At 38.3% G+C, this 67,318-nt stretch overlaps 5 protein-coding genes and 1 long non-coding RNA gene across 10 annotated transcripts; 3 read left to right on the forward strand and 3 right to left on the reverse strand.

Moving 5' to 3' along the window:
- The first annotated feature begins 13,339 nt into the window (after positions 1–13,339).
- Positions 13,340–15,487, forward strand: LOC104425241 (NAC domain-containing protein 1). The gene is made up of 3 exons (XM_010037878.3): positions 13,340–13,641; positions 13,762–14,066; positions 14,811–15,487. The coding sequence occupies exons 1-3, from the start codon at positions 13,476–13,478 to the stop codon at positions 15,327–15,329; spliced, it is 990 nt and encodes a 329-aa protein (XP_010036180.2). The 5' UTR covers positions 13,340–13,475; the 3' UTR covers positions 15,330–15,487.
- An 11,436-nt stretch (positions 15,488–26,923) lies between these two features.
- On the forward strand, positions 26,924–28,802 carry LOC104425242 (NAC domain-containing protein 92). Its single transcript, XM_010037879.3, has 3 exons — positions 26,924–27,262; positions 27,391–27,671; positions 27,979–28,802. Exons 1-3 carry the CDS (start codon positions 27,100–27,102, stop codon positions 28,630–28,632), a joined length of 1,098 nt encoding a protein of 365 aa, XP_010036181.2. The 5' UTR covers positions 26,924–27,099; the 3' UTR covers positions 28,633–28,802.
- Positions 28,803–35,110: 6,308 nt separating this feature from the next.
- LOC104425243 (tyrosine-specific transport protein) lies at positions 35,111–39,129 on the reverse strand. Of its 5 annotated transcripts, none has more exons than XR_005547872.1 (3): positions 37,467–39,129; positions 36,419–36,560; positions 35,111–35,443 (listed from the first exon to the last, which is right to left on the reverse strand). XR_005547872.1 is itself a non-coding variant. In XM_039305657.1 (2 exons), exons 1-2 carry the CDS (start codon positions 39,008–39,010, stop codon positions 36,482–36,484), a joined length of 1,623 nt encoding a protein of 540 aa, XP_039161591.1. In that variant the 5' UTR covers positions 39,011–39,129; the 3' UTR covers positions 35,111–36,481. The 5 variants fall into 5 exon arrangements, 2 of the variants coding, with proteins under 2 accessions (XP_039161591.1, XP_039161592.1); XR_005547873.1 differs by having other exon boundaries at positions 35,111–35,448; XR_005547874.1 differs by adding an exon at positions 37,252–37,389 and having other exon boundaries at positions 35,111–36,560.
- Positions 39,130–45,619: 6,490 nt separating this feature from the next.
- LOC104425245 (thioredoxin-like 1-1, chloroplastic) lies at positions 45,620–48,155 on the forward strand. Its single transcript, XM_039304043.1, has 3 exons — positions 45,620–46,055; positions 46,422–46,763; positions 47,547–48,155. Exons 1-3 carry the CDS (start codon positions 45,780–45,782, stop codon positions 47,958–47,960), a joined length of 1,032 nt encoding a protein of 343 aa, XP_039159977.1. The 5' UTR covers positions 45,620–45,779; the 3' UTR covers positions 47,961–48,155.
- A 1,198-nt stretch (positions 48,156–49,353) lies between these two features.
- On the reverse strand, positions 49,354–52,188 carry LOC108956326. Its single transcript, XR_005547232.1, has 2 exons — positions 51,771–52,188; positions 49,354–50,222 (listed from the first exon to the last, which is right to left on the reverse strand). It is a non-coding gene; the product is annotated as an uncharacterized LOC108956326 (long non-coding RNA).
- A 2,322-nt stretch (positions 52,189–54,510) lies between these two features.
- LOC104425246 (glucose-induced degradation protein 4 homolog) lies at positions 54,511–59,457 on the reverse strand. Its single transcript, XM_010037883.3, has 8 exons — positions 59,300–59,457; positions 57,428–57,483; positions 56,480–56,629; positions 56,091–56,164; positions 55,867–55,921; positions 55,517–55,579; positions 55,294–55,421; positions 54,511–55,057 (listed from the first exon to the last, which is right to left on the reverse strand). The coding sequence occupies exons 1-8, from the start codon at positions 59,343–59,345 to the stop codon at positions 54,979–54,981; spliced, it is 651 nt and encodes a 216-aa protein (XP_010036185.2). The 5' UTR covers positions 59,346–59,457; the 3' UTR covers positions 54,511–54,978.
- Between the last annotated feature and the right edge of the window lie 7,861 nt (positions 59,458–67,318).

A 67,318-nucleotide genomic window follows, 5' to 3' on the forward strand; every position in this document is an offset into this window, starting at 1 on the left:
TGGAAGCCTAACAAAAAATTGGGGTTAATATAATGAAAAATCAGAAACTAATGCACATGCAACAAATTCATCCCAAGCTAAATCCCAAACTAGTACACCTATGACAAATTTATCCTCCGTTAATTTTCAATAAATTTTATAGTAAAGTGTTAAGTTAGTTGATACGTAACAGTTGACAAATATACTGCTTTGGAGTTTCACCCTCCGTTTGTCATGGATATAGTAATTTGTGATTTTTTGTGATATTAATCAAATTTAGCGAAAACTAACAAGGGATAAATTTATCACAAATATACCAGTTGAGGTAAATTTACCATAGGTGTACCAGTTTAGATTTTCGTGCTCAAAAAATTAATTTAAGGTAAATTTGTCATAAATTTACTAATTTAGGATTTTTCGTGATATTAACACTAAAAATTATAATCACATACTGTGGTTTTGGGTCGAGAGCCTGGATTGACTTGCAAAGGTTTTGTCTCCAAGAGGATTTGTCATAAGCGTATCAATTTAGAAAGTCTCCTCGAGAATTGGTTTTGTTGAAATTACTGCATTGGGGCTTGTTTAGTTAGTTTCATGTACCACATTGCCTTCCTCGGTCATAATTTATTCATTTATTTCTCCTCGTAAACAAAATTCTAGGTAATGCATCTTGTATTGTGCAAGTTTCAACTAATGTTATTTGCTTATCAATTTCATCAGTTGATTTAGGTTTAGAAACATCTTGATGAACAAAAAGCACGGGAGCAGAAAAAAATTATTTGCATTAGTTCATTTTAAAGTAGTTCCATTAGTTTTATTTAGTTTTGTCTTTCAAATTTCGCTAACTCTGAATAGTCAAGTGCATGTAGATTAAGGAGAAGTAGCATCCGTGGCATTTCCTTGTAACCTGATTCATTATATTACTTTTAACAATAATTGGCACTCAAATAATCCATATTTATGATTTTTGGTACTTAAATAATCACTTGTCAAGCGGTCTACACAGCGTCATTTATGAATTATATGCTAACTCAGCATATTGGCGAGCCACATAGGACTGAGAAATTAATAAAGTATGGTCATGTTGGATTTCTGACAACTCAAATCAGAGTTGGCCCTTAAGTAATCATTTTTTTTCAAATTATGTTTAAGTAATCCGAAAAAAAAAAAACTTTTGGCACTTTTTGGCACTAAAATGAACGCCATACACAATTTTTTTGTATTTCTAATGTCCTTCTCCCAAATTTTTTAGGGTGTAATTCACAAAAAAAAAAAAAATTGCCTCTTGGATGCTCTTCACAAAGAAGACAATTCTTATAGATAGACTAGAATTGGATCTAAAATAGAGAACCCCGAATTAGGAAACCTACTAAACTTAAAAAAACCACTTAAACTTAAAACCAACTCAATTAGGAAAGTTTCCTTTTTGGATCAAATTCAAGATATATTTTCAATATAGATTCATAAAAAAAATGTTTTTGGTAATTGATCAGAAAAAAAAAAATTTGGCAAATCATTTAAATAAAAGATTTGTGAATTCTAATAAGTAGGTACATTTAGAGTGTTGATGTGAAAAGCAAAAAAAAAAAAAAATGGTAATTTGCAAATTGTCACAATGAGTTGGTAATTTCATAAAATTAGTTACATATAGTTACTGATAAATTGGTGACCGGTAATAATTGCTACCAGCTATTTTCGAAACTTACCAACTTTCAAAAACCTAGTAGCACGAAGTAGAATTGGCCCTATTTATCAGGAGGAATGCCACGAATGCCTAACAAGTACTTGTAGAAAAGCCATTAAACACCTGAAATAATTGGCTGGTACCGACATGAAGCATCTGCTAATCTTGGCTCAATGAATTATTGAAGTGTGGTTTAAGGTTTTAAGTTTTTACAAGAATCGATTCTGCCTTTTAGGGGTAAGCATAAGTTGAGAAGTGTACTTACCTCCACCATCTCCTCCAAAAGTGGCTTCCCCCCAAGCCCAACAGGCACTTCTGTAAGACTTGAATCTGTTGGGGATCGAATAACAGGGATTGCCATCTTGATATTCCTCAGATAAATTATAGTGAGACCATTTCGGCTTGCCTTTTCGGATTAGAAATGCACTGCAAGTTCTCATTATTTTCTTTTATCTTTTTGCTCAAGTACATGGACTCTTGCTTGACGAAGTTCTAGAGTTTTCCCATGTGTGCAACAGAGTGGAACTCTATCTTCATGTTGCAATGATGGTCTCTATCCAGTAGATTGGCTTTTCATATTATACACCCCTTGGGTAGTTCGAATAATAGAGAATTGCATGATGGTGCACATAAGAGTAAAGAAAATAATAATGCACAGTCACTGCGGCAAATTATTCAGATTATATCAAGATTACTATTTAGAATTCAGTTAATTGTCATATACCTTCGTTGTACTTAAATCTAAAGCTGCGTTTAATCATCTAGATTCGAATTAGAATAGGATAGGATAATGGAGGATTTGAAATCCTCCAAATATCTTTTGAATTATAAAAATATCTTATCATATATTTAGTGCAATTTGAAATCTTTGAAACCTTCAACATAAGAAATATTCCAAGTGTTCTCAAGCCTCCCAGAGTCGTTGACTTTACCTTCAGCAGTCGCTCCCCCCCCCACCTAAAAAAAAAAAGAAAAAGAAAAACCCTAACAAAAAGGTTCAAATGCTCAGTTCTTTATCTCTCAAGAGAATTGTCAAAACACTTGGTGAGTGTGGACGTCAAGATGGAGCTTCTGAAATTCTGAACTAAATGCCTCGTTCAGAGTCCACCAAGAGAGAGATCGTGTAACAATGGGGGCTGAAAATAGGTAATTAGTGGTGAAGTAGAGAGGAACCTAGAGATGAGTTGATGATGATAAAAAAGCTAGAAAACCAATTGAGAAAGAGTGGGAGCCAATGAGCCCCGTGTAGAAAATTATTTACATAAACAGCTTATTAATAAAAAAGAATCGGATCTATATATGACTGTAAAACACCGGAATCAATATGTACAACGGAATTAAAACGTACATGTTTGAGCCATTACTTCACTTAAAGAAAAATAGATCACTCAAGAGTTTAACAAATATTTGAATATCCATTCACCCGATTATTTAAAATAGAAAATAAATTAATTAATGTAAGCTCATATTGTAGGAAATTTCCAACATTATTTCACTTAGGTTACATTAATTTATTTATTTTTATTTTGAAAAATATTTTATATTGAAAACAACACTATTGAGTTAAAAACTAAAAATTTTGTTTTATGTGGCCATAATTTTAAAAATAATATTCCAGTGACGACATTTCAAAACCAATTAAATCTTATATAACCTCAATATATGACTATGAAGGTCAATGTGTTAAGAAAATACCACAACACATGATCTTTCATAATCACATATAATCAGCATTATATTTTCATGGATCATGGGCCTAATAGTATAGTAAGAAATAGTGCCAACATGTGTATCGGTTCTTAATGCAATTTCTCAACAACATGAAACTAGATTAACGTAATTTCTAAACAACATGAAATTGCATGATTATGTCACAATTCAACATGAGATCTCATAATTAGTGACATACAGTCGTCTTTAAACTTAAATTTGTTTAAAAATATTGTTTTACACTTCCATTTCTAAGCCAATAGGAGAAAAGATAATAATATAATCTATAATAACGATCATTAAAAATAAATGCTTTAATAGATATCATGAAAGCATTATAATATCCATAAATTTAAATTATATAGCTCCCACTAACAAAAGAAATCAAAAGAATCCAAAACACCCATATTCTTTATGTATTCTTTAAACAAAATGGGTCATAAGCTTTTTGTTAGAGGTTCATCAACGTGGACTCAATTCTGATATTCTCGATCACAATATCTCTCTTTTTGACCAAGTCTTTAACAGTATAATATTTTATCCAATTAACATTTCAATCGTAACATTGTTATTTTTTACAGCAAAGATAATTGTTTATCACATATAATACAATAAGATCAATTATGGGTAATAAGCAATTCAACAAAAATAATTAGTACATTATAAACTTCCTTTTGAGTAGAGTGTATAATGTACAGTTATTTTTCACAACATGAAGTTTGTAAAGCAACAATAAATAGAATTATATATAATTGTCTAGAATTTATTCCCTTTGGACAGACAAATCATTTAAATTATATATCATATCAATATAGAAGGGAATTACATATAATTTTCAAAACATTTATCCTCTTTGAGTAGATAAATATTTTTTCAATTATACATCCCCATCTTTTAAATTTGGGAATTAATCTTCATGTTATTTTTCAAATTAATATGCACAATAACCCTCTTTGGGTGAGTTATTATATATACTAATTTTGTTAATAGGAAACTCCAAAAAATTTATGCCCCAAATTTATCGAAATAATATAAAGCACTTTACAACATGTGCTTCCCAAGATCATATTACATTTTATCAAACAAAAATTTGTGCCACAAATTTTTTTTAATTAACTAATTTATTTATTTATTTTTAATGGCCAAAATTCGGTCAAGCAAGTTCGGGCCAGCTGGAGCAGTAGCCCATGATTCTAGGCTTGGTTCATGGGCTCAGCCCATGAACAAGAACAAAAGAAATTAAAAAAAAAAAAAATGGGCTTGCGTCGAGCCCAGAATCCAAAACATAAAATAAATATGGGCTTGTGCCCATATTTTGGTCTAGGCCGGGCTGGAGGTTATATTCAACTTCCAATTAACTTTATTTTCGATAAAATCTCTTCATGGGTCTTGCATCTAACATCAATATAATTTACTAAAATGAATTAAACAAAGAAAAAATGAGTAAATCTTCCACATTCAAGCTTCAAAGTTTTGGATCTAAGCCTCCCATGGCCAAATTTCAGATTTCTCATGTTTAAGCCAAAAAAAAAACTTATCTTAATGCAACAAAAAAGATCCTAAAACACATATATATAATACCCATGTAATGATTTACAAAAAATATCAATCAATTGCAAGTAATTTGAAAATTATAGAACTTTTTATGAACAAAATCAAGAAGAATCGATATGCACAACGAATTAAAATGTACTTATTTGAGACATTGTTTTACTTGAAGAAAAATAGATCCCTCAAGGATTTAACAATTATTAGATATCCATTAACTCGCTTATTTAAAATAGAAAATCAATTAATTAATGTAAGCCCATATTATAGGAAATTTCCAACACCTCAGGCCTTCAAAGTGAGCTGTGAGCAAGAGCACTGACGAGGATTCTTAAGGACGTCAAAGAGAGTGATAGACATGGTGGATGGCCACCAAAGTGGTGGTGGGGTGACACTGATGAGAAAATGGTGAGTCTTGCCTTAGGGGGGGTTTTCTTAGTGTGTGAGAATTGATAAGTTAATTTTTAGAATTTTATATTCAATCCGACTTTATCCCACTTCCTACGCTAGATTTCTTATCCAGCATTTATCCGTATGTATTTGGGTTTATTAGATCTAAAAAACATCACCAAACACCGGATAGGATAATAAATCTTTTGTATACTTAAACCCGGACCACTAGACGTAGCTTAAATGTATTATCACCTTTTAATTGTCATTTACCTTCATTTTACTTAAATCTAAGTACTTAAATGTACTTAAATCCTTTGGTTTTTTTAAAGACTCAACAAAATGAAGGCTTTATTAACATATCTTCTATTGTTGAATCTCTTCAAAACGTCTCAAGAAAACCTTTTTGGCATCATACATTTTAGAACAAAATTGTTCCTAAATATAGGGCCTTTCATAACAAAATTGTTCCTTGTACATTTCATGTGACAATAATCTATGAAGCACCGACATTCTTCGAGAGTTTTCGTGTCGTGTCGGACACGTTCATGTCGTGTCATACACTTCGACACGTGTTTGACATTCTCTGACACTCTCGAACATTCTTCAACACTCGGTCAACACATGTCAAAACATTCGACACCTAGTCAACTTTCTCGACACTCTCTAACACTCAAGTCGGAATTTTGACATACAAGTTTCTAACATGTAATTACAATATCAAGGTCAATTTTAAAAATTCAATAAATGAGAGATCAAAATATATAAATGTGAAAAAATAAAACACAATAATAAAAATAATAAATAGAGAAAGAAGAAAAATATAATATGATTTTCTCTTCGACTCCCACTTCTTGTGATACACAATTCAGCCCTTAAGTTTTTTTCTCATCTTTTAATATATCTAACATGTGAGTCCATAATATATATTGCTTATTTTTTCTCCAAGTTTTATGAATTATTGAAATAGAGTTGAATTTGTTAAATTGAAACAATGAATGATATTAATAAATAGTAGATTAATGTTTTTAGTGTATATTCATTCTAAACTTTATTTATTTATTTATTTATAAATTTGATTCAAATTAATTTGATTTAAATAAGCATAAAAATGATAATTTATTTTTTATATATAAAAATATTTATTTAATATATAACGTGTCCCAACGTGTCGAATTATCTGTTTTTTTATAAACGACGTGTCGACGGATCGTGTCGTGTCATGTCGCGTGTCGATATCGATGCTACTTAGATAATAACATCATTTCACTTTCGTAACCAATTAAGTTATTGGTCTAAATTTGACCAACCCCATCTTTCATTTTTCTTCTCCTCCAGAATACAATGCATATGAACGTTATTGCAAATTTAGGTCTGTTTACGTGGTGAAGGAGGAGGATAGAGCTAATACCGCATGGGTTGGGTTCCCAATTGATATGATTACTTGTGGGCGACGCTAGATGATGTAACGTTTGCCGTCTGAAATTCACGAGACGTCAACTGTAATTAAGAAAATTTGAACATGGATTGGGCCTATTCTAGCTGAAACGTGAACAATTTGACAACCCCACCAAAAAATTGCATCAAGTTAGGCTCAAAACCATTCTCCAACGAATCGTGTCTGACCGGCGGAAAAATCAATTTCGGGCCGGATAAACTAATGATATCTCAGCATTTTAAACTTTTATAACGTAGAAAATGAATTTTCTCTGTCGATTGCAAATCCTAGGTAGAATGGTTTTCTGGGTACATCCATCTTTGACCAAGCATATTTAACAGCTAAGCATTTGACGCTCTAGTTATATACATTGCTATCCCTGATTCTGGGATTCAAACTATAGTAAAATAATGAGAAGGCCCAGCATAATATATCCTATTTTAAGCTGCTCATTTTGTCGTTAGATATGTCTAAATTTGCTTATTATATTGTACAATTCATATCTGTGAGAATAATTGGAGAATGACTGATTCCATCAATTCCAATTCGGTTTGGTCCATGCATTCTTTCTTCTTTATTAAAGTAATTTCGAAATTTGCGTTCCGATGCGGTCAAAATGCCTACTAGTATGGGTCATAAAGATTGATTACTTAGAACTGGTACTTGTATAATGTTTTGACTCTTTGATTATTTCGTTTTGTTATTGAGGTTTTACATACGAGGAAACATGATATTTTATATCAGATTTCTGTCCGGCAATATTTTTTAAGTCTAGACAATGGGAAAGCAGTTTTGCATAACAAAATGAGATACTAACATTGAAAATCCTAAATTTGTATTCCATGGCACATTTACCTCTGATTAATTTTCGTATTACGAAAAATCCTAAACTAATATTTATAATCCACCCTCCACTTTAGATTCCAAGCTATTAACGGTGGGTAGATTTGGTTAAACGTGTCATGGGTACCGGTTTGGAATTTTTGTGAGAGGATAATTAGTTTAGGATAAATATTTACCGATGTGGGGTTTCAAATGGGATTAATTCTACCAAAATCCTATTGTTGACATAATCAAACTTTGTTGCATTAGGAAGTTGGACTAATGAAAAGAAGCAATGTTTGGTAAGCTCAAATGGAAAATTTTGCGGGAATTAAATGGAGAGGCCATTTGCTCTTCTTCTTTTTTCACTATATATAGGATTTAAGAACATGAATATCTTCTTTCTCATTGCAACCTAGTTACCCATGATGAATTTCGTATATAAGACTTGGACTTTCAAGAGAATTTCTAGCAATGAATGGACATTATTCTCTTTTGCCAATCCTATCGGCCAGCTTTTTGGCATGTAAAATAATTCCCATAATACATGGGGTTCGAAATCTCAAAAGGGTCATATCCAAATCCCCAAATACAAATAAATCTTATAAAATAAACTCTTTGATGATCGAGCTGAATAGACAATTTTGTCCTGTCTTCACAATCTTTTGGGTATGATTCTCTTAACCAATCGTTATCGACCTCCTTTAAATTACCAAAATAAATCCCCATCATAAACATAGTTTGAAAAATTCAAAACGGTCGTATCGAAATCCTAAATACCAATAAATCTTATAAAATAGACTTTTTCATGATCGAATTTCCAGCAACTTAGCCATTGACCACTGCACTAAATAGACACTTTCGTCGTGTATATAATTTTTATATACGCACATATTTATTTGGGGAAGTTATTTTTGTTTCTTTTTGCAATTTTCCCCGTTCTTGCGTGGCCGAGGAGGTGCACGGAAAGACCAAGAAGCGATGGAGGACTTAGTCTTTGGAAACGTAAATAATTAAATAAATATATTCCTACCAATCGACTATCCACCTCTTTTTTTATTAAAAAAAAAAAATTGGTGCACGTGACTAAATTGAAGATATGGATGGATAACCCACGTCAACCTCGTATGTAGTGGAAATCTTAGTAAATTTCAATATTAGTTTGCATCACGGACGACGTATGCATCTTCGGTGCATGCCCTAGAGTTAAAGATAAATTGAAAGAAAATCTTAGGATGGATAATCACCAAGACCCAAAAGAATTGTTTGGATCATCGTCATCATCTCTATAAATATAATATTGCACATACTCCCATCACAAGTTCCTCAACAAACTATGTCCAAGTGCTTTCACTATATACAAGAAATTTTCGATGCAAATCCTAATTCCGTTTCCATGAAATGCTGCCAAGTTCTGGACCTTTTGATTGGTGCGCTCAAGTCAAATCATTTTCTAAAAGTGAAAGCAAGTCACCATGTATTTAACCTCAAAAGTTAGTTACACAAGCAATCAAATTGTCGATCTGACGTCCTTAGATCATTACATTTCTCATTTAGTGTCAAGGGCTTGATCAAAAACTTCAGTTAAGATTTAGAACTTTATTTTACCAATTTAAAGGTTTCAAATTCAATAGGAGATTGCCTCTGTAAGAATATGGATTTCTAAAATATTTCTTGTTACAATAGTATATCCGAATGTTACGATATAAGCAGACCATGACACAAAATTTAGGACACCAAACCTCTAATTTACCAACGGTGTTATCAAAGGTTCTTTGTGATAAATGGGAAGAAAAAAAAACAATTGATATTGCCGAAAATTCTGTGAATGTGCGATTCATTATGATCTTTTTCTGTTAACCTAAAGCCTCGCACTAAGGCAAGTCTTGATACGACCAACAAAAGACTTTACCACTTATAGAGTTTGTTGACGACATCTTTCTTAACTTAAAAGTCCAAAGTGAGCAACTTATGGATTCCCACTTGACCTCACCACCAAGCTTTGCACGATTGTGCTTTAACTAATCACTTTATTGGGATTAAGGACAAATTGGATTAGGTAGACACTTCCAGTTAAAAGATAGGCGGCTTGAGCTAATCCGATTATTATCTAAATCTTAGAAGAGGATGTAGAGATTTTGGTTTCTCTTGCCCCGCTTCGTTGTCCAAATGCAACCACCACCGTACCTCCTCGATCCATCCCTCGTGGAAAGCAGGAACAAAAATTATCATTGCATTATCTACTTGAATATTCTTTTTTTGGTATCTGTGGGAACTCCTACACAAAGTATCATATCATGTAATGTACCCTACACAAAGTATTATATCATGTGATGTACTAAAGAATAATATCATTAGGGTCTACACATATAGTTGAAGTTGATTTAGATGTGAGATGATCCATGGGAGAAATGGACGAGTAGTTTGAATGCATCCACAAATAACTATTTGGACCTCTTAATGATGTTACATTGATTGAAAGGATTAAGACCCTCTAAAGTCAAACCATAGCTACCCTAATAGATTAAAATACGCTTGTGCTTGGAAGAAGTTACCTCGGCCAACCCTAGGTTTGAGGTTGCTCTAGACTGAGGTCGTCATACCTCTGGTGAAGAATTACTTCGATGTTGAGAGAGAGAGAGAGAGAGAGAGAGAGGCGATGTAGAGAGAAGAAAAATGAAGTCTTGAGAGTAAGTGAAAGCAGAATTGCACTTGACTCACCCCGAGGAGGGTCCAAAAAATCCTCCTTTCATTAAGTTTTGAAAGCATCTTTACTAATTGAAAATGTTTCAATGAGCTTTTACGTATTAATGAAATATTTAACAATTTAGTCATGAAACAATTTAATGAAGTTAAAATTAAAATTTCAAGACTAATAATTGACAAGTATCAAATTTTCTTGCTGCCTAATTTGTTATATAGCTTACAAACACGCAAATATTTTAATAGATGTTTTCAGATAATGTATTTATTTTTATTTTTGAAAAAGTAAAACAAAAAGAAGATTCGGAAGGTTTTTTTTTTTTTTTTTTTTAATCTTCTTTGGAAAAGACAATGGTTATGCGAAATATATACAATTGCGGCATGGATGACTATCACTTTAACAGGGTGTGGACCAATGAGGACTTAGTGAAGAGGAGCACGTGTCTATAGGTTACCTGAGGTCGATTCAGTGGCATGACCTGGGATTAGCCTCGTTCGTCTGCTTCTCAGCCGCCATCTCTTTTTCTCTTGATTGATTCTCCGTGCGATCGGGGGAATCTTAAACGAGTCGCCCACATGCCGAAAGGAGTATTTTACGGGGACATTACTTATCAAATAGTAATAATTTATATACATACATATATATATATATATATATATATGTGTGTGTGTGTGTTTATGCATAGATTTGAAAACATAAATCCATTTGATAAATTTTTTATTCCCGAAAACATTTGGAATAGAATCAAGGAATAAAAAATAAAAAAACTTTTTTATTCTCAAAAATAATTTTATAATCAGGTCCATCCAAATTTTTTCCTTTTCTTTTCTCCTCTTATTTTCTTCTTGTTCATCTTCTTTCTCTCTTCTTCTTCCATCGTCACCACCGCTACTATCCACTGCCGTCGATTGCCAACAACCGATTAGGTGAGGTTCAGAGAGCTTGCCGAAGGCTCACCTAGCCACTTTGCCGATGGCTAGGCAAGGCTTGCCTAGCTGGGTCAATCAATGAAGTGCGGCCCCGACGACCCTCCAGTGAGGTCACTGCCCCTCGTCTGGCCGATCGCCGATCATCCTAAGGTTGGTGACCAGACAAAGGTTAAAGAAGAAGCGAAAGAAAAAAAAATTATTAAAAAGTTTAAAGAAAATGGTTTGGATTAAAAATTTTGAGAACAATGTCTAAATTTTTTTTATTATGAGAGTAAAAAATTTGGACAGCTACCAAACGCCTTTAAATGTTTAAAAAGTATTCCCAATAACATAATAAAAAATAATCATTTCTAATCAGAAATTGTTTTCGAGAATAAAATAATTACCAAATGCGCCATAAGTATTTAATGTTTTCTATGTAAGTTACAATAAGGGTGATCAATTTTGGAACTTGAAATACACCTTGTTTTCCCTCGAACCCATCCTCCTTTTTCAATCTGATTCTAGAGTCTAACCAAGAACTTATTTTTCTTTCGTTCCTTTTTTAAGTCTCATTTTTTACAATAAAATAATATGAATAAAAAAACGATTCAAAGCTAAAAAATGAACAATAGAATTCCTTTATCCGCCAAAATCAAAAATCCATAAGATGAACATGTAGTCACATACAATAGAGAAAAATAGACATAGGTTTTATAAAACTGATTCAAAACCGGTCTAGTTGGTCTGGTTTTCGCATGGTTTTTTACTTGAAACCAAGAATCATACCAATTTTCACTAGTGCCAAAAATTTGGAATTGAGAATTGAATATGTTCCAGTGAGAACCTGAAACCTTATTAGTTTTCAGGGCGGTCTGATCCAACTCTCAAATAGAATCAATCAGATTGCACAGCCCTAATTATCAAGTACCCTTGGACATTTGTTTTTCAATACTTATCACAGGACCTTCGGCATTTATTAACATGACTCCTCTCACCTAAAGCTCTTCAATATCTATGAAAATTAAGATCAACAACTAATTCGTTTCGTGCATCATCTTTGTCCTTGTATTGTATCATTATAATAATTATCCATTTACGACACGTGATTAAGATTTCATATATATGAGCCTTTCTAAAAACATTTTTTTTATCCCTATTATTATCTTTGGGCTACTTCATTCTCAATCATTAGTTTTGAAGGAAATCAGTTATGATAAATGGATCTCATCAAAAGAAGAACAATAAAATGATCTACGGGGTCTTTGGGCCAGTTTTCACGTTGGTGGAGCACTCCCCAGAAAACTGATCACACTAGATTAATGTGGAGTAGTGCACCTTTGATATCCCATTCGCGGAGATGAACCAATCGACACAAACGCGGATTGAGACATCACATTATTGCTAAACAAGAAAAAAGAGAGGAATATAATGCACAGTCTATTATTGGCCGTCAACTTAAGTAAAGCAAAAGGTACTCTTTATCACTTTTCCGTCAAAATATAAATATTATTCAAATTGTAAGAAAATTTGAGAAATTGTACATGAAACTACCTAGCGACATGTACATTTTTAAGGAGTCAAAGTGCCTTAATGACAAATTTTTTATTAAGTAAAAATAAAAAGGTAAAAGTAGGTATGGGCTTGGACACGGGAAGTCTGCTCCCCGCGGTGCCTCACCTGGAAGAGGTCAATTTTCCTCGTGAAAATTGCCCCATAGGGCACGAGGCGAGGCCATTAGCAGGGCAACCATAGCACTGACCCTGCCTTGCAAGTTAATCCAAGCAATATTTCAATACGATAGAGTAGTTTGTCACATCATCAAACATGTCAGCATCCGCATCAGCGCCGCATTAGCTCCACGTGGGGGTGGCAAGGGAAAGCTCCATCTCACGAGGCTAGACATGTTCACCCCTAGGTAAAAGTCAATCCCACTGTTCAAATCTTTGCTCAAACATGATGATTATATAAATAAATAAGTCTTTAGTTTAAAAATAAGTTAGATTAAGGCGATAGAGATGAAGTCTGCATAACAATAACTAAAGTTTTTCAGTTGATTTCTTCTCATCTCTTGTATTGTCTTTCCATGTAAGAACAAGCTGCCACAACTATAAAAGGGGCTTCCCACCTTCCCCTCTCCCAATAAGAAAATCAGACTTGTCTTTCTCCTGAGTAGGAGGATTACAGCTTAACTTGTCCTGATCATTGACAAGCTTGACATCTTGCAATATAGTTCTCCTCCCCCTCCAAAAAAAAAAAGGGCCAAGGTTTTGAAATTTGGCTTCATCAAGAATGAAGAATTGCCTTCAACCAAATCTCCCACCAGGTTTCAGGTTTCATCCAACAGATGAAGAGCTCATCCTTCATTACCTCAGAAAGAAGATGACCTCCACTCCTCTTCCTGTCTCCATCATTGCTGAAGTTGATCTATACAAGTTTGATCCATGGGAATTACCAGGTAGCTTTCTTTTTCAAATAATAATTTTAATGTTCTTTTTTTTTTCCGGATAATTCTTCGCATATATACACAATAACATGACTTTGAGCGATGATGGCGAATGCTTCTGAATGTTACTAGGCAAGGCAACGTTTGGGGAGACAGAATGGTACTTCTTCAGTCCTAGGGACCGGAAATACCCAAACGGCGCGAGGCCAAACAGATCGGCGGCGTCAGGTTACTGGAAGGCAACCGGGACCGACAAGATCATATTGGACTCGTCCACCGGCAAGAATCTCGGTGTGAAGAAGGCGCTTGTGTTCTACCAGGGGAAACCTCCTAAAGGAATCAAGAGCCAGTGGATCATGCATGAGTATCGCCTAGCGAACTCTCCCGTTCCCATCTACAGCGACAAAGCCATCAAGCTTAAAGAGTTGTCCATGCGAGTATGTACATCGATCTCTTATGTTGACATATACCTTACGCATGCTTAAGACCGATCCATAATTTTTCAAGTCGGCAGAGTACTTTAATTGGAATTGCCCTAGGTGTGAAACTACAAAAGTTAAGAAATTGCGAGATCATGTCTAAACATATAGTATGAATCGGCTTCATTATGATATGCAATAATTAAATAACTATACACCTAGCGCCGTTAATTTATTGTTCTTTACATGCATTATTGGAACAAAACCACCTCGGAACTAGACATGAGAGTTTTGTCTTTAAAGAAAAGGATTACTTTCAGAGGGGACAAAGACATGTCCCTGTTGTGGAAGCATAACTTCTGATCCCTTCCACACGAAAAATGTACAGAAAAAAAAAAAGATAATCACCGAGCCAGTAAGATAACAATATTCTCAATTATTAGCTTAACCTTACTTTATGTGGGCAAGAGGACAATTAGCTAATGGACCACCTTTTTTCTAGACTTGCTTTCATCACCAGCACCTTCCGGGGACCATACGGTTTAGTGCTAATCTCACTGCCTGGAGCTGACATGAGCCACATCCTTATCCTAAATTTCTTTTCTTTTTAAAGGAAATTATTGAAGTGATGATTGCTGTAATAAATTACGTGCGTACGCGCTCTCATAATTGAGGATTTTTCTAATGTAAGAAGATTGAAACTCTCTTGCCACGTGACTTTGATTCTTGAATTAATTAAAATTACACTAATCTCTGTCTCAGTTGGACGAGTGGGTTCTCTGTCGCATCTACAAAAGATCAAGTGCAGCATATTCCATAACACCGATGGCGACAGCGAGCGATGATCCGGAGGAAGAACAGCGCTTGACTAGAGAAGATATCAATAACGACAACAGCACCGTCGATGCGATCAGGCCCATGATGATGATGAACGGTTCTTCATCCTTCTCCAACTTGTTTGATGCCGTGGACTTCTCGATGCTGAGGAACTTCCTGTCGGACGATTACAATGGCCAGTGCAGTAATGCTAATGATGTTAGGGACGTCTTGGTCTCAACTCAGAGTGCGAATCAAGCGAGTTTGGACCAGAAGATGTTTCAGAGCCTTCCTCAGTTGACAAGCTACTCAGCGGCATCGCAGAATCCGCTCAAGCGCAAGTATTCATGGAACGAAGATTCAGATGCGGCGAATTTGGTGAAGAGAAATTTGATGAGCCAGACGTTCTTGGATCAGCATGTGCTCTTGAGCCCGCATCTTCATCATCAGTTTCAAGGGTTTTGAATTGTTAGATCTCCGGAAAATTGAGGGGAAAAAAGAAAAGTTGTTGTGAGGAGATTCATATGGGAATGTAATTTATTTAGCATATTGTCAAAGTTCACCATTAGTGAAAATATATTGTACGTCAATATATGAGATTTTATGATTGTGAGGTTTCATCACCCAGCTCTTAAAATGATATAATTGAAGATCGAGATATGCGCGCGTGCGCATATATATATATATATATGTGTGTGTGTGTGTGTGTGTGTGTATGCATATATAAAGGAAGTGACATCATGGCTAGCCTGGTCATGACTTAGTTGTGGCATGGCCTCATCATGATCAAGTGTTGGTTCAAGTTGTACCTCAATCATAGACCTATGAATATGGGTCATAAAAACATTTCTTAACCTATATAAGATGTTCGACAAAAAAAAAAAAAAAAAACAAAAATATCCATACTTAATAAGTAGGGTTGTTTTATGGATTAGTTATATTCGGAAAATGTTAGACTCAACTCTAAGGATCATAAATAAGTTTAATATGCGTGCTAAATGGATTCGCAACTTATTTAAATCCAACCTACTTCTATAAATATCTCTTCATTCTCTCTTGATCTTGTGCTCACTTGTTCCATACTTTCAGCTTAGTCTGAGTATGAATTCTTTTAAATTTGGTTAAATACAAAAGGGCTTTAATAATATGAATTTAGTCGGATATGAATTGAGTATGGATCGAATCGAATATGAGGCATTAAATTTGTATTACATGAAAATAGATCAAAATAGATTAATATGATCAATATGGGTCAACCATTTTCATCCGACCCACCCATTTGATAGATCTACTCAATCATAATTTTGCTAGGACCTAGTCATGCCTTGATCGAGGCCCAAATTGTGGCCGAGTGCATTGTATTGTGGCTTGGGCATGGCCTGGCCTAGACCGAGCATGTGGCCAAGGCACTTGATCGTGGCCTGAGTGCACGATCATGATGAAACGTTGTGGCTGATTTTGCCATGAATAGATGCACAAGACAAGTCTCTCTCGTTATAAAGTATCACATAAGCTACATCAGATGGGCCTTAGAAGCTTAATGAAAGAAATGGACCTCCCATGGATGGCCCATATGGAATTACAAATCTCTCATTATAAAATATCATACAAGCTACATCAGATGGGCCCTAGAAGCTTAATGAAAGCAATGGACATCGCATGGATGGCCCATATGGCCAGAATTCTGGCCACTAACTTATTATTTTTTACTTGGGGATCCACCAAGGGACAACATCAAAATCTGTCTCCTGTAAATTGATAAATCCGAAAAAGAAGAAAGATCGCCCCCAGACAAGCTCAGAATCGGTCCAAATAAAGGATCTTGACATCTCATAATGTCGACAACGCAGAAGTCAATAATTGTGCCAAATCGATTTCGTACGTGTTAAACCTCTTTCTCGTCACGTAACCTTTGGTAAACAAATAATTGAACGTGTGTTATGGTCCTTAGAATGGCCGTAGCTAGTTTTGACCTCCCTTGGGCACAACGAATGTCCGCTCAAGCGCAAGTATTCATGGAACGAAGATTCAGATGCGGTGAATTTGGCGAAGAGAAATTTGATGAGCCAGACGTTCTTGGATCAGCATGTGCTCTTGAACCCGCATCTTCATCATCAGTTTCAAGGGTTTTGAATTGTTAGATCTCCGGAAAATTGAGGGGGGAAAAAGAAAAGTTGTTGTGAAAAGATTCATGGGAATGTAATTTATTTAGCATATTGTCAAAGTTCACCATTAGTGAAAATATATTGTACGTTATATATATGAGATTTTATGATTGTGAGGTTTCATCACCCAGCTCTTAAAATAATATGATTGAAGGTATATATATATATATATGTGTGTGTGTGTGTGTGTGTGTGTGTGTGTATTTATATGTGTATGTATATATAAAGTGACATCATGGCTGGCCTGGTCATGACTTAGTTGTGGCATGGCCTCATCATGATCAAGTGTTGGTTCAAGTTGTACCTCGATCATAGACCTATCAATATGGGTCATAAAAACATTTCTTAACCTATATAAGATGTTCGACAAAAATAAAAAAATATCCATACTTAATAAGCAGGGTTGTTTTATGGATTAGTTATATTCGGAAAATGTTAGACTCAACTCTAAGGATCATAAATAAGTTTAATATACATGCTAAATGGATTCACAACTTATTTAAATCCAACCTACTTCTATAAATCTCTCTTCATTCTCTCTTGATCTTGTGCTCACTTGTTCCATACTTTCAGCTTAATCTGAGTATGAATTCTTCTAAATTTGGTTAAATACAAAAGTGCTTTAATAATATGAATTTAGTCGGATATGAATTGAGTATGGATCAAATCGAATATGAGCCATTAAATTTGTATTACGTGAAAATAGATCAAAATAGATTAATATGATCAATATGGGTCAACCATTTTCATTCGACCCACCCATTTGATATGTCTACTCAATCATAATTTTGCTAGGACCTAGTCATGCCTTGATCGAGGCCCAAATAGTGGCCGAGTGCATTGTATTGTGGCTTGGGCATGGCCTGGCCTAGACCGAGCATGTGGCCAAGGCACTTGATCGTGGCCTGAGTGCACGATCATGACGAAACGTTGTGGCTGATTTTGCCATGAATAGATGCACAAGACAAGTCTCTCTCGTTATAAAGTATCATACCAGAATTCTGGCCACTAACTTATTATTTTTTACTGGGGATCCACCAAGGGACAACATCAAAATCTGTCTCCTGTAAATTGATAAATCCGAAAAAGAAGAAAGATCGCCCCCAGACAAGCTCAGAATCGGTCCAAATAAAGGATCTTGGCATCTCATAATGTCGACAACGCAGAAGTCAATAATTGTGCCAAATCGATTTCGTACGTGTTAAACCTCTTTCTCGTCACGTAACCTTTGGTAAACAAATAATTGAACGTGTGTTATGGTCCTTAGAATGGCCGTAGCTAGTTTTGACCTCCCTTGGGCACAACGAATGTCCATCGGTTCGTTGCATTCGAATGCAAGTTTCGTGCATCAAAGGTGGATACATTGACACTCTTCCCAGATCGTAAGCAATGCCCTTGCCGTGGCTCTTTGGAGCTTATTTTACGTAATGCCCGAGAGATGCCGAGGTGTTCAAAGCCCGAATGATTCGCGGGATTTATCGTCGATTCAAAAAGAGCGCAAGTTATATTCATACAAGCACGAGAATGAGCCGTGTAACTTAACCGTGATCAAAAGTTATGGCCATGACAAGAATTTTTGCTTCGAGCCTCCTGTGAGAGTTGTGTGTTTCTGAAAGCTCCAATTTGATTGATAATCGAAGGAGAATAAATTTGACAAAATCAGAAATTGGCACACGAATGAATTTGCATGGTCCGGCCATCTGAAGCAACATGAACGGGCAAACGAGAAGTAGAAAATACACGTACAAATAAGATTAAACTGTATAACTATATGCACATGAATTTGAAGGGAAGTCTATCTAAATTCAATCTAGCTTTAAATTTTTTCTCAAAAAAAGAAAAGAAATTGAATTCTTGCAGCTCTCAGAATTGAACTTTTATTCACGCGAAAGACTTTAGATAATCCAACGTTCACGAGTATTGACATCTAAGATTGTGTATCGGTTCTTTTATATTTTAAAATCAAACTATTTTTCCAATACAAAGTCATAGGTGGAAGTTATGAGTAGAATTCAATCCATGCTAACTAGCAACGACCGGACTCCCACATGTGCAACGAAAAAGTAAAAACGAGTGCCACGACGAATCTACACACGAAGTGGTAAATGACATGCAACGAGCCCCACCATACCTACACTACCAGTCTCTGCTAAACCAAGATTTTTCTCGACGTTCATCAGATTGGGAAAACCTCATGTTCCACCAGTGGTTAAGCTTCAAACCTTGAAAACATGGAGCCAAACACAGACGTGGGACGGTGCGCAAAATCTCTCGTCCTTGTCTTTCCCCCTTTTTTCTCCCAAAATGAAAACAACCTCAGCTATCAGGAAGATGCCACATAAGTTCACCCCCATCCCCTCGTTGCTCTGTCCTTTTGTTAGCCACTGTTAATTGATGTCTGGTTAGGGTAGTTAGGTGTAGACTAAGAGAGAGAGGCTACCAACTGGAAAAAAGAAAAGTCTTGAATAATGACTTCTTGAAATTTTTTGTCAAAGTCTCCCTTTCCCACAAATTAATCAAGAAAGAGATAAGATGGAATTAAGGGCATTAGAAAACTCTCTTCTTTTTCAAAGGGTGACATGTGACCAGCGAGCGAAGCTTTTTCTATCAATTATACAAGCATTAAACAACTGCTTTCCCTAGTCAATAATCCCATCTGTCCCCGTTGCGGCCAACTGTCTCGGGTCTTGAAACAGTGGTGGGATCGATCGGACTGTTCTGCAAGGTTTTAAGAATGAGTCAATCCTTAATTAATCACCCATTTTTTTCCACTTCGTTGAGGGTATTTTGAGGTTGTATCGTATCATTACCAGCTCAAATACAGACAGCATACTTAAGATGATGGGATTCTCTCTCCACTGGTAAGTTTGCCCTTAGTTTATTTGTTTGATACACGCGTCGCGAGTTGAGTGATTGTAATTAGGAAAATCTTTGTTAGGCAAACCCTTTTCCTTAAAAAACAATTTAATGTTAAAAAAAGGGGCAAGGGATATAGGGAGTATTGGATTCGTGTGTGTGAACGGGCTTTACATGTGAGATACGAGATTTAGATGTCATCATGTCAAATAGACAATCTAAGATGAATAAAAAAGGAAAATACTTATGAGATGACATGAACAAATGGATCAATGTGAGAAGGGGGTGTTGACATTTATATGAGAAACCTAACCCATAATAACTTTCATTAGTTTATATGAGAAACCTAACCCAACTAGAGGAAGTCTCTACGTATATCTGAAGAACACATAAACTGTGAAAATATACTTTAATACCCCTCACACATGAAATAAATTGCACCCCCTATATTTTAACACAATTAGGGAAGGACCAGGCTTTAATATCATTTGAGAAAATCTGACCCTAAAGATTAAGCTTACAAGCGGAGGAAGATCGAATGTATATCAAGAGTATATAAAACCTATAAATAACCGATGTAGAAAATTATAATTGATTCGATAGAAAATGTAAACAAACTTTCAAGCTGTTAGGCAATGAAGAAGCAAATCAATTTCTTACCATGGTTACCTAGTATAATTTCCTTTGACATGTATTTCCTGACTTGGTCCCAACCAAATTAATGAGTTTGAATCCCTTAGACATGACTCCAACTCGTGAATTACTTATTACCACTCATTCATATGTCAAAATCGATTTCCCAAAAAAAGAAAAAAAAGAAACACAATTCTTGACTAGAGGATAATACGACGAGTTATCTTTCAGATTTGATTTCCATGCCAACGTTGAAGAAGATGACCATAAGCAATTGAAAGTAATCCAATCAAATGATTAAATATTATGTCGTCATGATTTTCCCAATAAACAAATAAATATTAAAATAATACCGTCATCAACTCGTCACCACCGTGGGCCAAAATCCAACTCCTTTTCATCTTTCATTTACGGCTTTCGTTGTGACAAAAAGTCGTCATGAGTGACGGTGATGATTAAAGCATTATTTTGTTCCTTTTTTTCTCTTCCAATCCCTGCCATGTCATGTTACGGGTCCACGTGATCTTGTGAATTTCTGAATTAAGTAACACATCATATCCACAGAAGTTTCGAAGGCCTAAAACTCTTTATTATATGTGTGTGTGTACATATGCAACATTTGGAAATTTACTCCACGACTGTAATTCAAAGACATCGATCGGTTTGATTATACGCCATTAAAACTTGTAATTTCTTCCTAATGGAAACCTCAATGCTAGGTGAAAAGAAATGGAGGGAAGCGGTCCAAGATCCAAAATTTCCCCTTTTTCATTTTAATCTCACAAAAAGTATTCAAGCTTTCGAGAAATTCCACTCGAGTTTTCTTAACATAAGCAATGAGGGAACGGACTCGCCACGTTCACCTATTATATCCTTCACACCTTTCTTATAAGAAAACCGGGGGATCAACAAGAAACACAAGACAGTGACATATCTAATCAAATCAAACGTGGCCAACCTAAAAGGAAAACCATGCAAAATGACAAGAAGTAGGTAGCTAAAAATTAGGGTCAATCAAAACACCCATGCCACCTCTCTCTTTTCTTTTGTGAAATTTTAAGTTATTGAGAAACTAGGCCGATTTTATTAATGAGTGCCCTGATGCACTTGTTAGAAGTAACTTTCTCTTTAGATTACCAATTACGCATAACTCAAGACTTCAGTACAAAACCCATGAAATTCTCCAAACTAGCTATTTAATAAGTACGCCCGGGACATTCGATAACGTAAATTACATGTTAGAAAAATAAAATAAGAAGGTAATTAGGTGGTGGGAACTTGAGACGTGAGCTCTAACCCTCGTTGGGAATTACAGAAAAGCATATTCCCCTCGAGAGGCGGAAGAAGGAGGGTCGAGACAAGAAACGATGTCGGACTCGTAGACTTTCGTTCTTCTCTCTATCTCTCCCTATCTCCCTATCTCGAGTATGATTACAACACGTGTGAATGATTCGTGGTGGGCCCCCACATGATTAACCAATGATTCGGGAGGGATGAAGAGATTTAATCAAGGGGATTAGTATAATTTTGATTTGTTTAGAAGGTTGGTTGGGGTCGCGTCGCTCCCGGAATTCAAAGCCGATTAAAATAAAATAATAGAAATAATAATAAAAAAAGGGCAAAAGAGAGGGCAAGCGAGCTGGCGTTGGCGCCGCATTTGGGGGCGCCGGAATGTTTACCTTTCAAGATTATGTCACTCCCCGCGTATGTCATTGCTGCTGGTGGGGGAGGGCGGCGCGGATCGAGCCGAGCCGAGCCGATCCGAGCCGCCCGGCCTTGCGCCTTTGGAGCCGCGAGAGCTGGTGGAGTGCGGGCGCGTTCCTAACTGCTTGCACTTCAATTGATTCTGCACCCAATTTTGATTTTCGATTGCGAAGCGAAGATGGAGTATGTTTTCTTCTTTCAGTTCACCGATCGAGGACGGAACCTAGCGACTCTAATTGCGAAAATCCTCGTGCATTCGGTAGCTTTGTTGTGGGGCCGTAGGTCGGGAAGTCGGGAATATTGCACCGGCACGACAGCTGGGAGGGCCGCGAGACGATCCCGAATCGATCGAGCGTCTCGAGTTTTGGGCGGATTTTTTTGGGTAGGATTGCGATGGCGTCGATCGTGCTCGATGGCTCGGCGTGCTTCCTCGACTGGAGAGAAGAGTGAGATTCTCTTCTCCTCTTACCCGCATGCGAGCATGACGCGTGGCGCATCAAAGATTCGCTGTCACGGACATATTTTCCTTCTGCTTCCCCCCGGGGGTGGGGAATTGGGGGAGATTTGAGGATTTGTATGTAAAATTTAATGAAGTGTGGTTATTTTTATAAATTTGAAATACGCGTCGATTGAAATAGGTTTTGTCTTCCTCCGCTCTTAATTGACAAAAACTTTTCTGCAATTAACCTTTCGAATGGTGAGTTAGAAACATGTACATCATCTATATGAAAATTTCATTAACAATAATGAGCCCAGCGCCCACTCTTTGCCCTTTTGCTTACTAGCAAAGAAATTGATAAAAAAAAAAAAAAAAAACCCAAATTGCTTGTTTTGAATAATGAGTAGTCCCTTCAGGATTCATCATTGAATACGATTACCATGTCGAGACGCTTGATTAGTTCGAACGGCGCCGATTTTATGTTCAATGTATTCGAATTACGTCTCTCATTCAACGTACTGTCAAAGGTCTGTTTCTGTCAATCACCTATAACGGGAATCTTATTGGATATACATTGGCATGGGGGTTTGTCAAAGTTAAATGGTTGAAATTCTCTATGTTGCAAACCTGTGGCAGTCATTCGAGCACGTTGTATTTGACCCATTGCTCATCGATAAGTCAGAACTACAGCCGACACATTCCTTTTTTTCCTTCTAGTTGTCTCTCTTTGAGTTTCCTCGCACGAATGTGCCCAACCCTTAAGTTAGGCCAACCATAAAAAAAGTGCTAATAAAGTCAGCACGCGAAAATTCATACCACTAGAAAGAAAAAGCGCAACATGGTCATGGTCAAACCAAACTAAAAGAAACCACGAGAACTGCACTGGCAGAGGGCTGCATTGATACAGTCATAATGGAGGTTGTCATTGAAATTATTATAAAGGCAAATTTAATAATTGTCATTATTTTTTTTATTTTCTTTAATGGGTTTACTTTTTTTTATGCCCAATGGGTTTACTTTTGACTTGATTTTTTTTTTTTTCTAAAATGTTTGGTGAGTGATTTTCTTGGCGTTGGTGGTGGGGTTGGCCTCTTGTGTACGTGTGCAAAAGATGGAAATAAAGATAAGTTTTTTTAAGGAAGAGAAGAAACGGTCGATTTCATCTCTTATTGCAAGAGTAGAAAGTCCAAGATATTCATTTTGAGTCCATCCACTAGAAAAAGGAAGTAGGTTATCGACGTATATCGCCACATAGGTGGTCCTTTTCACATGGTGGTTGTAATTTCTATGCCCGTGATATCCCAAGCAAATGAATGGATCCATCTGGTTGAAATTTCATTACACTCATTAGCAGTCTTCTATAAAAAGTGTGACATAATCTGGGTGAGCAACCAAGCCAATTCAATTAGGAACTGAACTAAACCGGTCTTGCCGACCAATTCCAAGTTAGCCCTATTGGGAAACGGTAGATTGCTAAGTAAAAAATTGGGAACCAGCTTTGTCCGATTCGACTCCTAATTTTATAACTCAAATGGTATTTCTTTTCAAATACTGGCCTATCAATTTTGAACCGATTTTTGGATAATGGGTATCGAAATTAGGAATTCCATTTGATACCTTAACTATTATGCCATAGATTGTCCTCAAAGCCCATTTTCCTAAAATACTAGTTATATTACTTATAGTTAGGTCAGGCTATCAAAGGTTTTGGATTTTCTTTCTGAAACTTATTCGCCTTAGGATCAATCACACTTATTGCTAATCAGTGTAATAATCAGCTTAAACTCGGGACTTCACACTTGATACAGAATCTACTAGGCTACTAGCTCTTCTGCATATCAAGAAATTCTTTAAGAAATTGATATTGATAGGTTTTTATTTCCCGACACGGACTTGTCCATGCAAAAGCTAAGCTATCTTGCTTAATCTTACGAAATACGTGAAGTAAAAAAGTCGCCCAAAAAAAAAGGAGGCTGCTAGAAAGATATGGACATGTGTCCCCTGCCGCACAGGACCAGGTGTCCACGTGTCCTCGGCTGGCCAAAACCATGGTTTTCCTGTTCCGCGTTGTGCACGTGTTTCATCCCAGCTTCTTCACATGCGCGACAGACAAGTTAACCACATTTTCTTCAGCATAACATGACATTTACTGACACAGTTAGCTCTTAATCCAAATTGCTTCGGAACCACTTCAACCAAGACAAATAATCTCAATCCCACTTGGTTTCTCAAGCCCAAAATTTCTTTGCAACATATGCTCCATTTAACATATATTCAGATTGATCGGATTAGTTAGTTAGGTCAAAAAAGTTTCAGAGCACATTGAGTACATATATTGTTTTTATTAGAAAATTACCAAGAAAGTCTTAACTCTATTAGACTTTTGCCAATTAAGTTATACATATTTTAATTTAGGGAAAATCTGTTCACATTTGTCATTATATTTCATTCGGTCGATATTAGTCGAAACCCATTGATGTAGATGTTAGCTGGCAGCTGTCTCACATTGCACAATTAGCATTGATGTAGACAATTTTTTACAATCTTTTAATATTTTTTTGATTTTTTTTCTTTGTTTGTTTCTCCCTTTTCTTTTTGCCAATGGCTAACAAAGGCTAGCCTTGCTTAGGCAATGATCACCCTTACCCACTATAGGCAAGGGTTGGCCTCTCTGGGCTTTGCCTAGGTGAGGACAAGCGTCGACAAGGGCCCCTTGGCCACCATATATCGGTGAGGGTGGCCCTTGCTAAATTTGGTGAACGTCGATCCTCACCAAATTTGGCAAAAGTGGCCGTTGCCTAAGTGACGCCTTCAGGTGGCTGACTACTGACAAAAAGGAAAGGGAAAGAGAAAAAAATTATTATATATAAAAAAATATACATTTTAGTTATAATCATGCTACATAAGACGGCCAACATCCACATCAACAATTTCCAATCAAAAGTGGCTAGATAAAGTACGCTAATAAATCGTCCAAAGGCTTATAATTAAATTAAAAAATTTATAACTAAATTGACATAAACATAATATATTTTGAATTTTCTTGGTAATTTCCCTCTCATGTTACCTTGAAAAACCATCCGAGCCAAAATTTGAATCGAACGGATCCGAACAAAAATTCCGTGTCCTTTTGAGTTGGATTTCCCACGACAATCAAAACAAAGTAAAAACGGAACATGGTGTGAGCATATTCGGCATCTTGAGCCGGGCTTTCCACGCACCGAAATTGAATTCGTAGATAGCACACGCTACTTTACGGTCGAACTGCATTTGTATTTTCCTAACTCCACGCGTTACGTTCGGTCCACATGATACAACCACTAAATAAAATCTTTTCCTTTCCAGATAATCCCGTCCTTCAACTCAAGCACACATAAACTACTGATTCTCCCCCCTTTCAGACAATTTCCCCTCGCGCGGCGCGCCTGCCAAGCCGCGCCCGCAAGCTCCGGTCAAAGCCCAGCCGGCGGTCGGAAATCCGGTTGGGCGTTGACGGTTGACGCGTTTTCGCTTGGGTTTGAACAGAGACCCGGTCGGAATTTAACTGCGCCTTGGGAAACGTGGATTGGGAATGGAATCATCTGGCTCGGGTTAAATTTTTCGTCGCAGGTGATTGGATGGCGGTGCGTGGCCCGAGAAGGGATAAAAAAAAAAGGAAATCGAAAACGGACTTGTCATCTAATAATTAAATTCAATCTAGACAAAATAATAAAATAAAAAGGGCCGGCTTTGATGTCAAAAGCAGTGCGAAAGGGGTGGGTCCATTTCCGCGAAGGAACCTGCTTTTTTAACCATTTCTTTTTGTGCCAAAAGTTCAATTTGGTACCGTTTTCAAACCATTAGAGATGGATAGACAAGAGACATCAGACTATTCAGTACCCTTTATCCCGTAATTAATGCAAACGTACAATCGATCGTGTTATCTCGAAGGATAAGCTGTCTTTTGCCCAGATTTCACCCGTGATTTTACTGTTGATTGAACGTGCGATCGGCTCGGTCTAGAGACCCTACTCTTTTTTATTATTATTATTATTATGTTTTCGACACGAGATAGGTTTAGGTTGATAGAATGAGTGGGGAGATTGGATGGCAATTAGTCGAATAAAAAAAATTAGAAATTCGCCAAAAAATAAAGAAAAAGGGAAATACACAGGCTTCGTAAAGAAGATGCCTTGCAGGCCACGGATCTTCAAGGAACGTGGGCTGTCGCCGAAGCAGCTTCGCCCCTCTATTTATGCACCCTCTCCAGCCTCCTTTCACATTTTTAACTTCGTTCCATCCATTTATTCTCCTCCTCTCTCCCTCTCCCCTCGCAATCTTCTTCTCCACTGTACTCTCTTCGATCTTGTAGTTTTCTTTATTGGGTTCTCTCTCTCTCTCTCTCTCTCTCTCTCTGGTGCTGCCAAACCCTTCGAGAGTTCGTGAGCTTTCAGCTGCCATGGAAGACGAAATCGTAGAACTGCCTCCGGGCTTCAGGTTCCACCCCACGGACGAAGAGATCATCACTCACTACCTCACCAAGAAAGTCCTCAACCCCAATTTCAACTCCTGCGCCATTGGTGAGGCTGATCTGAACAAGTCCGAACCCTGGGATTTGCCTAGTAAGTCCCTCACCACCACCTCCAATCTCTCTTTTCCTTTTCTTGGCTCGGGTGAACGAAAGATCAAACGAGTGCGTGCTCCGGCTTTTCCTTACGCGCTGCCTGTTTCGAACCCGCGTTCCTTGCAGAGAAAGCGCATATGGGGGAGAAGGAGCGGTACTTCTTCAACCAGAAGGACCGGAAGTACCCGACGGGGATGAGGACGAACCGGGCTACGGAGTCCGGCTACTGGAAGGCCACGGGCAAGGACAAGGAGATTTTCCGAGGGAAGAGCAACCTGGTCGGGATGAAGAAGACCCTCGTCTTCTACAAGGGAAGGGCTCCGAAGGGGGAGAAGACTAACTGGGTCATGCACGAGTACCGCCTCGAGGGCAAATTCTCTTACTACAATCTCCCAAAGGTCTCAAAGGTGCGCGCTCTTTATTCATGACTCGTCATCTCTTTCGATCGATCTCGCCCCTTTTTCGCCTTTTTCGATTCCTCTAAACTTTTTTTTTGTTGGAATTATTATTAGATGCTTTCGGGGTATGATAGTTTTTTGTTAAAAAGGCGAAGGAAGACATTCAGAATTGGTTCTCGTGGCTTTTGCTCACCCCAAGAGCTTGTAAAATGAACCATTTTGATTCTTGTATCTGCTGTTTCTTTTATGGTGCAAAGTGCTGATCTTGATTCGAGCCCAGAAAAAATCTTAACTTTATGACACGTTCTTCGCGCAGGATGAGTGGGTGGTGTCGAGGATTTTCCACAAGAGCACTGGGATCAAGAAGAACGAGAGCGGTCTGATTCCGGGCCTGTTTCCGATCGATCCTTCCGGTGATGACGAGCTGCCGAATCCTTCTCCTTCTCCTTCGCTTCCTCCTCTCATGGATGACTCTTATTTCGCGAGGCCAATCTCAAGCTTCCCGAAAAGTGAGAATGATTTCCCAGGCATGACAAGCGCGTCTGCACCAAGATCGGCTGAAGGAAATTACGGGGACGAAATGAATGGGTTCCACAGGTTCAACCCAAGCAATACCAACTACCAAACAGACCCAAGTAGCTCGGCCTTCAGCTCCATGTTCTCCGGGCAATTGTCGTTCCCCATCTCGCCGTATGATGGCATAGATAATCCGGACTTCTTCTTGGGATTCGGCTATGGAGGCAGCGACAATACTCAGGCGATCATCCGAGGGATGGCGGCGAGCCAACACGAGACGCGGGGCCTGGAGCAGACGCTGATCAAGGGAGAGCAGTTCGCGATGTCGAACAACAAGTCCATGGTCAGCCACTCGCAGGACACCGGGCTGAGCACTGACGCAAACGCCGAGACATCCTCCTCCGCCATCTCCAAGCATGAAGCCGGGAACTTCTCCGACTTCCTCTGGGAATAGCACGTAGCGCCACCAGCTGGCTTCATCACCCGCATATACATACGATTCAATTTCACAAATAGATCCAGCTGTCTTCTTTGTTTCGTAGGAATCTAGTTAGGCCATGAGTTGATTGTTATGTGTAGCTGTTGTTGTACAGATTGATGATGAATTTCTGAACATTCTTCAGATTCTCTTTCTCACTGACAGATAGACTGCAAAACGAAAAAGAGAAAAAGAAAAACAGTTCGCACCGATAAATGTCAACTGTTCTTATCTTCACATCGTTTGTTTACAGCTGCTGCGAAGGTGGAAATAGCTGCTGCAGGTGTGTACAGAATATTCTTGCATTGATCATCATTAATCCCTACTAATTCAACGTCGGATTAGCATCGAATTAAGACTAGGTATGATTTGATCAGTGCGCACCAGTGCTATGCGCACTGTAATCATCGGCAGACCTGATTGATAAAATGAATCCACGAGTCATCAAGACCACGAGTTATTCCCTGATCTTGTGCCGTATTAGATGCCACCTCTTGTTATTATTACTATACAAATCTGAAATAATCAAAGAATGAATCTTGGGTCTTGGTCTTATTATTATTTTCTTGAATCATATGCAGCTAGCTGGGTGTAGAAGGTTAGATATACCACGCATCACAATTTTTTTTTTTCTGATTTACACTAAAGACTTTAAGACTTGCAATTTAGCACTTTTCGAGCCTGGATCTCGAGCGAGATCTAGGAATACCCAAGTCAGGATCGATCTAGTTTTCGGTCTGGAAACGTTCTTCTTAACTATTTCATTAGCTTTTTTCTTTTCTTTTCTTTTTTTGGTTATAAATGCAGCCAGTGTAGGTTCATTTATATTACGTAGGATGATGCAAGCGCTCCTATTCTAAGAAATTCAGGCTCGAGGCGAGAAAGGGATGTAACAAAGGGCAGAAGCGTATCGAAAATGAAATCGAGTTTTGATTAATGCGATGCTGACACATTAGGGGAAAACCGGTTCTTCTTGATCGGGTTTTTTATCATGAGAAAATTTAGCAAATTCTTCGGGTCAAGCAAGGCGAAGAAGCAATCGAAACGGCATATTCCATCTCCTTGCTTATCTCGAGCGGCAAGAGACCCAGATTTGCTGCATGAAAATAAGGGGAGCTAAGGCCACCCTCGCAAGCCACCCCCACGTACTAATTACGTACGAGCTTGCATTGGATAAGCAAAAGCAAATTTTTTTCTTGCCCCATGATGGCGAAAGATTAGCGCACACACATCGTCTAATCATGTTCATTGGGATGGTTATTCTTCATTCTTTAGTTTGATTTGATCTTCGAGTTACATTGCTTTATGTTTGACGGGACGCTGTGATGCGAAACGAGACCGAATGAAAGGGAGAGTGATCGAATGTTAGGAGATGGGATATGTTGAAATGCAAATCTTGTTACAAATTGGAAAGTGGTAGGAATCTCCAATCCAAAAACTTGAGTTAACAGGTGAAGGAAGATCTATGTATATAAAGAAGATATAAATCCTAAAAGCAAATTAAGCAAGATATCCTAACACTCCCTCTTGCCTACAAGCCGGATTAAGAATAACATGTGGAATTTGACGATTAGACAAGGTTGTACACATAAAATGAACTAAGGCATTACATGGTTTTGATACCGTGTTAGAATGTTCAACCCAAAAATTTAAGCGATGCAAGATATCTTAAGGGAATGTTTCGATTGGCGATCGATAGTGAGCGATGTCAAGCAACCGTAATTTAATTAATAAATTGATGCTAATTGCAAATACTATGGGAATACATACGCAACTAACAAAAATCATTTGTCGTCGTTCACAGCTTACCTCAACCTTGTGTCATCTCTTTCCCTTGTCGTTACCTTCCCGTGACACCTTCACCACCAACATTAAAGAAGATCATATATTATTTGAAGAAATCCAAAATATGGCGTATCCTCTAGCATTTAGAAGACCTGTTCGTTGATGATTCTTCCAATCTCCTCGAAGGAGATAGAGAGGGCATCAAGATTTCTTTACACACATTTATTTATAAAATGATATGTCAAGTAAACTTGATCATGGGTCCACAAGTCTACTCAAATTGCATGCCTCATCACAAGGACACTTCTAAATGGGTAGAACAAGCTTCTCTAGTTACAAAGTCTAATCTAATGATTGAGTCTGCGGTGGTCTAGCTCGACTGGATTTTTTTTTTTTTTTTTTACATAGAGCTAAATGACGAGATCTAGTAACAAATTAGGCCTGATTTTAGGACCCTACAAGACCTGAATCGACCCATCGATCACTTCTTGTCAAGACACGCATTAGGCTCGACTTTTTTTAATAAATAGTTCTCGGTTGTGAATACGAGCAATTCCTCTTTTATAAGACGTTTGTCAAACAGTTTATGGTCGTATCACCTTCACTACAATATTTCTGTTTGGCATGGTTTCGTTTGAATTACAAAAGTGCTGCGAAAGCACCGCAATTTGTATGTTTGTTAATGAATTATATTTTAAAGCCCCACCCACGTTAAAACCAGGAGAGGCAGTGCGAAAAAAAAAATAGTTGTGACCTACAGTAGCTGTGGGGAGTCTGTCAAACACCTCAAAAAGCCGTCACGTATACAAATTATACAGTTAAAACGTGACATTTATTACTATAAATCAAGTAAAACCAAATAGATTTTCAACATTGAAATAAGCTAATAATTATTAAAAAAGAAAAATAGGCATTAGCAATCTTCCTTTGATATTACCAAAAGAGAGATGCTTTGATGAGTGTCACGCACGATTCTTGAGTGTCACCTCAGCCTATATGTTCTATCACATAGGCTGATGAGGTGATCCAAAAGCTATGCAATGCATCCTCTTTTTTTTTCAAATCCACATCACTTTTTCATTCAAACTGTGCATTATTCTCTAGGTGAGCAATCGCATTCGAACCATTCAATTGATCCGAAAGGGACATGTAAAGTTCCCAAAGGACGTCCTTCGCCCTGAGGAAGATAAATATTATATATTATTAATGCATTATTAAGCTTGATGATACGGTTAACCTTATAACGAGTTCGATAAGCTTTAAATTATTCGATATTTATTAGACTGCGACTATTGGCAATACGCGTAATCTCTCCAAAGATAAAGATACTTATGCTTGAAGATACACATCCATAAGAGAGTGAATTGGTTTCAAATCATGACAAGATGGGTCGTATGCATCCGGTCATTTCAAAAGACTCCTATGCATGAAAATTTATTCATTTCAACTAATACTAATGGCTCATCCTTAGACTTTGATTGTTTCGGAAAAATTAAATGATTTGTAAACAAATATTAAAAAATGGTATTTTTTGTTTAAAAAATTCTTATTTGTATCATTTTAATTAATCGGTCGATAAAAATATTATTGACAATAATTTATGTCTAAATATTTTCATAAAATTATGATGATATATTTCATCCATTTATTTTTGTAAATGATACAAATGTATATTTTTTAAAAATACTTTCTAAATTATTTATTTTTCACGTTTGTAACGCACTCTCAAACTTAGATTCATTAATCTTACAAAATGGTTCACGGCTCAGCAAGTGAGCGCAAAAGTAGCAAAAATGAATAAACAAATAAAAGAGAGAATGAAAGGACATTCAAGGATTCGCCCGCGACTTTTCATGGCAAGAGTGAAACTTCCTTGAAATTTCCCGGAAACAGATAGAAAATGTTCTGTCTGAAAAAACCTCCAACTAAAGTATTAATTTGTTCGTTAAGGATAGAATCCGGGGACGGTCTTTTGCAAGACTCTTTCTTATCGAGCAAAGAGAGAACCACGACGACAAAATTGCGTCCCGACTTAAATTTTTTGTTTAATTTGGATCGAGGTCGAACCGGATGGGAAACGTCGTTTTCAGAATTGATTAAATCTGTGAGGAAGATAATTCGATAGAGACGATACTCGATTAGAAAGAAAAGAAAAGAAGAAAGAAATCGAAAGAGAGCTCTTGGAATTATTCTAAGAACCCGCGTGTCCTAAATAATGTTTTTTTATTTATTCATATGGTAGATCACCCGTTTAAGAAAAAGGAATAGACAGTTAAATAGACGTGTGGGGCTTTATGCTAGAAAAAGGTAACAAGAAGTAAGAATAAGAGGAAAGACGTGTGGGGTTCAGACAAGATCATTAGCCCGCGTAAGGACGCATCGGATTTTTCCTTACTGCATGGACAAAAAAGCAAAACAAAACAAAAAACATGAATGATTTATCAATATCACCAAAAATTCCCAAATCAACACACATGACACATTTACCTTAAATTATGCTTGATCACAGGTGTATTGATTTGGGATTTTTTGTTATGCGAAAATCAGTTTGGGGGTAAATACGATATGAGCGTACCGATTTGGGATTTTTAGTGATATTAACCTTAAGGCGGGTTTCCTTGAGTGGAAGAATTTGTTAAAATAATAATAAACCACTTCTTCATATAATAGCTTAAGTTTTAAGAACGTTTGGCAATGATCCTACAAAATTCTATATGATATTAGAGTTGGAAGTCCTAAGTTCAAATATTACTAAACTTTATTTGCCTCTCTAATTAAATATGTTCACATGTAGTACTATATAAAAAGACCAAACTAAACCTGAGGAGGAGTATTAGAATGATAATAAACCACATTTCATCTAACAACCTAAATTTTCAAAATAATTGGCAGTGGTCCCGCGAAATCTCACAAAAATTCTCTAATGAATTGAATTTTCTGAACTTTCACGCGTTTGGTTCGCTAAAAATGATCAGTCAGCGGAAGATCAATTTACGATAAAAGAGAGCATGCGTATCTAAAGTTAGAAGAAAATGAATTCCCTAAGGGAGGGGGAAACCATTTTTCTGAAAACAGGGTTTTCCCGGAGAGTATAAATTTTTTACTCGAAACGAACGCGCTTTTCGGTAGGGACAAGTTCAAAACTCTTCTAGATAAGTTGACAAGGATAATATGAAAACGTCACCACCACTCGTGTGGGCTGAAGCCGCAAGGCACAAGGCTCGGAGAGCGCCGTGCGGTTGGGCCGTCGCTTTTCAAGATGAAAAGGATTGATGGGCTAATTAGTAATTTCTTAGTGGGGGACCTCCGCACTCGAGCCTATCCTTTAATCTCATGTCCTCCTCCTTCTAATTTTAGAAAAAAAAAAAAAACTATTTTACCCATTTTGATTTTCCAATTCTATTAAAAATATCTTCAGATATTTTTTGGGGTATTTTTCTTTTTGGTGCCCCCCCAAGAAATGGACAGATCTTTATCCAGATGCCCCCTGCGAATAATGATAACAATTTATGATCCATCACCTCGTGGACCCTTCCCCGCCTGATTGATTCCTAAATCTTTGCTAACAGTGCTGCCGCAGTTAGGAACATTAGCAAGCATGATGGGGACATTTCGTCCTCTGCCAACTATAAATGTCGTCCATTCAAATTAGGGAAAACCGAAAAGACAAGTCCGGCGGGTCAGTGCGGGGATGACACGCTTGCGTGCTGAGTTCGAGCCCGTCTTCTAGGATCCCGGCTGCAGTGGCGGGCCCTACCACCGCCCTAACGGAAGGCTCGTGACCCGTGATGATCAGCATAACCAGGGACAGCACGAATCTTTTTGTTTCTCTTGTCTGCAACTCTTTGCCAACATAGCACCAAGCTCTGATCTAGATCCATTGCTTGCTACACCTACATTAGCACTGGTTCATACAACAGCAGAGGGTAACTTCCAAGTACAGAAGACCAAAACACTGAGATGAATCCAGCCTTCCATTTTCCGGCCTCAATGACCGATGATCTCCCATTACCGTGTCAAGGCTTTTTTCTGGAGAGATTCAACCGCGCGTCAGCGAGGCTAAAAGACGAAGATGAGATGCTTGGCATCTAGAAGGAGACAAGTATCTCATCTCAGTTCTTATCTCAATCGACATATATACTTGGAGTCGCATTAGGCAGTGTCCCATCCTGAGACTGGGACCATTTCTTCAACTTACTTGATTAGAAATAGCTTGACTGGCCTTATATTTTGTTACTTAACAAATCCTCTGAGGGTACTCGTTTACAAAATCAATTATATTCATTTGCCATTTTTGATGAAACTTCACATTCAGTTTGCTTTCTAGCAGCATATAGCTCTCTCTCTATATATACTATTTTAAAGATTCATCTGAATGTGAGAGTCAAAGTTATAATTTTAACCGAAAGCTCCATAACTAGTTCCAAAGTTACAATTTTAGCCAAAAGCTCCATAACTAGTTTTCTTATAGAATCATGCAAATTCATAAGTCAATGACCAGAAGTCAATACATAGTTAGATCAAGTACCTACTATATCTTAATGTTTCATCTGAGTGTGAAAGTCCAAAGTTATATTTTTAACCAAAAGCTCCATTACTAGTTCCAAAGTTACAATCTTAAGGCTCCATAACTAGTTTTCTCACAGAATCATGAAAATTCATAAGTCAATGACCAGAAGTCAATACATGGTTAATTCCATTCAAAGATCTGTACATACTTCTCCTTCACGCAGTTCCTATCTGGCCAAAAGAAGGCAACAATAATTCTCTCAAGAGATCTAAACAGCAAAAGAAAATCTACCAGAAATAGGTGATGCGCAGTTAGGAACATTAGTAGCATGATGGGGACATTTCATTGTCATCCAACTATAAATGTCTTCCATTTACATAAGGAAATTGAAATGACAAACCTGGCAGGGTGGGACGACGCGCAGATCCGCACTTGCGTGCCGATTTTGATCCCGTCTTCGAGGATCCCGGCTGCAGTGGTGGGTCCCTGCTGCTGCACTATCGGAAGGGTCGTTACCCGTGACTATCGACATAACTAAGGACGGCACGGATTTTTGGAAAAAATACCATCTCATTCAGTCAAAAGGTAAAAAATAAAAGGCCTCTCGACTTTTTTTATTTTTCTTGTACAAAAAATTTCTGCTACTCTTTGCCAACAGATCACTAAGCTCTGATCTAGTTCCTCAGAAGTGTTATCCATTGCCTGCGATACTTACATTTGTGCTGGTGCATACAACAGCAAAGGGTAACTTATGAGTACAGAAGAACAATACACTGAGATGAATCCAGCCTCCCATTTTCCGGCCTCAATGCCTCATGATCTTCCATTACAGTGTCAAGTCTTTCTCTGGAGAGATTCAAGGGCACTTCAGCAAAGGCTAAGAGATGAAGATGAGATGCTCGGCGTCTCGAAGGAGACAAGTATCTCATCTCAGTTCTTATTTCCCTTGATGCGATCGACATATATAATCAGAGTCGCATTAGGGAGTGTCCTATCTTCAGACTCGGACCATTTCTTCAACATACTGAATTAGAAATAGCTTGATCGGCCTTACTTTGTTACTTAGCAAATGCTCTGAGGTACTAGTTTACAAAATCAATTTTATTTGCCAGCCATTTTCCATGAAACTTCACATTCAGTTTGTTCTCTAGCATTATTTATATATACTCTTTTGGATCAAGTACCTACTACATCTTTATGATTCATCCAAATGTGAAAGTCCAAATTTATAATTTTAACCAAAAGCTCCAACTAGTTTTCTTATAGAATCAAGAAAATTTGTAAGTCAATGACCAGGAGTCAAGAGATGATTATTCCCATTCAAATTATCTGACTAAATTAAGGGGTCCACAATGTTGACCAATTGAACTAAAAATGCACATACATCTCCCTCGTGCAGTTCCTATCTAGCCAAAAGAAAGCAACAATGATCCTCTCAAGAGATCTGAACCGCAAAAGAAAATGTACCAGAAATAGGCAATGCGAGCCTTGACTTGTTTTAAGGTGCTCATTCGTCATTACTAGATGTGCTTAATGCCAAATTCCTAAAGCAACAGCAACACTAAAGAGTAACAGAAGAGTAACATTTCCTCCTGGTAGAATCTCTGGCCTGCAAAATGCAAAGCTTGTTTTCAGATATAATTTGTCCATCTGTAAAAGGATAGCATGATGACATGTACAGTGGTGAGAAGTGAGAGGCACATTCTTTTGTTGAAAGCATTTTGTATACTTCTCCAAGAATGTTTATGTATACATCATTGGTTCAAACCAAGTTCAACAAAGAAGAACCAAACCATATTAATAATCATATACCTTCACCACCCATAAACTTGCTTGGAAAGGATGAAGCAGTTCCCATATAATCTGGATATGAGTAAATTACTATACAAGCAAAACATATTGAGAATCATATTCTTTAGATACAGAATGTCAGTAGAATCTTCCTGTTGCCTCATGATGCATATGCAGAGAGATATGAGAGATTATGACTCAATCAGGAGCTCGTTAAAGAGTTTTGTCTTGCGCTTTAATCAGAAATACACAAAAATTTTCATCTCTGCAACTTGGCAGCTCTCACTAATGTCCATCTCATTATTTTATTGATTTGAAAAAACTGAAAGTATAACCAGATTAATCAATCGGTCCAGCAATGTCCAAGCAACATACAGAACTAGTGATTTATTGGTCTCCATCTGCCAACCTCTAAAGAGCCCGCCAATAAGACTCTCGGCTAACTTAGTGCACTGCCATTTTCATTAGTTAGACTACAGAGAATATTTTTGAACATCCTTGATGTTTACCTCCAACCAAATATATACATCTAATTATCCGTCGTACTTGTAGCTTTTCCAAAGGATGAGATCAGCAACATTGGTAACTACTCAAAACAGAGGTTGCAATGCAGAAAATGAATGTGCTGGGTGAACCATGTTTCGCACCTAAAGATAACAATTGGATCCATGAAAACCATTAAATATAGATGAAAGTGGAACTAGCTTGAGATTTGGGGCTGTACCTGAGCTTCTTCCTGGATTGCTGAATGTATGCCATCAATGGAGGAAGGATGCCAAATAGGAAACAGTTAGCATATACCCCAGCAAAATCGAGTGCTCTAGAAAAAGTTGAGCGAAAGAAGGACGCTATAAGAACCGAAGCACCAAGTACCACTGGCACTACAAGAACTTCAATGGAATCAAATGCCCTTTTGCTCGATGTTGCATAATTTTCTGGAGCTGATGAATGTTGTAATCTACTAAATAAGATGATTCCAGGATGACCAACACAATCCAACCTCAAATAACCTAGAGAACCAACTCTGCCAGCTCCATTTCCATCACAGATCATCGGAGCAGGACTCGAATTTTTCCCTCCGTTGTTCTTCTGGAAAATCAAGTCTAAGGTATCAACGAGCTGTTTTGGGAAACTTACAGCATAGCCTATCAGGCTAGTAGCAAGAGCAGAAAAGGCGAAACCTTGAACCGCTGCTAGAGCGGAGGACTTGACAGAGAGTAAAAGGGATATGGGATCTCCAGGTGAAGCTCCAGGATTAGTCCCAGAAAGCCCCAGAACAATCAAATTCCATGAAAAAACCATAATTAATGGAATGAACCCACCAATTAGAATAGCTTTCCTAGCATCGTGCACCGAATTTCCAGCAATCTTGCAAATGAAAGGGGTGATCACATGGAACCCCAGCGTCAGTACCATGACTGGTATGGCTGGCAAAATTGATGACACGCTCCAAGAGGCATGAGAAAAGGAAGCAACCACATTACTCCTAGCCACAGACAAACCAATCCCCACTAGTGCACTTATAGATATAAGCATAACAAAGCACAAGAGCCTATTTGCAGCATCTATTGCATAAAAGGGGAAGAACCTGATGACAACCCCAACAGCCAAAGGAAACAACCCAAAGGCCAGTGCAACATCCACACATGGGAACCACTGTGAGACAATGGAACCAATCCCAGAAACACATGCCACCAACAGAGAAAAGCTCAGAGAAGCATACACAATGGCCACAAGAGCCCCAAATCCGTTCCCCAAGGCCTTAGTAGCAAGGCCAGTGAAGCTCACCTCCCCAACCCCATCTTCCTCCATGGCTGCAAAAGTGAGCTCTGCAACAAGTACTATGGAGGACACAACATAAACCCATGCCAAGAGAATGGCAATGGTTGAAGGGAAAGGACCTGATTTGATGGTGAGCGCAGGGAGGCCCAGCATTCCTGGTCCCACTGCCGTCCCCACGATCAAGCTGACAGCTCCCCAAAAGCTCTTCTTCTGGGTCTGTTCTTGAGTTCCTGAAGGTTGTGAAAGATGCAGAGACTCGCTAGGGTCTGCGCAGTTGGGGACTGAAGTAAGTTTCTGGGTTTTTGAAGTAAAGATTGGGTTTTTGGTCAACGATGGAGTGGGATTGTGAAGTGGGGTTTTGTCGGGGTTGAAGAGAATGGGGAGATTGGCGGCGGTATTGCGAGGGTGATTGATGTTGTGTCTGGGGAAGTTGAATCTTGATGCTGTCACTGAGTTTGTGAGTCTGTATGAAAGTGAGGGAGGCATTTTCTGAAACCAAGAACTTGGGTGTCTGCCTTCTGATCAATTAAGGTTCCCCTTTCGCAGAGAAGAATCAGTTGGGGGACTTTGCCCAAGATTCTAAAGAAGCATGGATCTTTCTTTGGTGAGTGAAAACAAGGACAGAAAATGACATCCACCGGGAAGATTCTGACGACTGAGGCTAAATGTTAAATTTGGGCTCGAGCCACGGGCCGGTTAATCGAGGGTTTTCTTACCAGTGTGATGTTAGGAACTTCTTCTCAAATCAGCATAGAGAAACTCTTTAGAAAGAATTCTGAATTTTTTATATATTAATTTTGAGATATATAAATGAGAAAAAGGAGATCCCTATATATATAAGAACTCATTTAATCACAATCATAAATCTCATTTTAATTTAACAATAAAAGTTCTATTTCTTTATCTACCAACTAATCACATTAATTACAGGAACTATTTAGAATAGTACACATTTCCCATATTGCTCACCCTTTGGAATATTCTAGAATGTACAATAAACCCTAGGACTTTAAAGCTCGCTATGTCTTTTTAGATGATTACTGGTCTATCGTATGAAAAACCTCTATATCATGACTTTCTCCCCCATCTTATCTAGGGACATCCTCATTGCAACTTCGGCATGGAAGACATCAATTTGCTTCTTGAACTACCAAGGAGCTTATGCAAATTCTTAATTTGCATCACTGTCCAGATAGATCCTCCCATCGGATCAAATACTCTCGCTTTAACAAGCAATGTCGTTTTTGTCTGATTCAATCCACCATGATGCAATCAACATCTTCCCCAAGAGGTGCCCATTATGATGGTCCTCAATCAGGATCCTCCTCATCTACTTGAAATGGCTTGAGTATACTTACATGAAACACGGATGTACCTTTAATTTTGGTGGAAGCTTCAACTTGTCTGCTAGCTTCTTAACTCGCGGCAACACTTAGAGCAAACCTTCATAGCGACGAATAAACCACTTGTGCACGTCCTACTATCGAATAACTAAGTGTAACTTGACCAATACTAGGTCCTTGACTTGTATTCCACGAGTTGTCACTTCTTGTCAACCCATTTCTTCATGCGCTTCAGGGCCTCGTGTAGATAAGTTCCACGCCAAGTCTGCTTATTTATGCCACTCCTTAGCAAACTTGTAAGTTGTAGGCTATTCATTTGATAGCTTATTTCAATTGTACTATGAGTGAGCAATTGTTGCCCCCATCACGATCTCAAAAGGACTTCAATTCGTAGACTTACTCCATTGTAAGTTATAGGAGAACTTGGCTACATTGATTAGTTTTGCCCAATCCTTTTGCATTTTGCTCACATAATGTCCAAGGTACAACTCTTGGAGAACATTTACCATCTTCGTTTGATTGTCGATTTGGGGATGCAAAATCGTGGAGAAGTTGACATCTACCCTAGCAGCTTAACGAACTCGGTCTAGAGTCTCCTAATGAAACAATGATTACAATCGCTCACACTTGTCTTCGATACACTCCAATACTTGATAATGTGCTTTAGAAATAACCTTTGCCTCCTTAACTAGGCTATCCTTTGTAGCTGGCACGAACGTCGCATGTGCGGAGAACCAGTCCATCACAACCACGAGAGTCCGACACCCTTCGAATTTAGGCAAATTCACAATGAAGTCTCTTAAGACATTCTCCCATGAATGCTTCGTGATAGGAAGTGGCTCAAGAAGCCTACTAGTGATCATTGCTCCAATTTGTCTTGTTGGCACATAAGACACATCCTCATATAAGCTTCAACATTGTCACACAAGTGTGAGAAAAAATATTGAACTTCTACAAGTGCCATAGTGTGGTGGATCCCTAGAGGAACACATACCTCTTTTTGTAGCTTCCCATGAAGGAACATGTATGGTCGTCACCCCTTGGCGTAAAGTAAGTAATCCTCACACCAAAATTGTGGAGTCTTGCCTCTTTGTGCATACTCAAGAAGGGTCTTGGCGATTGGTTCATGTTGCAGACGCTTTTCAATTCATGCGGTCCATGGGCACTCAAGTCAACTGATGCTAAGTGCATTGGCCATGGATTTGGCCTCCTAGGTTTGAATTCTAACACATAGTCAAATTCTACAAGTAAGTCTTGCCAACAAGCTTGCTTCAAACTCATCTTCTTCTATGGTTGGAAGTAGCTCGTGGCCGCATTTTCTGTTCTCACGATGAACCGTGATCCTAAGAGGTAGTGTTGTCATATACAAAGGTAGTCCACCACCACCATCACCTCTTTCTTTTGGGCCATGCATCATTGTTCACTCTTGTTCAACTTCCTTGATTCAAATGCCACCAAGTATCCTTCTTGTATTTGAACACTACCAATAGCATAATCCAAGACAACAATTTCTACCTCATACAATTTTGAGTGATCAAGCAAGACAAGCACTAGCTCCTCTATCATTGCTTGCATTGGTCGATAGAATGCCTTTTGGCATCAATTTGTTCGCTCCCACAACTTCCCCTTTTTTAGAATGTTTGTGAGTGGCATGGTGACATTTGAGTAGTTTCGGATGAACCGCCAATGATAGTCGATGAAGCCAAGGAATGATCCCAGCTTAGTCACATTGGTTGGCAGCTCCCACCTTATAATGGCACAAAATTTTGCCAAATCCTTGCACGCTCGTCCACCCTCAACAATATACCCTAGGAATGAGACTTCCCATTACGCAAATGCATCATTCTCTCACTTAACATATAGGTCATGTACCCAAAAGTACTTGGAAGACCTGGCTAAGATGCTTGATGTACTCCTTGCGCATTCAACTATACACTACAATATCATCCTAGTAAACCACAACAAATCAATCAAGAAACAATTGGAGTATCTTGTTTATGAGGGTGCAAAATGTTGAGAAAGTATTGGTCAGATCGAATGGCATGATAAGGAACTTGTATGAGCCATATCATGTCACACATTCGGTCTTTGGCTCATCTCTCTCGACAATTCGCACTTGATAGTAACCTCGATCGCAAATCAAGTTTCGTGAAGTATTGCGCTTCACCAAGCTGGTCGAACAAATGGGCAATGAGTGGGATTGAGTACTTGTTCTTTAGTATATACTTGTTCAACACCCGGTAGTTGATACACATTCAAAATGATCCGTCATATTTCTTATGGAACGGGACCAAGGTGACTAACGAAGCTTTCAATGGTTGGATGTAGTTGACATTAAGCAATTCTTTGAGTTATTTCCACAATTATACCAACTCTGGGGGTGCCATGTCGTATGGTGTCATGGCAAGTGGTCGAGTATTAGTAGCTAGCTCAATTCGATGATCCACCTCCCTTTGAGATAGTAGCTTCTTCCATAGCTCTATTGAGTCTTCATTCTTGTTGCCCTTAGGGTCCTCGGCCTTCAGAGTTGCCAAAAAGGTTACCCATTTTCCTTGCTCCTTTAGAGACTTGCATCAATAGCATCTTTTGATCACATCCTGATTCATGCTTTACTAGGACAACACATTGATCCCATGTGTCCAAGATGCAAATACTATCAGCGAACGGAACAATGAGAGTATCTATCCTATCAAGGAAACCTAAGCCAATAACAAAGTTGTAATCATCGAGTGGAATCACCTCGGGAGTATTCTTGCTCTTTCATTGCCAAATGTGAACTTCACCTCCCTAGCCACACCACATGTAGGGACCTCATTGGAATTCATGGTTTCGAGTTGCCCAACTCCCTTCTCAACCTGTAGGTTGAGCTTTCTTGTGGCCTCCTTCAAGATGAAAAGACCATATGCTCCAATAGCTACAAGTACACTCATCATGGCACCCGCAATCATCACATCCGCAAGTATGAGTCCTCCTCGTGCTCTTTTGCCTTCTTCGCCTTAATGAAACTCATGATCCTTAACAAAACCAGTCATGTCTCCTACTCGGTCTTGTGGGTCTTGACCAACGCCAAGAGTTCTACTCCTATCATCACACCTACGACGCTATTACAATAGGGCATTGTTGATCAAACACATGACTATGGTACTTAATTTAAGTTTTCCATAAATAATCCCGATTGGTTGGAAGTACTACTCCATGTATCATAGGAAGTTGTCCACTTCCTTAGCCACTCTTGATCCCCCAAACTCTTTCAGTTTTGGGGGCATCCACTCATGAACCGGGTTGCACAATAATTACCCCATTCACATGTGCAGCTTCTAATTCGGCGAGTTTCACTTTCAGTTTGATTATCTCCGAATGCATAGCCTCCACCAAGGCTTCCAAGGCATCATTTTACTGCTGGAGTTCTTCAGCTGTAGTGCTCATGGTGCCCAACATGTCTCACCAAAGCTCATCCATGCTAGATTTGAGCCGTTGCACCTCTTCTTGGAGCTCTTCCTTTCCTATCTCAAGCCCTTCAATGCTCTCGAACAACTCCTTGACCACTCCTTGGATGTCCCCCATGGCAATCCCCATCTTTGCCACGTGGGCCTCCAACTCCTCGAACTCTTGCGACCCTTCTTTGCCTTGAGGCATTGTTGATCGTGGCCCTTCCACTTAGTTCTTCAATGGTCTTCACCCTAGATGAATGATGTGTTGGAACGTGGATCTATGGTGCTTTGGATCGACTTACTATGATGCCACTTGTCACTAGCTAAGTGATCTAGCGTTCCCTTACCCATGTAGCCTTAGAAATTTCTTCCCAAGTTAGCCTTTCTCACCACTCCTCACAAAGTATCTTAGAGAAGGAAGCTCTTCACAAGGATCATAGAGAGAGAAGCCCTTTAGAGAGACACTTGAATTTTTTTATTACTTGTGAGATGACACAAATGAGGAGAAGAAACCCATATATCTATATATATATATATATACACAAAAAACTCCCATAATCACGACTGTAGTTCTCCCTTCAATCTAACGATGGAAGTTCTATATCTCCATTTATCAACTACTTGCATTAATTATAAAAATTCTCTTGAATAAACACATTTCCCATATTACCTGCCTAGAGTATACAAGGAGTCCTAAAACTTTAAAGCTCACTCGATCTTCTTGGATGATCTTTGGTTCATCGTATGGAAAAACCTCTAGACCGTGACACTACTTGTGGTGCTCGGGCCACTCCTAGATAACAAAAAAGCACTTTTCTCATCCCGTCAATTCGATCCAACAAGCAATGGAAAGCCCCCTTAGAGCAGAACCATATTGGTGGTGGATAGACTTTGACAATTCCTTTAATGGTCTTTGTGCTTGACAGGAGACTGTTCCGGAGAAAAAAGTTGTAAGTGTGTGTAGAGAAACTCGAATTGGGTTAGGAGAAAATTTAAACGATTACAAAATTAGAGGATTAAATTATTTTTTTAAAGATATTTTCTTAAGATTAGTTGATAATTATCTTGACTACCGAAATTGTGATATCGTCCATCTTGTTGTACCATAACAAACAAAAGGGTATGTGGGGGTGTATTGGAAGAACCATGACAGACATGCTAAGGTTTATCAATCGAATGTACTTATTAAATTATGTGGTAGACTGTTATCGGGGCTTAAATAGGTTCACTATCTTGAACAACAACTCACACGTATTAAAATTGAACCAAATCTAGTATTAGGGATTTTAGTATTTTTAGCATTGCCTCATTGAGATTTTTGAGGAAGAAATTTGACATTGAAATGTGCAATTGTGTTTGCTTTAAGAAAATAAAGTAATTATGCACCTCAAAGTAACCAAGATAATAAGATGACTATCATTTGCATGGCACAAGCTATCATCACAAGCACTAGTCGAATCTAGTAAATGCATAAGCCTGGATTGATCGGGTGTCGTATTGAATCTAAAAATCTTTTCTAAATTAATAAGATATTCAATCTTCATACAAAATCGATCGAGTATGGCTAGGCATAACTAGCTGGTCAACTAAGCTTGAAGGAGGGAATGATTAGTTCAGACTTGCTCATCCTGTCATTTCGATCGATCAAGCTTAAGTGGCCCGTAACCACCTTGGACATCGTGGACGTATATCGAAATGGATCTGGTACATGTAATCCGAGCTCGCGCACTTCATGCAAAACAATATCGAGTGCCTATACTCTTATAATTTTCTTTTAAAATGGTTCTTATATACTTTTGTATTATATGAGCTCAATTGATTGCAGTAGCTCGATAACGTGATTGTCATATGAGAATTGCATAATCCAATGAATCGACGGGATTAATTGGACTCACATCGATCATGTGCACATGAAGAAAAATCTCTTGATCTCTCTCTCTCTCTCTCTCTCTCGGCTTCCCTCTTTTTCAATCCAAAGAGGTGGCAAAACGAACTGTCTTTCACGAGTTTATCCGGTAAGAATATTCAAATCCAATGGCTTCCCCTTTCATCGTCCTTGCCCACGAAACTTCAAATGCCGCCACGTGTATGATCCTCCGCAGCTCACGTGCACCTACCACCGCCCCACGTAAAATCCTACCAAATCAAAACTTAGCGGGCCTTGTCGTGTAGTAAAAATCTCAACGTCCCCCTCCGCTGATCACCGCCGTCGGAATCACATCGTATTAACTGCCAACTGCCAATCCAACGGTCGCCTCGAATTTTCATTTTTCGCCTTATTAATACACTTTTTCCATCCATCAATAGCTGAAAAACTCTCTCTCTCTCTCTCTCTCCAATGCGGGAAAAGTGCTTTCAACGGGACCCTTTACCTTGTTGAACGAGCAAAAGCATTCAATCCCGCTCGTTTTCGTTTCCAGTTCGATCGACAGGCCGAAGAAAGATCCGGGTTTTGTTTCTTTTTCTTCGTGCGGCGAGGAAATGGCCGAGCTCATGAGCAGATCGGGTTTGTTCTCGTCGCGCCACCATCGGGTCGCCGGCGAATGCGGCGTCTCCGTGTTCCCCAGAAGCTTCAAGGCTGGCAAATTGGCGGGGTTTCAGCTCAGGCTCCGCCCCGTCGCGATGACGAAGCCGCCGGGGCTGAGATCTCCCGTCTCCAGATCGAGGAGCAGCGTTTTCGGCGACGGAATCGTGCACAAGCGGCCTGAGTGCGTGCCGAAGAGAAGGCTGTCGCGAAATTACTCCTCGAATGTGCAGGTTTGGCTTTCTTTCCCTCGCGCGATTCATCTGTTACTTGGATATTGTTCAGGTTGTTCTGTACGTTTGGGTGCTTTTTTGAGGAGTTTTTGTGCGTGGTCACCATTTATTTTATATATGTCCAAGCTTGGGTATCCATTTATGGTGGTATTTCTTTCTGATGATCTTTTTTATGTTTTCTTTAAAAAAAGGGTGGTCTACAAAAGTAGGCTTCTTGTTGGGTATCGAATATAATTGTTTGATTGCTCGCTTACGGTTTGGGGCGTTACTTTGTAAATCTGGACATATTAGTTAATTGTAAAATTTCAGTACTTTCTTATTGGGAAGAAAGTAATTGAGTTTCTGTTGCACTATGAAATGGCACAGGGTAATTTGAGGATAGGGAAGGCTCAGAAATGGTGGGAGAAGGGGCTTCAACCGAACATGAGAGAGGTCAATGGTGCGCAAGACCTCGTGGAGAGTCTGTTGAGCGCTGGAGATAAACTGGTGGTTGTCGGCTTCTTCTCCCCCGGCTGTGGTGGATGCAGGGCCCTGCATCCGAAGATATGCCAATTGGCGGAGATGAATCCGGATGTGCAGTTCCTTCAGGTGAACTACGAGGAGCACAAGTCCATGTGTTATAGCCTCAACGTTCATGTTCTCCCGTTTTTCCGATTATATAGAGGTGCTCATGGCCGGCTCTGCAGCTTCAGCTGCACTAATGCCACGGTTAGTTTCTCGTGATCCCTTCTATCTCTGCTGATGGTCCAGTTATTGATGCTTTTCCTTGGCGGTGGTCTGATTGGTGAGGTTGTGATTGTACTTATTACTTCAGTCCTCACCCATCTGCTGAGTTCATATATGCTGTTTTATGGGTATATAGAGTTCCAATTACGGCGGGGCTACAAAGTGCAAATCTAATGGACTGAGGGAACTAGGAAGACCTTGTGTCATAGCCCGAAGACTCTCCATGTCAGACATGACTAGTGTTACTGGATTTTGTTGTTATCAAGTATCATTGTCTATGCTCAGTTTTAGGAGTATGGAGAAGGTTTCATGGTTGTTTTCTATTACTTCGCTTGGAAATTTTTTGAAAATGTTTACTGCTTCAAGTTGTCAATTTTTGAAAGAGACACTCGTCCTTTCTTTATCCCAGCAACATCGTTTTAGATTGGAAGTACATGATTGTGCTTCATGAAATTTCTTTCTCTTCTCAAGATTGTCAGAAAATGATGTGAAATAGATATCGTTGTTCTCTGGAAACTGCTCTTCATTTTCTTAACCAAATGCGCTTGTAAAGAAGACACATGACATTAATTAGCCTTTCTTTTCTAGCCAAAATATTAATTAGCTTACTCTTAGGATCATCTTTTTTGCCAATAAATCCTGAGAGTTCTGGCTACCATGTTGTTTTCATTGACTTTGAATAATGATACGCTATGCATACTATTTTGTTTTGTCCTGTTAAGTTTATTGCTGATGTGAAAAATTGGCTGTGTTGATGTTTCACAGATAAAGAAATTTAAAGATGCATTGGCCAAGCACATCCCAGACCGTTGTAGCCTTGGCCCGACAAAAGGTCTGGAAGAGAAAGAGCTCCTGGCACTCGCAGCCAACAAAGATTTATCCTTCAACTACAAGCCGAAGCCAGTTCCTGTCACAGAGCACGAAGAAGCAGTGGCTGAACCTGTGGTATCTCCTGCTCATTCGGACCTTCCTCTCCCTGTTTCACTTCCCCTTCCCCATCAACCTCTTCGGACCAAAAACCTTTGGCTAATACAGCAAGATGAGGTTGGCAACTATAGTATTTCGTCTTCATCTCTCCTTTTCTTCTTGTACAGGCATTTTTCTATTTTTCTGGGCTTGTTTCTCTCTTTACAGTGCTTACAAAGCAAGAAACTGGTAAAGACAATACATAGGACTTAGATATACGTGTATAGCCAGTGATTAGCAAGCTGTGGATTTATGTTTTTTCGGATCCAAGCTTGCTGTTCTCTCGGTACCTTATAGAATACCGGGTAGTTTGTGAGTGGCTTCTTGTTCCCTAGGGAAAGAAGCTGTTGTAACTTGAAGATCCTATCGTTTTATATTCTAATGTAACGTGCCTTGCGTGTTCATTCAGTGGCCAGAATGGCCGTGGCATGCGTTGCGGCTTGCGATATGTCGCTGCTTGTTTGTTTTAGGAATGAGCCACCGTTTTCTGTTTGACACATCCATAAAGAATCTCTGTACCTCGGAAACATTGTCGGGGTTGTTTTGGCGGACATGGACTGTGCTTGGCCAGGGGTTAGGAAGTTTACATCAGATGTAATAGCAAACCCATGCACTCAAAACATCGACCATTTGAGTTTGTAAATGGTTAATATTGCAATGAGGAAGCAAGAACAAGGGACTTTTGAATGAGAAAACTAAAACAATATAATAACCGCAATTACTCAAAATGGAGCAGATTCTTCTACCATTCTAATTCTCTCCGACCTCGCCCAAGTGGTGTTGCTTATGGATAATAAGCAAGTTGAGTAAAATAAGGAACAAGTTTGTTGTATAAAACTCCATATAAAACCATTGAAGGCCCTTGAGCTAAGTTTTGATTTTTGGCAACACAATCACAAAGGCCTTTGATGCAAAGTTGAGTTTTGCAAATGCTCAAAGCTCAAGGCAATTTAGTATGGGCTTTGGCTTTTCCAAAAATGTTGATTCATAGGTTTAATGAATTGTTTTTCTTTCAATCTTGCCCTCGTTAATATTTTCATAATCCTATTTTACTCATGTTATTTCTCTAGACACTATTCCTTGTCTCTCTCATATAGAGACTATCGTCACTCCACATCTAGCTCACTAACCTCTAATCAATGCTAGCTTAGGGTCGCACAAGGGTTGTTAGGGATTGATGTTCACCTCTGATCTTTAGATCTAGTTCGCTTGAGGTTGTCCGATGCTCACCAAGGATTGCCTAAGTGTCGTTGAGGGACAAAGCTTGCTTCCAATCTCCAGATCTAGCTAGCCTAAGGTCATGTGACCTCAATGTCACCTCGCCTAGGGCCACACAACCTCAAGAGTTAGTATTGGAGTTATTGGCAAAACAGATCAATGATCCTATCTTCTTGGATTCAATTCAAAAATTCCTAATGAACCCTAGTGAATCAGCTGATAGAATAACCTTTTCACACAGTAGGATTGGTCTCCTCTCTTATTCACCTCTCTTTAGAAAGTGTTATTATTTGAGCTTAGAAGCAAACTACTAGAATTGGCGCACTATTTACTAATATAATCTCAAGTCAAGGCTCTTATCACCAAGAGTAGGTTCTCTTCGGGTACAAAAAGAAAATCAACATTGGATACCCTTTGTTTCTAACTTTCTGTTTTCAAACAGCAATTACATATTCCTTTCACCTCTAAAACCAGTTGAAGTGCCGTTGCCCATATATGAAGAAACTACTTCTTCAATCATATTTGCACTAAATTCTTCATTTCAGAAGAAAATATGACATGAGGACCTAATCCACCAACTATCTGAAATGTTGGCAAATAGGGCCATATTGCTTGGGATCGCATGACCTTGGCAGCCCATCACCCGAGCTTTCCTCCATTGCATGAACCCGACCATCCTCTCTCTCTCTCTCTCTCTCTCTCTCTAAAATCGCTTTACAATTATTAACCAAAAAGAAAAAAAAAACTGCTTTACAATATAGAATTTTACAATTGTTTACTAAACCATTTACTTCTCTTAAAAACCCTTTGGATAAAAGGCCAACTCTTTTGGCAAAAACTAAACCAAATGCAACCCATTCTTGTAAAGTTTAGCACCAGTACATTTTTGGATTCTTCTGTCCTCAAGAAGTGGTAATAGCTAGAGAGTTTCATCGAGCACTACTCCAAATGAAAGCAAATCAATCATTAAAAGTCGAATTACAAGAAGTGATCGTAGAGATGCTTTTGCTGTTGATTAACAATCACATCATGGTTTCGTTTGATGGAAGACACGGAGCTCGTGTTTGAAACTGAAATTCGAGAGTCACGTCCAAAAGTTAATTTACCCTCTAAAAGGTAAGCGATCCTAAATAATTCACTGCCCGTCCAGCCTTAAAAACATTTCAACCAAAAAAAAAAAAAAATCGTAAGAACATACACTTCACCAATCATTGCCGCTTGTTAAAGTGCTGCTTGGCAGATATCTACTGTCCAGCCCTAGATTAGCACAATCTATAATCTTAAAAGCTAATTAGAGAATGCCAAAGGAAGGGAAAGTTACAACCATCTAAGGTTGTAAAAGTGTGAATTGCTAAACATGGAGATATCCAGATTTGCATACATGAGTATGATAGTGGGTGCAAAGACAATGTATAAGATTCGGTAGTAAAAGGATGCAATAAATTAGTTATAAAAAAAAAGTGATGTGACAAACTATGTCTTTGTAACATCATTTGTAGACCGAGCTTTGTTTTTGGCTCTAACAAGTGAATGCATTAAAATTCGATAGCAATTTTAAAGCATGGAAACCGATCCTATTCGGCCGATGAACATTGCTACCATCAAGATATGGAGTAATTGAGAATCTCACGTACCCAGCTGAGGTGTTTAAAACGTCGCTTAGGTGGTGATAAATCCCGTCAGGAGGGAAGCAAATTTCCAGTAGGTCCACCGAGCGTTCAAGTCACCATTTTCCTATCATTCTATTTCTGTAGGGCCTCTTGGCTGGTGATTCACTTAATTAGCTCTGTACATAATGTACAGTGATATAGGAGAAAATTGATATGAAAACAACTAATGACAATCTATTTGCCATTAGAATTTTGCTTTCTCTCTTACTGTATGTCCTAGTTTCACAAAAATACACGGTGAATCACTCACACATATCATCTATCATTGCAGGGAGCGCTCTATACAAGGAAAGGAGAAAGAGTGACTTCAAAGGCATGGAAAGAAATGGTGACAATCAAGAGTAAATATCTCACACCCACCAATTACCATGGATTGCCTTCTCTCCGAATTCATTGTATAGAGCACGAAAGCAATGTACAAAGCAAAAGATGCAAGAGTTAAATTTACACAAGGCTATTTGCTAAGCAATATGACATTGATATAGTAGACAAAGATGTTTTACCGGTGGGAACTAACAATCCCACTAAATAGATACTGATTATTGCGTTATTCTGAGTCGCATCGATCGGCATTCATATCCTACTGATCATCAATGAAAGCCAACAATGAATAGGATGATTGGTACTAGTAGAATAAGACATCGACAATCTGCAATGTTGGCCTCTCAAAATTAATCAGAAAAGTACATTGCCAAAAAGATTAAGGGAAGAAGAAAGGTCATTCAGACATCAGTTATAGTATGTAATGGCAAATGTTTCTCCCTGTACTGATCTTCCTTCTCAATACTAACTTTCAGATATATCTATATCAGAAGTCAATGTGAGTAGATCGCACAAATATGCACTATTATCAGATCAAGCTTCACCTTCTCTAGATTGCACTATTGTATTTTTTAACAAAGATTGCTAGGAATGTACAATTGCACTACTCACAAATTAGCATAATGAGTCGACAACACCCTAACAAAGTATATTTTCATGCCCGGCAAGAGAAAAATGACTTTTTGAATCAGAAATCTCGAAAAGTTTCCATCTTTCCAAGCGACGTATCAGTTGCATAAGATTCTCCTTCTCGCGAGCTGGAGTAGGCTTACGTTTAAATGAATATCAAATGTCTGAGCACGAGACAACATACCAAATGAAGAATCAAGAATCTCGGAGAAGCTCCCGATGCAGATCATGACTGTGAGTAATTAGTAAAGATCACCAAGAGCCAAACATGAGGCTCAAGAAAGAAGCATGTAGCCAAGACTAACTTGCCGATCGATCTTCGAGGTATGTTCGAATGACTTGTCTGGAATCAGCTCAGAACCAGATCGAAAGACGCTTTTCCAGAAAGAAGGAAATGTAATTCGGCAAGTCATCCTTGGCTGCATCATTCTCTCTTAGCCAACATGCGAGGTCCTTGATGAGAGTTGATGGGACGCGAAAACTCGGTCGCCGAAGAGCCAAAGCCTCTCACTTCGTCCTTGCCTTTCTCTATTATCCAGAAGTGTCAGCACATATAGAGAGAGAGAGAGAGAGAGAGAGGGTGAGAGGTTGAGTCAAGATAAGGCCTTCAAGGTTCGAAAGAGGCTGCTCCAAATATTTCTAAATAAAACAAAGCTGACACCTGTATATTCGAGCAACCTATTTTTCTAAGAAATATAATGTGATATTCTATCCGGGAAATCAATAGATGCGTGCTCTCTATCCGAAAAAGTCATTTTTACGATTGTGTATCAATACTAATGTCTACATCGAAAAAGCTAGTCAATTATGATTGGTGTCGTGGCCCTTTCATCAGAGTTGGATTTTTTGCCTTTTTTGGCGCTGTTTTCTAGGGCGGTGATGAGGACAGATCTCTTTGTATGCATCTTATAATATGGCCCTATAGATCGATGAATGGATAAGGATTGGTTGCATCACCCTTTCTTATTCTTCAGCATATTAGTAATAAATGCAGTGAAATATGTACAGATTGATGGTTGACTTAAATGGGTTTAACCTCTCCTTTTGCTACTCGCCCATGGAGACAGCTAAAGATGAGCAATATTGGCACTTATACATGGGGTGCTCATCTTCAATATCGATTCAGGGCTTAAGGAGAATCGAGCGAATCATACGCAGTGAGAGGAATTTTTTCCTTTAAATTATAAAACAAAGCTTGTTGAGGTATATATTATGTTGCCAATTGGATTTGTCAATTATATCACGTGAACTGTATAATCGATACATAATTTATTATCTTTGATTGAAAGTAAGAGTCAAGATCTATTATGATTTTTAGGTAAGAGTCAAGATATATTATTAGGTAGAAAGAATCGGTGGTGTGGGTCAATGAAACATCGCAAAAATCTCCATCCAACCAACTGCATTAGACACCCAAAACCTCTTAACTTAATGATATGGGAACTTCTATATATAGATTTGGCCTAGCCATGACTCACTTTTCAATGGTGTAACTCGTTGCAGATGCTTCCCTGCGATGGCGCCTAGGGTTTCATCAACAAGATATGGGAACTTCTATATATAGATTTGGCCTAGCCATGACTCACTTTTCAATGGTGTAACTCGTTGCAGATGCTTCCCTGCGATGGCGCCTAGGGTTTCATCAACCATGCATGTTACTTCGAGAGAGAGAGAGAGAGAGAGAGAGAGAGAGAGAGCAAGGTGACCCATACTTCCATGGCCAGTGAATCCCTGCAAGGAGATAAAATCTTGGGAAGTGAAGGGGGACTCGTGGATCAAGGGCTCTGTCGGGCACTCGGAACGATATGCAGCCCGGATTCCTCCGTTTTGTTCTGTCCTTGGTTTGCAGAACTGTCTCCCTCTCGCCCCAACTGCTCTGCCATCTTAAAATCTCCTCTCGTATCTCATGGAGCAATCCATGTGACTAAAGGGTCATTGCTCATTGATGGCGGTACCGTTCCGTCTCTCAGTCCAGATCATCGATCGAGTATTAAAATCGTCGAAGTTTCTCGTAGTAAGAGGCGCACCATATTCATATTCGATTCTTATTTGATTAAGCTGTTTCGGCCATGCTACAAAATAGCACTTTACAATCTCCTATTCTCACGTGAATGGATCGTCTTTGATCGGACTAAGGTGGTAGATTTAACCCCATAAGCGAAATACCTCGTTTAACCGTTGCATCAAAAAGAAAAAGGAAGCGTCCAGCTCCCCATAATATTGCTTCATTGTACGGTGATATACGAGAATATGGCTAGCGGTTTTTTCTCAGCTTGTAAACCTATAATGATGAAGTTTCATCAATATTTCCTCTAGATTTTCCAACTCCTAGATAAATTAAACAAACGTATGTTAGCTTATTGTCGAAATTATAGAAAAGAAGTGACGGAGTTGAAATCGTAAGATCTTGCCAAAAAGCGCCTCTATTAAGCAACTAAACAAGAATGAATTGCATTTTTCAAATGCACCGAGTTTTCTCGTGATACACAAAGTCACCGCATTGCCAATTATAAATTCTTTTAACCTAAACCCGAGATCATAAACCTAGTAATCAGCTCATGAGCCGCCGGTATCCGCCCGTGTGTTCGTTCAATCACGTGGATGTCACTCCCCGTGCACGTACCGAAACCCAAGCTTAACTTGCGCAGAATTTAGAAACCGTTCTTCCTAACAATCATATGGAGCATATGACTTAAAAATGTGCCGAGCCTGAGAAAACATGATGCTTCTTGAAAATTGTACCACCTGCTTTCTTGTTCCCTTGGCACAGGATAAGCTATCGGAATCGAAACTTGCACAAGATAACAAAATGTCAACATGATTTTTAAAACTTATTGCACAGTAACATCAGAAAGACCAAAAACTTTTTAATTTTCTTCGGTCCTCTTCTCAAGAGATGAATGAGAAACTATGGCATAAGCTAGTTCACAATCAATCACAGACTATACTCCCAGCCTGTCACTTGTTAGTCACACATCCAGGAAACCGGCAGAGAAGAGTCATTCAGTACAGAGGCAGATCAACATGGTTTTTAAAACATATTGCACAGTAACATCAGAAAGACCAAAAACTTTTTAATTTTCTTCTCTCCTCTTCTCAAGAGATGAATGAGAAACTGTGGCATAAGCTAGTTCACAATCAATTACAGACTATACTACCAACCTGTCATTTGCTAGTCACGCATCCAGGAAACCGGCATAGAAGAGTCATTCAGTACAGAGACAGATCACTACCACAGAAAAGCACGGACTGACTCGTACGATGATGAAATGTTTGCGGTTCTCTGGATTCTGGATGTGGTATTAAAGTGCCCAAGTTGTACTTCTGCCCTTGGCCTCACAAACTAATTTAAAGCACTAGCCCACGTATTGACATCCCCCGCAAGCTTCAGTTCACTGGAACTCATAGGTGGAAAAACTGTAACCCAATCTTTCTCCGTTTGTGGCCTGAAGTTCAAGCTTCTGAAATGGACTGTGATTGAGACAAGGGCAGGGGTTGTTCATATTTACCCAAAAAATGAAGAAGAACGTGAAAGCAACAGGATTCCAATAATGAATAATAGCATAATCAACACAACACAACAGAATTCTCTCCCATATATTTTTCCTTTCGAATTTTGGTGATCATAGCATGAGAATAACAATTTAAGTGCTTAGAAGGCCAAAGCAAGACACAGGAGAGGATTAGTGCATCACTTTCTAGGCTACCTGCTTTTAGGATCATAATAGAACCCGCTGATGGACCCATCAATGCATGAGAAGCAAACGTAGTAAAAGCCAGCTATAGTCAAACCACAGTCTTCTCCAACATTCACAAAGTACTGCTCTTTCCATCTCTGGCCAACACATGAGCAAGAAAGTGAGAAATTGCATTAAAGAAGACAAGAAACTCCACAATTGAATGTCACTAATGTAGCTTTAAACTTGTTACCATAAATATGTACTGATAATTGCTTAGGTCCAAAGTTTTGCCACCATCAGCTTCCACTCGGCTCTGTAAAAAACATGGCCATAAAATATTTAAAAAAAAAAAATTATATGTGAGAAGAGTAATGTCAAATAGACAAAGAGCAATGATTGATATATCCATTTGAAGTAATCTAAGCAACTTGTGGATGTGTATTAGACATGTATGCACATAAATTTATGTACAGGAATGTGACATATCACATATGTCCTGAATACTTGTAGCTTCTGCTTTGAATGATTATAACACATCACATATCTATGTTGTGTGATTATATGTATGTTTGCACCTGTTTCTGAAGTCTGACTACTTACCAGAAGAGGCAAGAAAGATGGGAACTTGGTCCAGTGCCTTATATCGTCTTCTGGCCTAATAAATATTTCCAATAATTAGACAATATTCTATAAGGGATCCTAGTTCTAACGATGAAAGGTTAGACAGAGCTTTGTCCTCCCATTTCCAAATGTCTGTGGGGAAGCATTTTTAAGAATAACTAGAGGTTTGAACTTGAGTAAATCAAGAGAAAAAATGAACATACATTGCTTCCCACTTGCCAGTGAAGAATGTGTAGTTCTTGCCGTCAACAATCTCTCCTTCCCAAAAGGTCACTACCTGATAGAATTGGTGAGTCATAAATTGAAGCCATGTCGGGGAAAGAGAGCTAAAACGTAACCCATTAGCACCCTATTTTGAGAGGCAAAAGGATACATATTTGTTGGGATTTCCATGATCTTGGTCAGTAAATATGCAGCAATCTCTATCAACAGCTCAAATTTTGGTATAAGGTCATTGAGATTAAACATAACTAAGAATTCCAAACACCACCTTACAAAGCAGTTGTTTCCACCAGACAGCAGAGCAATAAACACTTACAGAGCACAGAGTTATCATAGAATCTAAATTGGTTGGGTGGAAAATCCATCTTACCGGTGTATCTGCCATTGGAACGTTCAGGGCTTCCATGGTACCACAGAGATAACCATGATCAAGGTCGCATCCTTGAATACAGACATTAACTCTCCAAGCTTCATCTTTCTCGTTCTGCAGACTAGAGACGTTCTGAGTGCCAGAGAAGGTCTGCATAATAATTGAAAAGAGACAATCAGAACATAACCTCCAAATATTGTGCATTTGAAATTCCTCATCGCTAGTTTAGAGAAATCATTAAGAAATAAGTACATATGGAATTTTCATCTATGGTGCTAAAATTAAGAAGGTAGATGCCTAATGCAAATGCACAAGCATGCCTCCAAATAAAAGTTCATCACATGAAAATGTCCTTGATCTAAGCAACAATATGCATGGTCCCCTATATTCCTTTTACTTAAAAGGGGCAACTGCATAAAAGGTCAAGAGATCAGCATGCTAGTCGAGCATATAATTGGATCCTTACCTTACATAGGTAAATTTTGAAGCTTTACAAATATGAACAGACATGATTATCCCTTCAATATTGCTACAGAACCTAGCCGTGAGGCAGAACAATCCATATCTATCTATTACTGGGAAAAACGCCCAAGAGCATGTTGTAGTCTTGTTAAAATGAATATAAAAGAACAAAAGACGTAAAATAGCCTAGTTTAAGTGCAATGTCTGGCTCTAACGTCTATCTCCATACTCAGCAGTTATTCCTCAGACAAATAAGCAAGAACGTGGAGAAGCAAGAGGACATAAACGGTCATAGCTACTGTCAGAATGCAGCTCTGCAACAATTCAAGACATTATTGGAGCAAATCCTTAAAGACCTTGTTTTTTTTTTTTTTTTTTTTTGGGGGGGGAGGATGGATTAAAGAGCTTGTCTAAGCAGCCATTGAATTGGAATATTTCCATCAAATTTACAGCTACAGCATTCATTGATCAAGAATGAAGATTCACCTGTCCAACAGTTAAAAGTGAACAAGCTTGGGGTAATGTATTTCCAGAATTTGCACCTTCACAATCAAGCAATCTCACATCAGTACCTCAAAGAGTTCAATTACATTCAAAGCCAAATATAAGAAGGTGATAATGTGGTCAGCAACAACAAGTACTAAGGGTGTGTTTATCTTGCTGAAAACTATATGCTAAAGGAAAATACTTTCCATGAAAATCATTTTCCAGGAAAATAGCTAATTTTCATTTGTTTTGTGGTATGCTGAAAAGGGAGTAAAACTCTATCTTAAGATAGAAGACGGAGTTACTAAATGCTTGTGGAAAGAGGCTTGTTATGGTTAGAAAATTTCCCTATTCAACATTGGAAATTCATTTTCCTAATTTTAAATGTGGGTGTTCTCTTTGACTGTAAATGTTTTTCCGTGCACTAACCATGTTCAACCAACCGTTCACGTAAAAGTCCGGAAAGCTAATTTGCAGAAAGCTCTTTCAGTAAAACAAACATGCCTTAAGTTCAACTAACAAATATACAAACAACTAGACCTTTAAAGGCTGATATTAATTTATAAAGAAGCAACTTGCTTACAAAGAGATCTAAATTCCATATTTTAGCATTGAAAGAGCCACAATACAAGGGATGTCATTTAAGCTAGGAGCCAGTCAGTCCATGAAAGGGAAAAGAAACAATCAAAAAGCATTGGTGTGCAAAATGCTCATAGAATTAGGTTTGTCTATCAGTCAGCTGCAGAGGCAAGTAAACCATCAATTCAGCAGATAAGCAAACTATGATTGATTTGCCCATGCACTTATACACTTAGCCTTCTCTAGTTCAATAGACTGGTGACAACCACATACAAGTAATTCCTAGGCATTTTCAAAGGTTGCCCAGCAACTTAACTTGATTGAGTTTCTAAATGGAAGAGGAGCAAATGAGGTGGAATGCAGAGGAAAAGAACCATGGATTCTTCTGATGAGATGATGGTTGTGTATCATTTCATCACTAAACTTCCCATGTTTCAAAATAGCAGCTGCTAGCTGTGATCTCATTTGGTGCCAATTCATCCCCCAACAGTCTCCGAGCCTCAGATAGTCGCTGATTGGTCTTCATCTAGGCCATTCAATCTAAGGACATGGTTGGTACCAGGTGACTGTTGATTAATCTTGGACCCATGTCTATCTATTTCAGTAGCTTCATTCCTAAGTCACTTACATCAAGGGGTTAGCACAGGTTGATCCCCTGTAACTGTTGGTCCACGGGGGCTGTCTATTAACCCAGCTGGCACTAATACATACAGAGTATTCATGGTGGTCTAAAGTATACGATCAGTTCAATTGGATACACTTCAACAGAGCCTAGGGGCCATACAAAGTACTTCCGGAGCCATTTTGAACTCTTTCGCCATGACTGCACCATCATATCATTATCACAGCATCAACTCAACCCACCATCGGCCATCATTCAGGAAAGGAATTCCAATCGTGATCAAGTTCAACAAAGTAGCTCGAGTCGAAGGTTCAAATTTTCACGTTTTACCAAATACAGGGGTCCGATATAATAAAAATTATCCTTAGTATGATCACAGCTATGAATGAAGGGTACATTGAGATTCACAGCTAACATCAGTTCCTCGCAGATTGATATCCCAACAGAAAGCGAGGCATGGCAACACAAAACCTCCTAAAAAACCCAGCAACCGGAAGTGAAATAGCAAACACCCTCCAACAAATTCAACCCCTTTGCCAAACCGACCGCAACTTCAACACGTATTGATCCAACACAACACAACCCCCGAATCCTCACCATGTGTACACACGATTCCAGCACCAAGACCGACCAAACCGCGCCGTATCGAAAGCAGGAACTAGAGATATTACCCGACACTTGGGAAGGCGTTGAGCTCTCCACAACTCGCACCGGCATCTTTCTCCGCCTTCCCTTCCTTCTCAAAAGTGGGTTGAATCCACGATCAAGACGAAGATGGGTATGCGTAGATTTCGGTTCCGAAGCTTTTCTCGCAAGACGGTATCCAAGAAGTTCGATGGGTAGTAGTGATCCCACGATTTCGGGGCCGCTTCCGAGGTCCAGCTCGTTTCTTCTGCGGTTCATCGCTGTTCACCCACTTGGGCTTTTCCGAAATGCGCTCTTGTCTGCAATCGAATAATCGCCACAAGCCCACGAAGATGGCCAACTATTTTATTATTCATTTTCTTTTCTTTTTTGGGTTTTGATAGAAGTGATTTTATTTTTCTTGTTATTCTTTTGGGATCAAATTTATACAAGGATCTCAATCTCATAGTTGGCGATGGCACTGCCTTTTCCCCTCGTCTTTTCGTCCTTACACGTTTGCGTTGTAATGACATTCATACATTCGTATTAGATTTATTCTATACGGAGAAAAAAGGGGATTCTTGCTTTAAAAACTCCGAATTTCGCCCACGAATCGCTTTGCGCCGTCTACTTATGAAGCCGCCAATTTGTGCCTTGAACCTTTTGTTTCGAGGAGAACAATCCTTAAATTAAAAAGCACGAATCTGATTACCGGCAATTGGGAATCCGGAACCCGAATTCGCACTCTTGGTCCGGGCGGTCCGGGCTCTAGAGAAAGTGTCCAAGCCTTGAACCAATCGTAAACATTTCCAAGGTAAAGGTGTGCCAGCTCTTGAGGACGAGATGGAAAATGCTTGAGAACGTGCTTCGAATGGGAAATTGACATGCTAGAAACTTAAAGCGCTAGCAAATGTGAATGCAAACTGAAAAATCAAGAGCATGGAATTTAGAAGACTCGAAATTAAAGTGCAAGAAACGTAACTTGCAAGCTATTAGACTCCATTGAAACCGATGGTACATTTGTTTATTGGAAAATGAATTATTTGCAAAATATATTCTTAAAAATCATCCCTTATATCACTTAAGGGTGAGCAGTGGTCTAGGGTCGACCTTGGACCAACCTTGGACCGGCCCAACCCTGCCAGTTCTAGTCCGGTTCCCAAGGGGACTGGATCGATCCTTAGTTCTAAAATTTCAGGACCAACACTGTGCAGGTTGGTCCTCGATCTTAAAAGTTTTGGGTCGATCCAACCCTGGACCAACCCTGTATATTAAATTACATTATATTATTTATAATTCTCTTATATATTCAAATCTAAGTAAAATGTATGTTATATTATATTATATTAAGATGTTCTCAATAGTATTAATAGTAATTTCAATTTAAAACTTTTGTTGAGTATTAATTAAGTGTCGTTTGTTTTGTTTTCAGGTGTTTAGAAATTCAAGTGAATTAACAAGATGTGTAGTTATATATTCATGGTTTATATTAAGTATTTTGAACTTTTTATGGTTTAATTGTATTTTACTAATGAATTTCAGCTGCACTTTGCTTTTCAATTTGTGTCAAATGGTAGAAGTTTTTGAAGAGTAAAGTAGTACTGCAGTTGCTACGGTGATTTGCTAGTTAAGTGGTGTGAAGCTCATTTTTTGGTTGAGTAGACTCTACATGATCAAATGCAGGAAATGTTTTTGCATATGGTGTTATGAATATTAAAGATAGATGATTACAAAAACTTTCCATCTTGCCCCATATCTCGATGAGCGGTTAGCAGGTACGAAATTTCTATTATTGTGTCATCTTAAATTTGCTAAATATGTATTGGTATTTATAGTTTAGTTGCATAATGTTGCATTATCGATGGATGTGTAATTTGAATTTGTAGGTTTGCTTTTTTAAGGAGTATAAAAAATAAGACGAAAAAAATTATCGATCGGTTTCGGGTTGACCTTGGAACCGGACCGAACCCATTGGGTCGGTCCAGTCCTTGGTCCCAGACTCAATAGGGCCGGTCCTCGGTCCTAAAAATTGAGGACCGATACTATATGAGTTGGTCCTAGGGTTAGGGGGTGGCTCGGACTAACCCGGACCATGCTCACCCCTAATATCACTTACAAAAATGAATGAAAGAATTAAAAATATTTTTATTATTTACTAAATATTTAGATAAGAATTATTATCGATAATGAAAATATATTTTATTGACTAATCATCTCAAGCGGTACAAGCAGTTATTCTTAAGAAAATATTTTTTTCAAATTATTTACATTTCACGAAAATTGAATTTTAAGGGATTTATTGGAAAGGGAGAAGATGTTTTAAGACGCCAAGAGGATAACACTAAGCGAGAAGAAAAGAACTTGAACGAAACTAGTATTTTACAAACGACATTGCGAGAAGAAAAGCTTGAACGAAACCTAGGACTAAAACCTAGACATATATGGAAATATTAAAGTGACAAAAGAAACGTAAAAGAAGACATTTGTACTCCAACAGCTCTTCGGACTACTTTCGCAAACTCCTCCGCATCTCGATTCAATTGTTACCTCGATCTGTTCAAGACCATATCTACTACTTTGTGCCCATGACAATCTCACTCGAATTACAAGGACCTACACATAATAGTACAGCATAGCGGTATTCCTTTGTTTACTGTATTGGTTATGTTCTTCATTTCTCGTCTAGCAAAAACTAATTGAGCTCCGTTTGATCACCTAGAAGCAGCAGCTGAATCAGTTGCAAGCTACAATGTAGAATATGAGCGGGATGTGATCGATATAGTCCACTATTGGTAGAAACCAATGTCTTATGGACCTGAGGACTCATTCCGACTGGAACGAGGGGTGGATCTTTACCAACTAAAAACTATTTATCAGGATAGTTTCCAAATCAATCTTAAACTTATTATATGAATGTCAATTCAGTTTTAAACTTTTTAAGTATAATAATGTAGTCCCCAAATTTTGTATCGACCAATTGCCGCCGGAAATTGACTAACCACATGCGATTTTAGACAGCATTTTTTGAGCAAAAAATTTAAGACTACATTGGTAAATTAGAGAGTTTGGACTGAACTAGCATCCATATAACATGTTTAAGACTTGATTTGTAATGTTCTTCTTTACACCCCCAAACAATCGAGAAATTTTGCGTAAAATTATGCACATCCCCAAAAAGTCGCTCTGCTTATAATGCCTTGGGGATCGAGATTTTCTTTTTTTTAGGTCCATAAAAATTGAGATTTAGGACACGAATGATAACTATTCAATTTCTAGACACAATTTTTTGCTATTGAGTTTTTAAGCAAAAATACACATTTGATAACGATGCAACATTTCTATTTTTAAAACAAAAATTCGTTTGATAATAATACAAAATTTCTCCCTACCGAGTGGGCAGCAGGCAGCGGACAGTAGGTAGGCAACCAGCTAGTAGCGAGAGCAAGCAATGGGAAGAGTACTCATTTCTCATTTTTGTTTCATAAGTAAAAATTAGAAAAAAAAATTTCTTCTCATTTTTATTCCCAACCTATTTGTAGACTAAAAATTTGTTCCAGAAAAAGAATTATGAAATTACATTATTAAATAGATTTATGTTTCAAACTTATTTCCGGAAACAGAAAAATAGATATAATCATAAATAAAATAATTATTATGTGGACTCTTAGTAGGTGGACTTTCTCACCTCTTTCTTAGTTGAGTTTTGTTGTTGGTCGAGGATCCTGCTAAGTCAAGTTTTCGATAGCTGAGTATATGTCTCGTGCAATTTTCAACTACACCTTATTTAATTATGGGCGGTGATTTTGACCCTTTATAATTTCAAGGGGCAATCCCACAAAAAATTCTAAACTTTTTTTCCACAAGACACCAATAACTTTTAAATTAATTTTTTGACCACTAGATACTCCAAATTAATACATCTATAACAAATTTACGTTTCATTAGTTTTGGTTAAATTTTATTGTTAAATTATTAAGTTGGATGACAAATGACAATTGATAGGTACATTAGTTTGGGATTTCATCCTCCGTTTATCATAAATGTATCAGTTTATGCTTTTTATGGTATTAATCTAATTTAACAAAAACTAACAAAAAATAAATTTATTATAAACATACTAATACGAGATTTTTTGCGGTCAAAAAATTAGTTTGAGATAAATTTGTCGTATGTCTACTAATTTGAGATTTTCCATGGTATTAATCATAAAGTAAAAAACTTAAAAAAAAAAATGCTTTAAGTTCCGATGAGACAAATTGTTCGAGGACTTGATCCCAAAGGGATGCGCAAATTCACGGAACCAAAAGAAAAAAGGACTTTTACCTTTCACTGTGCAAGGGTCGGTGCAACTACCGATCATTGCAAGAGATAAAAGGGAGGGCGAAGAAGAAAAGAGTAAAGAAGGATAAAATGAAACGGGACCACTGCCTAGTACTCGTACTGAGGACGTGGTAAGGTATCTAGACAACTTGGCAAGTGAGCAATACAATAAAGAAAGAAACGAAGAAAAAAAGGGGAAAATCTAAAGGAATGGTGGGGGAATATATGCACGAAATGGACATCTTGACTTGTGACAAACTGTACAGAAAAAAAAGGGGTTATGCTGGAATCGAACTAGCCATTTGTCTCCAGTGCTTATCAAGGAGCCATTTTTAGGGGAATTTCAAAAGGAGGAATTGAAGATATGAGAAGGGACGTTGATTGGTGGATAATCAAGAAGATGAGGGGCTTTGCCTTTCTCTTCTCTAGGCACAAAGGTGGGAACGGGGACTCCTCAAAGCACCAGAACGCAGGAACACTAAATGAGAATGGGCATCCCAGGAACAAATCTTGCTTATAATATTGTGAGATCTTATGCAATTTGGCATGGGCTAAGTTGATAGCTCTTCCATCTTTCTTCTGTGGTTGAACCACACCCAGTTGAAAAGTGCAGCAGATTTTGTTGAAGATGCTCTTTTTTTCTCACATAAAAAGGGACCCCCCCAAACTTGAAGGAATAAGGATTTGTGCACTGACATTAAAAAATAAAAGAAGAGGGAAGAGGGAATAAGACGCCTGTCCATGCATAGGTGAATGACAATTTTGTAAATTTGTGAGACCACTTCGTGCTGTCGAGCCTTTAGACAAGTGTGAGATTTGACATGTGAATGTTCCAACATACCCCGTCATGTCCGGATGGGGCTTGGCCTTATGTTAAAGCTTGAATTTGGTTGTAAAAGAGTGATGGGGGATGTCAAGATGCAACACCTTCCCCTCGGATATCGCGGGGAAACTTGGGATTGAATACGTGCAATCGTTTACTTAAAAAACTTAAACTCTTAAGAGTGCGACATGGAGTGTTTTTTATATCATCAGGAAAAGTGTAAGAAAAATTCTAAATCTATAATATTTATGCCAATTTATTCATAAATCTATTGAGTTACTATCAATTCAGTTATTCCGATAATTTTTGGTCGTATAACCGACGTAGACAAGCTAGCTTACATAGCACTACCAATGTTGATATAGACACTTTCTAATGAGGTTTTAATGTTTTTTTAATTTTTCTGAATTTTTTCTTTTTTTTTCTATTATTTTTTTCTTCTTTTTGCCGGTAACCAACCACAGGTGATGGCCGGTCAAACTAGCCTCGCCAGGGCAAGGGTCGCCATTGCTTGCCAAAAGTGAGGCCTGACCAAGCGAAGATCAGCCTTGTTAGATTTGGTCTAGGCGAGGGCAAGCCCTAACCATGTTGCCCCAGCCCAAGCAAGGGCTGGCCCCACCAAACTTGACCTAGGCGAGGGCTCCCTTCATCAGATTTGGCAAGGTTTGCCCTTGTTGCTAAATCTAGCAAGGGAAGCCTTTGATCGGTCGAGCCTCGCTTGTGGCAAGCGACAACAACCCTTGCCTAGGCAAGGCCGGCTCGCCCTTTTTATCGCCTATGGCCAATGGCCGACAAAAGGAAGAGGAAAGGAAAAAATCATTAAAAATTATCCATGTTAATACCAATAGTGCCATATAGGTCGATTGGCATCTATGTAACCAAAATCTAGCAAATTTAGCCGAAAAGACTGAATTGGCATTTAGTTAAAAGATATATGAATAAATAGGTACAATTAAAAGATAGATGACTAAATCGATATAAATGCAATAAATTTATGATTTTTCTTATACTTTTCCGTCTATATTCAATGCTCTACCTCATGCAATGGAGGTCTAATGATGAAGTATCCAAGTACGCAAACTCATTTCGAGTGGGCATCTCCCATAATGGTAAGAAAATCCATAAATGGGTGAGGAGAGTCTAGGAATCGAACTCAAGACCTTGTCTTTGATGTGCATACCTGTTTACTCCAAAAAATCAAGTTATTGATCATGGCATGGAATTATTCCATATCTCCGTACGGAAACTTCAAGGTGTTAAGTGCACTTGTTCTGTGCGCATACAAAAAAGAATCTCACATCGAATGTTTCTTGTGAAAAAAATCAATTTACATATTTAGTTGACTCTTGAACTCCATTTGTTTCGCACAGAGCAACTTTTAGAAAAATGTAATTTGAATTTTTCGGTGTTCATTTCACAGAAAATGAACTAATCAAGAAAAACATTTTTCATCAACAGAAAAAAGTTTTCTAAAATAGAGGAAAATGTTTTTCGCATTCAAATAGGTGAAAACATTTTCCTCTCTCTCTCTCATCTCACACTCCTAGTCCCCTACTTCTTCTTTTTTAAAATTGATTTTTAATTATTTTCTTTCAACTTTTTATTTTTATTTTTATTTTTTTTTTTCCCACCTCCTTCTTCTTCGGTCAATCACTAGGTGAGCTTCAAGTTTGAGCTGGCCACTCACTAGATCGACGAGCGAGAGGGTTGAGCTTGGGCTCACCTGATCAGCAAGCGCATGAGGCCCAAGGTAGCCAAGCTCGAGCTTGCCTTTGGCCGGTCACCTACCATCACCATGGCCACCGGCCAACCAAAGAAGAAGGAGGAAAAGAAAATATTAAAAGGAAAAAAATTAAAATTAAAAAAGATTTTAAAATAAAAAATTTTTATGAAAAAGAGTGCATTGATCAAATTTTCCGTATCAAATGATAGAAAATATTTTTTTAATTCATTTTCAAGTTTAAACATTTTCTAGAAACACCACATTTTTCATGAAATGAACGGAACCTTAACTTTTTTTTTTTTGTCAGTCCTACTCTAACTCACAATTTACTGTCAAACTTTTACTCTACTTATTTATAAGACGTGGAAGTCGAAACCCACACCTAAGACTAATCGTCCCCACCCTTACCCCTCGAGAATGTGGGAATTTGAACTCCCACCTTCCCCTCCCATGTGAGAATGGTGGCCACTAGAGTAAATTAAAGTAATTAAAGGAGCATTAATATAATAGCTTAAGCTTTTGGTCGAATTAGTTTCAATTATGTATACCAGGGGGCTCAAGCTTCGGCCTCACTTTTAATGATGGTATCGGGTTTTTGTGGCTGGCTATCGTCAATAGAGCTGTGTATTCAAGTTCACGTGTCAAATTTTGTCACGGATTCATGTAAAATATCAACATCTTTAATTACCTACTTGTCTACTAGTTTTAATTTTTTTGGACTGGAATTCTTAACCGTAAAGAAATCGTTTTTCCAAAATTTTAAGCTATTAGGAAATCAACCAATAATGTATGCATAATATATCATTATGTAAACCAGTCCTTCGATGCAATATAGGATGTGGACATGATCCCTTCAAGTTCAAACTAGAGACAAACAGAATATAGGGATAAGAGATGGGAGAGACGAGAAAGGGTGTCAAGACTTCATAATCTTGACATGTACTCCAATATCATGTTAGAGAAACTATTTTTTGAAGAAGTTAAATTGTTAGGAAACATGCAACAACACGTAAACAATTTGTTAAAATGCCAAACCTGCATGCTTGAATGAAAAGATACTCTTGAGATTAATCTGCTGGGAAACCAAAGCATATTTCTTGCAGCACTTCAAACTTGTGGTTCTGTGAAACATCCCCTAGTTTCCTTTTCTCCTCCATTTCTTCAATTAATTCAATTGCTCTTATCCTACGCTTTTCACTT

This window comes from Eucalyptus grandis, chromosome 11, assembly GCF_016545825.1.
Source record: "Eucalyptus grandis isolate ANBG69807.140 chromosome 11, ASM1654582v1, whole genome shotgun sequence".
NCBI lineage: Eukaryota > Viridiplantae > Streptophyta > Magnoliopsida > Myrtales > Myrtaceae > Eucalyptus > Eucalyptus grandis.

Coding starts and splice junctions, on each gene's coding strand:
- LOC104425241 (XM_010037878.3), top strand. CDS start 13,476: ATGAAGAATTGCCTTCAACCAAATCTCCCACCAGGTTTCAGGTTTCAT. Junction 13,642..13,761: donor TGATCCATGGGAATTACCAG/GTAGCTTTCTTT, acceptor GAATGTTACTAG/GCAAGGCAACGTTTGGGGAG. Junction 14,067..14,810: donor TTAAAGAGTTGTCCATGCGA/GTATGTACATCG, acceptor TCTCTGTCTCAG/TTGGACGAGTGGGTTCTCTG.
- LOC104425242 (XM_010037879.3), top strand. CDS start 27,100: ATGGAAGACGAAATCGTAGAACTGCCTCCGGGCTTCAGGTTCCACCCC. Junction 27,263..27,390: donor CGAACCCTGGGATTTGCCTA/GTAAGTCCCTCA, acceptor CGTTCCTTGCAG/AGAAAGCGCATATGGGGGAG. Junction 27,672..27,978: donor ATCTCCCAAAGGTCTCAAAG/GTGCGCGCTCTT, acceptor TTCTTCGCGCAG/GATGAGTGGGTGGTGTCGAG.
- LOC104425243 (XM_039305657.1), bottom strand. CDS start 39,010: ATGCCTCCCTCACTTTCATACAGACTCACAAACTCAGTGACAGCATCA. Junction 36,561..37,466: donor CAATCCAGGAAGAAGCTCAG/GTACAGCCCCAA, acceptor TGCATTTTGCAG/GCCAGAGATTCTACCAGGAG.
- LOC104425245 (XM_039304043.1), top strand. CDS start 45,780: ATGGCCGAGCTCATGAGCAGATCGGGTTTGTTCTCGTCGCGCCACCAT. Junction 46,056..46,421: donor ATTACTCCTCGAATGTGCAG/GTTTGGCTTTCT, acceptor GAAATGGCACAG/GGTAATTTGAGGATAGGGAA. Junction 46,764..47,546: donor TCAGCTGCACTAATGCCACG/GTTAGTTTCTCG, acceptor GATGTTTCACAG/ATAAAGAAATTTAAAGATGC.
- LOC104425246 (XM_010037883.3), bottom strand. CDS start 59,345: ATGCCGGTGCGAGTTGTGGAGAGCTCAACGCCTTCCCAAGTGTCGG. Junction 55,580..55,866: donor CATCTTTCTTGCCTCTTCTG/GTAAGTAGTCAG, acceptor TGTTTTTTACAG/AGCCGAGTGGAAGCTGATGG. Junction 55,422..55,516: donor ATTATCAGTACATATTTATG/GTAACAAGTTTA, acceptor TGTGTTGGCCAG/AGATGGAAAGAGCAGTACTT.